At 45.5% G+C, this 62143-nt stretch overlaps 1 protein-coding gene across 5 annotated transcripts; it reads right to left on the bottom strand.

Annotated features, from left to right (window-relative positions):
- Window positions 1-6789: 6789 nt before the first annotated feature.
- On the bottom strand, window positions 6790-59618 carry HYAL2 (hyaluronidase 2). Of its 5 annotated transcripts, XM_066614956.1 has the most exons (5): window positions 16972-17076; window positions 16450-16534; window positions 13495-14494; window positions 9382-9471; window positions 6790-8163 (listed from the first exon to the last, which is right to left on the bottom strand). In XM_066614956.1, the coding sequence occupies exons 3-5, from the start codon at window positions 14434-14436 to the stop codon at window positions 7759-7761; spliced, it is 1437 nt and encodes a 478-aa protein (XP_066471053.1). In that variant the 5' UTR covers window positions 14437-14494; window positions 16450-16534; window positions 16972-17076; the 3' UTR covers window positions 6790-7758. The 5 variants fall into 5 exon arrangements, with proteins under 5 accessions (XP_066471053.1, XP_066471056.1, XP_066471052.1 ...); XM_066614959.1 differs by lacking the exons at window positions 16450-16534; window positions 16972-17076 and adding an exon at window positions 59563-59618; XM_066614955.1 differs by lacking the exon at window positions 16450-16534.
- Window positions 59619-62143: the final 2525 nt, after the last annotated feature.

Here is a 62143-nt window from a genome sequence, read left to right on the forward strand (position 1 = left end):
ACTAAGGACTCTGTCCATACTGGGTTTTGTTTTAAATTATTTAAAATACTCATGTTGTGTCATGACTAAGGCAAGAAGTTCTCAAAGTACCATATAAGTGATTGTCAAGGATCACCATGTTGTCTGCCTAGCTAAAGATACAACCTGATGTTAAGAAGCCTTGCGTAGCCTTGTGCCCTAATGTATCTAAAGAAAAAAAAAATGTTAGAATGATTACTTACTCAAGCACCATCCATTTCTATGGGATTTATGACTAATCAATCATTGATTTCAATGGTCCTTAAGTATAACTAGCTTTCTTTTGTATTACAATCAATATCTTCTGAATAGAAAATATGTCATATGAGTGGATCTTACATAAGAACATAAGAACAGCCCCACTGGATCAGGCCATAGGCCCATCTAGTCCAGCTTCCTGTATCTCACAGTGGTCCACCAAATGCCCCAGGGAGCACACCAGATAACAAGAGACCTCATCCTGGTTATTGGACAATGACTCATCATGAAAAGTTAAATCATTTCAACACCACTTGTGTTAATGAGTTAGGCTAAAGAGGTTGTTCACACAAAGGTTCTGCTAGGTAATTTATTAATGGAAGCCAATAGTAATCTGGTAGAAAACAGAATTCTCTATCAATGGATGCCAAGCTTTAAAAACTTGCTGCATCAATTATCTTTTAAACATCTGAAGTTGCTTTCCAAACTGTATGGAAGCTATAGTTGTAGTTAGGTGAAGCATGCATTCTACCACTGAGCTATGGCCACTTCCTGCACACCACCATCATGGTGAGAGAATACATGATTTGTATGCCAAGCACCATTGTGCCCCATATAGTTTTGAAACAGATATCCCATCACAAAGCCAAATCTCACACTTTTATCTGTAATATGATGTTGCATGAACTTGTATAGGATGCATTTATAGTGTGTCACTCCTTCGTAATGGAATGCCACACTCTTCTTATAGTGGCACAGTGCAGACCTACAATATTGTAAATTGCAAAATAAAGAATATTAAGTGTGAACTAAAGCTTTAATCAGTTTCTCCTTTCAAGAGTCGGAGAGTAAAGAGCGACAAAGGTTGAATTTTTCTACTGTTTCAATACATTCCTGTGGGCAGAATGAGTAATTCATGTCACTGATTAGAAGTACCAGATCATCTCCATCCAACACCAGCATGAGCAGTATGGATTGTGAGATGGCTGGTGCTCACAAAAGTGTTAATAGTACTTTAAGCCTTCATACCCTGCTGCCAAGTGTTTTACAAAGATTTCTTAAAGGAAAAAAAGTATTTTTTTAAAAAATGGTTCTCCTCTTTAATGTGACATGGACTTCACAAAGACCAATTCTGTCCTGCTGAAGTGCATCCACATTAACTGGAGGTGAACTTGACAGCACAAAGCACACTCCAGATTCATAAGGGATAACCGTGCAATCAATGTGACGAGAAAGAGAATGAAATGGGGAAATTCTTTTGGTTCCAGTCTCTTGACTATACGGAAATGTGTGTGGAAATGCCATGAGAGACTGAAAGGATTCACGTAAAAAAGCAAAAAGAAAATACATGCCTGGTCCTGGGAAAAAAGATTTAGAGGGAAAGAAGCCATGGCATCATGCCACGTTGTAGACCTGCATCACAACACAGTATGCCAGCACAAATCCTTTGGGGAATCAAACTTGAGGCTGGACAAGGCCTGCATGGGTATGGTTTTGGTAAGTCACTAGAGATAAATGGTCTACTTAAACTGGCAATTTTTGCACTTTATTGCCCTCCTAGTTAGAGTAGGAGTTGAATTATGATTTGTTGGCTTCTGTGTCAACACTAGGGGGTGCTCTGCTACAGGATGGAGATGAGCAGTAGGTCATTCCATATCCGCCTAAGTCAACAACCAATTCCACTGCAGGGAATGTTTTGACAGGGATTCTTGAGGGACTGCTATTCCTCATTTTTCTACAGCTAGTACTGGAGAGCATTCCTGGTTCTCAAGTGAGGGGAAAAGTCTCACGTTTGTCCACAGAGGAGAGCGAAAAGTTACTAGATGTTCTTAATGACATAACATCCTTGGGCTTTTTCCCAATTGCCTCCTCCCTTTTTATTTGAACAGTCTTAGGTTTTTAAGCGTCAGTCAGCTATAAGATGAAGCTGAAGCTTAAAAAATTTGGTCATCTCATGAGAGGGGAGGACTCTTTAGAAAAGACCCTAATGCTGGGAAAACATGAAGGCAGAAGGAGAAGGGGACAGCAGAAGGTTAGATAGTGTCACGGAGGCAATGAACATGAATTTGGGCACTCCGGAAGTTAGTGGTAGATGGGGGGGGGGGCCTGACATGCTGTGGTCCATGGGGTCATGAAGAGTTGGACACGACTTCACAACAACAGCTATAAGACAGAGGAATAAAGGTGTGCAGAACTTCTCTTCCCCCCCCTCCCCCTAGCCAGCACTAGAGCAAAACTAGTGCTTGACCAGGAAAAATAGTTCTTCAATGGCAAGATTTGACCGATGCAGCTCCCATCACCAGCTACAGCTATAGATCTTCTACCCTTCTTCCAATAACAGCTGGATGAGGTGCCTAGAAGGCTTAACCATCACTTATTTATTTGGAAATTCTTATATCTTATCCAAGTATCTTTGCTTTCATTCAAGTATTGGCTTACTTCTTGTACTCTCAAGTACAACATTTTAATCAGACTCCAGGTTGCAATGGGTTAAATAACTCAACAGAACAAACAGAGAAAGAAAATTAGGGGGGGTGCATCTTCTTCCTGCTATTCAAAAAGGTATGCACTGTCAACAAAAAGGCCCCCTAGCTGAACTTCAATAGTGGAATACAAGAATTCCTCAACTATGCCACATGCACATTCCTGCTACTCCTGTGGTTTTAGTTAGCTCATGATTCTTCTCACCATTTTCTTGAATTTCTACAAGGAACTGTGCTGGGCTTTGAAGCAACAGCCACATGCCATTCCAGAAGCAGTTGTATTTTTATGGCTGAATTCTTAACCAGCCAAGTTAGAGATGCCATAAAGGGCAAGGAAGCTTCCTTCCGTAAATGGAAGTCTTGCCCTAATGAGGAGAATAAAAAGGAACATAAACTGTGGCAAAAGAAATGTAAGAAGGTGATATGGGAGGCCAAGACAGACTATGAGGAACGCATGGCCAGCAACATTAAGGGGAATAATAAAAGCTTCTTCAAATATGTTAGAAGCAGGAAACCCGCCAGAGAAGCGGTTGGCCCTCTGGATGGTGAGGGAGGGAAAGGGGAGATAAAAGGAGACTTAGAGATGATAGAGAAATTGATTGAGTTCTTTGCATCTGTCTTCACGGCAGAAGACCTCGGGCAGATACCGCTGCCTGAACAGCCCCTCCTGACCGAGGAATTAAGTCAGATAGAGGTTAAAAGAGAAGATGTTTCAGACCTCATTGATAAATTAAAGATCAATAAGTCACCGGGCCCTGATGGCATACACCCTAGAGTTATTAAGGAATTGAAGAATGAAGTTGCTGGTCTCTTGACTAAAATATGCAACTTGTCCCTCAAAGTGGCCACAGTGCCAGAGGATTGGAGGATAGCAAATGTCATGCCGATCTTTAAAAAGGGAAAGAGGGGGACACGGGAAACTATAGGCCGGTCAGCCTAACATCTATACAGGGTAACATGGTGGAATGCCGCATCAAAGATAGAATCTCAAAACACATAGATGAACAAGCCTTGCTGAGGGAGAATCAGCAAGGCTTCTGTAAGGGTAAATCTTGCCTCACAAAACTTTTAGAATTCTTTGAAAAGGTCAACAGGCATGTGCATGCGGGAGAACCCATGGACATTATATATCTGAACTTTCAGAAGGCGTTCGACACGGTCCCTCACCAAAGACTACTGAAAAAAACTCCACAGTCAGGGAATAAGAGGGCAGGTCCTCTCCTGGATTGAGACCTGGTTGAAGACCAGGAAACAGAGAGTGGGTGTCAATGGGCAATTTTCACAATGCAGAGAGGTGAAAAGCAGTGTGCCCCAAGGATCTGTCCTGGGACCGGCGCTCTTCAACCTCTTCATAAATGACCTGGAGACAGGGTTGGGCAGTGAGGTGGCAAAGTTTGCAGACGACACCAAACTTTTCCGAGTGGTGAAGACCAGAAGTGATTGTGAGGAGCTCCAGAAGGATCTCTCCAAACTGGCAGAACGGGCAGCAAAATGGCAGACGCATTTCAATGTAAGTAAGTGTAAGGTCATGCACATTGGGGCAAAAAATCAGAACTTCACATATAGGCTAATGGGTTCTGAGCTGTCTGCAACAGATCAGGAGAGAGATCTTGGGGCGGTGGTGGACAAGTCGATGAAAGTGTCGACCCAAGGTACGGCGGCAGTGAAGAAGGCCAATTCTATGCTTGGGATCATTAGAAAAGGTATTGAGAACAAAACGGCTAATATTATAATGCCGTTGTACAAATCGATGGTAAGGCCACACCTTACCATAGTATTGTGTTCAGTTCTGGTCGCCGCATCTCAAAAAGGATATAGTGGAAATGGAAAAGGTGTAAAAGAGGGCAACTAAGATGATTGCTGGGCTGGGGCACCTTCCTTATGAGGAAAGGCTACGGCGTTTGGGCCTCTTCAGCCTAGAAAAGAGACATCTGGGGGGGACATGACTGAGATATACAAAATTATGCATGGGAAGGATAAAGTGGATAGAGAGATGCTCTTTACACTCTCACATAACACCAGAACCAGGGGACATCCACTCAAATTGAGTGTTGGGAGAGTTAGAACAGACAAAAGAAAATACTTCTTTACTCAGCGTGTGGTTGGTCTGTGGAACTCCTTGCCGCAGGATGTGGTGATGGCATCTGACCTGGATGCCTTTAAAAGGGGATTGGACAAGTTTCTGGATGAAAAATTCATTACGGGTTACAAGCCATGATGTGTATGTGCAACCTCCTGATTTTAGAAATGGGCTATGTCAGATGCAGGGGAGGGTACTAGGATGCAGGTCTCTTGTTATCAGGTGTGCTCCCTGGGGCATTTGGTGGGGCCGCTGTGAGATACAGGAAGCTGGACTAGATGGGCCTATGGCCTGATCCAGTGGGGCTGTTCTTATGCTCTTATGTGCTTAGGAACTAAATAATATCGCTGCTTTTGTATACTGTACAATACTGTATGCAATGTCCTCTGGGCTTGTGAAGTTTTAGAGTAACTGGCCAAGATTCCCCACAAAGAAGGCACATTGGATTTCCACGTATTCAACCCACTACCTCCCTGGCAGTAGGATTTAAGGTAGGCAGAAAAACTAGGCCATCTCACTACCATCCCTTAGCAATATCTCAGAGGAGAGCACGGTTCCAGTTAGAGATGTCTGGTTAGCAAAGTCCCAGCTGCTGCTCTCAGATGTATAAACAGGGGTTGTTTTAAGAAGCTGCCCAATCTCTTCACCAGGGTCACATTTTCCAGGCAACAGCAGTGGAGTGATGAAGCATGTCTCCTTCCTCCCCAAAACAATCTCCACACATACAGCAAGTTTCATTTTGATAAACCCCTTACCCTTTGTAGACCAATCCCGGACACAGAACAGGGTGAGAGGAGGTATCATTCAGGTTGAACTTTTTTGCCCGGTCCACAGGTGTACACATTTGATCCCTGTTGCATATATGCAATGTTGAGCAGAAATAGCTTAAGCAACATCAGGTAGCAGGCCTGGCTCCAACAGCTCTTCTTCACATCAGAGAGAGGTTGGCTGTTGCTGCCAACTTGACAATACTAGCCAATTTGGAAATAATAGGCAAAGTAAAACCATCAGTCTGGTTCAGTACAAGGCAGCTCTCCAAATCCTCAACAAAACCCCAATTGTTACAGTTCTGCCTTCACCAGTCCAAGAGATTTCAAGGGCAGCCTACATGGCTGCCTTGCATTACAGTGGCCTTCCTACTTCCAAAGCAGCCCAATTAGGGCAGGCCTCTACACAACATCAGAACTTCAGTTAGCTCAGTACCTCAAACAATAGCTCCCCCCATCTCTTCACTGCATTTAGATAACACCATGCCAGAGGCAATCCACAATGTGAAGCCACAGAAAGACATACAATAATTCTAAAACTGTCTCTGTTGAGCCAAAGCACCAATACACAAAAGGTCTGTAGGGGTTCTGCATGGAAAAGCAGCAAGGAGAAATTGGTCCCCATTTGGGGAAAGAGGAACAAATAGATTATAGTAGAAGATTTAAAAGGGGCTGCTTCCACCCCACCTATGTGGTGCACATAAACCCAGCTCTGACACAGACATCCAAACACAGTGGCTTCTCTCTTCCACTTTGGCAATAGTCTGGCTATGCCAGCCAAGACTCATTGACTGAATTACAAGGGGCAGGAAGCCCTGACAAGGTGACAGCTCCTTGCTGCTCCTGAAAAGCCAGCAAGGCTGGGAGGGGGAGCGGAATACTAGGCAGACAGATGGCATCACTATAGACAGCAGAAGGGGAGGGGGAGGTAGTTCCCTTTCATTGAGCCTCCAGTGCCTTACTGAAGGCAGGAAGAGACAGGGAATTGTCAGGCAAGGGTAATGGCCATGTTTGGATACAGCTGCTTGGGATTCTCTCCTTGGAGAGAAACCAGCTCTGTAAGAGCCATAGTGTTGTGACAAAAGACAACACACAGGGGTGTGTGTGTGCAAATAGAAACCAGAGCCAACTGTTACCGAGGTCTCAAGGCAAATGCTGTTCACAGCTGGAATCTCCCAGTCCACTTATTGACAGAGGGAAATGGGAAGAACCCCCCCAGCACAGTCAGCAAGCACCAATACATCATGCAAAACACCAACCATTCTCTCGGTGTGTCTTTAATTTTTGAGGTAAAACTTTTTGGTTTTCCTGTAACAGATGCAGGTCACTGACTCAGCACCAGCCACACATGGCCAGGGCACACTATTCTGGTTCCCCCACAGTTGCCCTTATCCTCATGCAATTAAAAAAAATGCATTGCCCACCCCACTGTTAGCAAAAGGCTTTTCCTCCATCAGCACTTTGCTCCAGGATAACCTCTGTGGACCGAGTATTATTTCTGCCCCTTTCTACCCACTACCCTAGAACAAAACATAACAGCAGCATTTTCCTCACTACTACAGCAGCTCCATCAAACCCACCACACTTTCCCCTAGACCTAAATATGTTCCAGGACTCCAGTTTTTTTTTTTAATTTTGTTTAATACAACTGCGTCCCTTCCCTCCTTACAACAGAAGGCTAAGCACTCCCTCCACAGTCCTGGCAGCCAAAATCCAGAGCAGGGGCTCTTAAAAGCAATGCTGGATGCAGAGAGTCTCTACTCCACCATCCTTGAGTAATTTGCCTCACCCTCCAATTCCCCATTGAGTAGCTAATCCCAGGCACCACATTGGTACCTGTGTTGAAGTACATCTGGGCAACCCAAGACCAGGGCAGCAAGGCAGACCAGCTCACACCAACCCTCTACTTTTACCAATTGCTAATACTATCCTCTTCTCCAATAGTCCCCAAAATACCATCGGTGGGGCGAGGGGGAAGGGTCTTTTCTCCCTTTGCTTCTTCAAGGGCCAGTGGCACAGATAGGAGAGGTAGGACAGACTCTTAAATAGTAGATCTGCTACATCACTGCTAAACAAGATACAGGAAAAAACAGAGGCTGGTGGCTCCCATTCCCCCCCCTTTCCTGGCTATCCTTGCTGCCTGCTTGCACTCCTTCTCCCATCCTGTGCACTAGGAACTACTCTGTAGCCACAGATTCCAGTTGAAGGCAGCCTAATGCAAGCTGGCCAGAAGAAATAAAGTCATCAAAAGCTGGAGTCCCAGGTTATAGCACAGGTAGGGGCCACCACCACCACCACCCAGCTTCTCCTCACATCCTTTCCCATGCCACATCTGGTAGCAGTGGCATTGGAAGTGGGTCCGTAGGAAGGTAGTGTCATCCTGAGAGAGCTTCCCTCTGGCCTCAAGCAGTGGCTTTCGAGACCCATGTTCATTGCGCTGGATCTCAAAGCTGTCTGGGTTGAGATGCAGGAAGACGTTGGCACTGCTGTCTCGGCGGTGGCAACGCCCGTGGCTGCCACACAAAGTCTTGCTGCAGAGCTCTGCTGCAGTTGTCACATTGACGATGTAATGTCCAAGGTCTGTCTCCATGTAATTTTTGATGATCTGACAGGTGTTCTGTAGAGAAGAGGATACAAAGTGAGTGGCAGCTACCAGAAATAGGACCAACAGATTTTTTTTTTTAATGAAAAAAGTGTTTTCATTTGAAATTTTCAGCTGAAAATGTTTAAGAGACAGTTTAGAGGGAGTAGTTAAATGTTTCATTCCTATACTATTGGAACAAAGATTGAATGAAAGTGATCTTTTTCAAAAGGCAGAGAAAAATAGGGTATCCTATAGTCCACGAATCTAGATTACCTGGGTAAGAGTAACACAGAGCACAAACCTATGCGTGGAAGGAAATTCCACTTGTTTCAATGGGGCTTATTCCCAGGTAAGCACGCACAGGATTTCCACTTTGATCAAATTCAATTTACCATTCAGTAACAGTGGATACAATTCCTCCTCTCAGGGGATTGGCTGAAAAGATGTCAACATCTGATAAATGCTGTAGTCAAAAGACCCAAATGGTACAATTTCCTTGCTAGACTTTCTTTTTGCTTTACATCCTTTGAGAATATGAATTGTCTCCCTCAGCTGCCAAGCTTCAAAAACTTTCCATGAATTTGCCTTTGAAGGCAAAAGACTGTGGCAGAGGGCAGTGCATGAAGCCCTGTAAGACAGTTCTAATGGTTCTAGAAGTTTGCCATTAGCCTCCAATCCTCACATCTGGCAGGAAATAATCTGGCCTTGATGCAAAAAAAGCCTTTTAGAGCAAAGCCACAGAGACTGAAAAGATTATAGCTGCACTTTCCAGTATTAAACTGAAAGCAACTACTGGCCATTAAGCTCTATGTACCAAGCACTGGAACTAGAAGGGCAACCAGTTCAGTTTAATACAAAGTACCAAGTGGTTCTCTCTCCATCCTGTACAAGTCAAAAGAGCATAAAGGAGGAGATCTTTGCACCCCTCAGAACAAAAGGCCAATGAGCTGAAAAATCCTTTTACTTCAATTGCAGGAAGACACTGTTCCTTGCTTACCTATTCCTTGCCATCCACAATTTTCCTCACTCTAAGAGCCTACCAGCATTAAGGGATAGCGTTGTGGCCTGCTTTCCAAGAGTCTTTTCAAGAGCTGAGCCACAGACCCTTAATTAAGAGAGCTTCCTGCTTACCTAGGCAGTACCCAACAAGTTCCTGACAGGAAAGAGATCAAAAGACATCCATGGGAAGGAAGTCCATTCTGTGCTTATTTCTGCACAAGACAAGGGAAAGGGGGGGGATGCAACACATACCCGACTTCCAGTGTCTTCTGCTTCTCCCCAGAAGATAGCACCAGCTGCCCCCAGGGCAGCACTTTCCCCAATGGTGGAGACCAAATCCATCTGCAAGAAAATATCCAAGTAGATTTATAGCCACTTTAGGTAACCAACAGCAGGAAATGAGTTGAAAGGTATCATAAGAAAATGGATGTAACCTGTTCTTACTAATTAATTCCTTACACCAGAAAGAAAAGGGGGGCAGAAAGTGTTATCATGAGATTTCAACCCTCTGGTAAAGATCAATGCACCTTTCAAAACATGCATTGTCAGATGGAAGCAATACTCATTTCAGACTGACCAATTAAGATAGTCTGGCACAGTTATGGACTTAGCCCCTGTGGCACTCTGGAGCGCAGGTCCGCAATGCCGCCCACCCATACCATGCTGGACTCCTCCTCCAGGGTGCTTATCTAGCCTCACAGAGCCTTGCATGCTGTTCAGGACTGTTTGGAAAGCCTTCCAAGGCTTGCTTGCTTGCTTCCTTCCTTCCTCCATGCAGTCTTAAGCAGTACTTCCCGTTACCAAGCAGTCTTGAACACTGCCTGAGGCTGAGCCTGCCCTGGAATGGCTCCAGAAGGCAGGCAGAGGTGGCAGTGGTGATGGCACAGTGGGCATGGTGGTGCCACCCCCACAGGGCCCACAGGTGCAGCGCCTGGGGCTTTTGTCCCCCTGACCTCCCCAGGTCTGCCACTGGTCTGGCACATGGATGGGTGATCTGCCACATTCACAGTGTCATGAAAGTTTAGTTTCCTGCATCAGATGCTCCTAATTACTGCAGGCTAAAGAATATTATGGTGGAAAGCATTATTGTTCAAGGCATTGTGTGTATGAAGAATGCACAAGCCACAAACGGCTATGTCTTTAAACTGCCACTATGCCATGTGTCCTCTTGCTGCTCAGGATCAGTTTCACACATGAAAACAATTTCCATGTAAAATTGGGTACACAGCATCATCATGTATAATTGGTGGAAGTTTCTCAAAGCACATTCATACAACAAAACTGACACATTTAGGAACATGTGAAAAGATGTACATGAGGTTCTTTATGTGATGTTGATGCTGCAGGGTGGATATAAAAAGGTATGCAAAGCTCTGGAAGAGCTGCTTTTCTAGAATTCACCATGAGGTGAAGAATCACACATTACATGCAGCCAGCCACCTGCTTTCTTGGCTGTGGTGATCACAGCCAAGAAAGCAGGTGGCTGGCTGCATGTAATGTGGGCGCGATGGTACAAGCCTGATCTCACCCTACTCTTTTACATATTCGAGTCTTGCCTGCTCATAAAGGTTCATCAAGTCCGGCATTCTGTTTTCCAAAGTGGCTCACCAAAGAAGCCACTTGACTTGGGTTTGACTCCGGCAAACCCACACACAGGAGAGAAAGGCACCCTTCTCTCCTGCCATTGTTCCCCTGCGGCTATTATTCAGGGGCATACTGTTGCCAAACCAAAGGCAACGCATAAAAAATTATGACAGCTAGCCATTGAGAAGAGTGTCCTCATCCCCTTAAAACCATCCAAGCTGGAGACCATCACCACAGCCATATTCCAGGTTTCGCTTGGCATCCCATCTACTAAATGAAGGCAACTTGATCAAGTGCCAAGAACAGAAAAGGAGGTTTCTGGACAGATAACATTCACTGAACAACTTCAGGAGCTGCTGACAAGAATCACTGAGGCCTGGTAGCTATCAGAAGGCAGAGAAGGACAGGAACAAAGAAAGCAAGCCTATCTTCTCTCCCAGCAAAGGGCTGTTTCTTTGCCATCTCAGGAGAACGAAAGGTGCTAGCCAAACTCTCTCTGCCTTCATAGCTTGTTTGCTACGGGCAGGCTAACTATTGACTGCTCTGGGCCAGTGGGCTGCTGAGATCCAGTCAATTGTTGCTACTAGACCAGAAAGGTGATTTTACACAGGACATCCTAGTAAACAAGACATCCTACTAAGACAAGACAAGACATCCTACTAAACTTTTCCCATTAACTATAAGTGTGCCTTTAAAAGTTATCATTTTAATGTTTTACTTGTACTGCTAATCTACAGAACTCCTTCTAGCAAATCTGCATGGCTTCCACGCAGTAGGGATAAAAATCTTCATTCGCTAGTCTCCAAACATCCATGGGAAGAAAAACCAGTCACATAAAGAGCAAGGGCTGCATATTTTGAGGCCCCAGCACTAGCCACAGATTTTTCCAAAATGCTCAGCTGTGAAGTTGCTCTTGCCTGTGGTCAGAGGCCAAGCATGAACAGATGACAGGAACTGAAGATGCATGAAGGTACTATGCCTACTTCTGGGTCTCCATAATAATGATCTGCAACCTCATGAGGAGCTTAAAAAAGGAAGTGGCAACTGTTGACGTGCAACTCATCAGTGTCAAGGCAGCTCCAGCTTCTATTTTGGCACCTTCCTCCACCTTGCCAACAATCTTTATACCCTCTACACACCAAGGCAAGATAGAAACAACAGTGCCCCTAAACTCATCCTCAGAACTTGGTGATTTCAGGAGAATATAAAAAGGGAGTAAGATTGGAAGGAAGTTCAACCGAGTGCCCTTCCTGTAGTTTCTCATAAACAAAATTAGGAAACCCTTCTACCACTTTTGCTTCCTTCACTCCACTCTCCTCTGCACCTGAAGAATACCAGTTCCTGATACCATCTAGGAAACTGAGCCCTGCAATTGTAATTGAATTTATCTATAGGCATTGGAATATACTATACTGCCTGAAGTCTCTTGCTCAGCTGGGGAGGCCTTGTGTAAAGTACGTATGCTGTCATGATCCAGAGAAGCTATCCTCTACTATACTTGGATTCAGGATGTATTCAACCTCCTGATTGGATGCGCAACCTCCTGATTTTAGAAATGGGCTATGTCAGAAGGCCAGATGCAAGGGAGGGCACCAGGATGAGGTCTCTTGTTATCTGGTGTGCTCCCTGGGGCATTTGGTGGGCTGCTGTGAGATACAGGAAGCTGGACTAGATGGGCCTATGGCCTGATCCAGTGGGGCTGTTCTTATGTTCTTATTTTGTTGCACTTCACAATTTTAGCTAGCTTCAGAAGCTACCTTTGGGAAGCTGAAGTAAAAGAACTTAGATTCAGCACAAGCTACAGCCCAAAGGCTGGCATGAAATATTTTTTAATGCTACCAAAGACTAAAAATCTGAAAGGATTTGCCAGAAGCATGTACACAAATCTATATGTTTTCACCAACAACACCTAGGTTAACAGAAGGCATTGTTTTAAACTGCAAGTCCTAGTGGATCAGACTCAAGTCAACTTACAAGAACAATTTGGAGCACTACTTCAAACTTTGTGTATTCAGCTGCCCAAACTGAACAGAAGTGTATCCAACCCAGTGACCCCCATCCATTAGGAAAGTCCTTGACAAAATGCCAAACACTAATGATTCTTTCTAGGACAGAATTAAAAACAGAACAAAAACCATTAATAATAGCACTTTTCTGCATCAGTGCTGCCACAGCCAGAACATAACAGACAAGGGAGACAGGAGCAGTCAGCTCCTTCACGCTTTCACAGACATCTTCATAGGTTTCCATTATGCCCATGATTATTAGTTTCTAACTTAACATGTTTAAGGCTGAGTTCCAACCTGCCTGCTACTGGCCAATGAGCTCACAGTAGACACAGAAGACATGTGCCTGGTGTTAGCAGTCCCTGGCACTTCTGACCCACCAGAGACCCACAAAGCAGTGGCTGGGAAGCCAATCTGTTCAGGGATGACAACAGAGCTCCAAGAACTCCTCTCGGTTATTATTAGACCAAGTCTGCAGAGGTGGTGACTCATCAAAAGAAGAGCAGCCTACTAGCTGAATATAAGGGTCAGCCAGGTGCTGGACGGCCTCCCACATGCATTCACTTGTGGTCTCAGCTGAGCAGAAAAACCAGGAAGTTTACAAAGACCTGGTGAGCACCATATTTGCTTGTTGGGTTGCCTTTGGCTCAGTAGATCACAAGCTGGGCATGCTTGCACTACAGGTTACTTCTTTAAATTTTACCAAGACCAAATGTCAGCCTCTCTGGTTGCTACAAAGTCCTTCCCCAATTCCATTCATGAAACACTCTCTTACCTCACTTAGGTAAGAGACATCTGTTCGAGGTGATCTACGGGTATAAGTGGGCCTAGCGTAGACAAAGACAGGCAAGGTATAGTCATCGTGGTGCTGATGGGAGATACGCAAGGCCTCTTTAACCCGAGATCTCACAAACTTCCGCCCATTAGTGGTGTTGGCCAACATCTGCTCCAGATAGATGGACGGGTAAAGGGCAGTGCTCTCCTTCCAAAGCCAGGCCAGATAGTCATTGCGGGTCTCTTCTACATCAGGGCAGCGACCTGTGTAGCTGTCCTGATTCTTGCTGTAGTCATGGTTGTAGCAGTCTGGGAAGAGATAGAAGCCCCACAGCTGCTGGGGCCGAAAATTCTTCACATGCCGCAAAGTCTCCTCCATGAACTCCCGAGCACAAGACTCAAACTCATACTGAGCCTCCTTCTTCACTTGGTCCTCTGGCAGTTCAGGCTGCCGAGCCTGCACAAGCTGACGGGACGCTATGCGGTAGATGTCTTTTGTTTGCCAGTTCCGGATCCAGATGGGTCTCCACTCTTCCCAGTCGATGACAGCCAGGCCCTCCTTGGACTTGGAGGGGATATATTTGCCAATGCCGGCCTCCAAGTGTTTCAGGTGCTGCAGTAAACTGCTGTTCTGTGGAACTCCTCCGTTCACAGCAGCCTTTTGCCCATTATAGTAGGGATAGAGGCCCAGGCGCTCTTTGTAGAAAATAGTCAGGTTCTGGTCCACAAAGCCTTCATTGGGCGAAGCCTGCACATCAAAAATACTATAGTCCAGTGTGACCTTGAAGCGAGGCTGGCAGTCCTGGGTTGGCATATTCCAGGCCACAATGAAAGGCCTGCGCGTGAAGATGGGGGTAAAGGCAGGCTTCTCGTACTGCCCAGGGGCACCAGCAACAGCAAGAAACATGAGCCATGTCACTACCAGCAAAGAAACTCCCTGCATCCTCTCTCTTCACTCTGCTGGAGAACAAGATTATGTTCAATCACTGCCAGAACAAGGCCTGTGAAGAAAGCATAGGAGTGATTACAATAAAAACAAAAACAAAGAAAAGGCACCACTTTCCTTGCACTAAAGGAGCTTCTTCCTGCTCAGTAGTACAGGCTAAAGATGATCCGTCACAACGCTTCTCAGACCAACTTCTTAGCTTGCCTCCCTCCTTTTTCTTTAAGTAATACCTTTCACTCTGTTAGTTCTCATCATGCTCAGCAGGCAGGACTGATCCTCCAGGTTTAGGGCTGGTAAGTTAAGGTACAGAAGAATCAGTGTACTGGCCTAATCAAATCACTAATAGCTGTTGTAGTGCTAGGAAGGGAGCATTTGCTACCTCAATTCAGTCAGTGGTATCCCAAAAGAAAACATGCCCACATTTTCCCGCAAACCATTTCCCACAACCCCATCTATTCACAGCCCCGAATCTTAGAACTAAGTCCACAAAGCATAGCAGGCACAACCACATAAGCAGCGGGAAAGCGGAGCAAACTCTGGCAAAAAGTTACTCAATCCTGTTCCCTGGAGCCTCAAGAAGCAGCATGAAGCAACATGTGTTTGGAAAACCGGCACTTTCATTTAACATCTCAGCCAAGCCTGCCAGCACTGCAGGGGCACTTCCTAGAAAGGGCTGGTTTTAAAGGCACCTTCTTGCTGACTTTCCTCTGAAGGGCTAATGCTGACTTCATCAACATAATCCTAGACTGTTATGGGGACCTGAAGGGAGAGCTGGCAAGCTACTGTCCAAGCATCCAGATTGTACAGGGGCTCCACTGGTCTTAGAAACTAAAGGGGGGAGGGGGAGGAGGAGACAAGGTTAACTCATTAAGACCCTGCTAGAGGAAACTTGTGATTAAGGGAAACAAGCAAATTAGGCTCTCTCAGCTTTAGTTTTGTCAGATACCAGTTCTGATGGCTAAAGATCCCTATGCAATCACAAAGAGGCTTTTATTGAAAACACACAATAGAGAAGATGCTCCTCCATTCATCAGAATACACTTTAAATTTCTGCCTTTTTTTTGAACAGGGAGCATTTTCTCTCCTGCCTAATGCTTAGCAGAGTCAGTGCAACAATACACTCAGTGCATTGCACTCAGAGTCAGTGCAACAATACACTCAGAGCCCAATCCTATGCCTGTCTACTCAGAAGTAAATCCCATTATAGTCAATGGAGTTTACTCCCAGGAAAGTGTGGCTAGGATTGCAGTCCCAGCCCCAACTCAGATTTGTTTGTTTTTTTTAAACACAAAGATCATCCTTTGTTCTTAAACTTTACATCCCTCGACAGTACACATCAATGCATTGTGCACGACAAACAGCATAAAGGTGAACTGTGTCGCTAGAAAAACATTCACAAGGTGAATCTCCTAGAGGGGGGAAAAAGGGAAAGAGCCCCGTATCGAATAGCGCTGGAGAAGGAGTGGGGAGAAAAAATGTGGGTGTCAGCAACTACCAGAAGTAACAAAGCCACACAAAAAGACGAGCCTTAAAGGCTGATACTGGCGCAATCAGATAACGGGAGAGGGGGCAGCGGGAGGGAGCTCAGGGTGGAAAAACTTTGGAACACACACACCAGCCAAAGAAGTTACTTGGACGGGTCAGAGGGACAGCGTGAAGCGCACTGGTCTCCACGTGCTGGAACAAGCATCAAAACTTCTAAGCCCTGGAGCGCGCGATCCTTCGGGGGGGACGGACCCCTCCCTACTCAATAGATAGTTTAAGGCTGCAATCCTATCCACACTTTCCTCCGAGTAAGCCCCACTGACTCTGATGGGACTTACTTCTGAGTAGACATGCACAGGATTGGGCTCCTAGGCTGCAATTCCATCCACACTTTCCTAAGAGTAAGCCCCATTGACTCTAATGGGAGTTACTTCTGAGTACACAGGCAGAGGATTGGGCTCTTAGGCTGTAAATTCTAGCCACACTTTCCTGGGAGTAAGCCCCATTGACTCTAAAGGAACTTACTTCTGAGTAGACATGCATGGGATTGGGCTCTAAACCCGGAATGTTCAAGCCAGATGCAACCCAGGAAGGATCCTCACCACAAAGCCTGCAAGCAGCGCACAGAGGAAGGGGCCCGGGGGGAGGGAGGGGGAAGAGAAAGAAAATAAGTTCAAGCACAAGGCATTTTCCATGGAGCGGCGCGGCTTCCTCAAAGGGCACTTCACCAACTCGGAGGTCTGCCAAGCCGAGCAGGGAGAGGATCTGCAGCAGCCTTGCAGAAAACTTCTCCCTGCACACAGATGCGCCAGGAGAGGGTCGGGGCTGTGCAGGAAGCGGGAGGGGGAAGCAGCACTGAAAGCACTTTGGCAAGAGAACCCCAGAAACTTATAAGGGCGGCGGCAGCAGCAAAAACCCTCCTCGCTGCGCCTTTCCCCAACTTCAGACTCTCCTTGCCAGGCTCACTCTGGATGCTGCTTCACAGTCCCTGCAGGACCTTGCAGGCATGGAGGGGGGGCGCCCTGTATCTTCTCTGCAAGAACTCACCTAGATACTTAACTCATCACTCCCCCTGGCCAGCTTCAGTGCAATATCCTCCCGGCGGAGCGCAACTCCTTCTTAAAGGGCACCTGAGCCCACTGCCACCCACCCCCTTCTCCCGCTGGCCAGCTTCTCCTTTAAAAGACAGGAGCGAGGGACGGACCAAGGCAGGTTTGAGGACGGGGGAGTCAACCCTGAAGAGAAAAGGCAACCCCCGGCTCCCTGAGTTTTAGTTACTTGTACTGAGCAAGTGATATGCGGCCTCAGCTACTATTTGGAACAAACGTCGGGATATTCTTGACGGTATGGCCTCATTCAAGTATTCCCCCCGCCTGAAGGAGCCACTTGGTACAGTCCCTCAGCTTTTTTGTAAGCGGAGTGCGGTTTGGCTCTTAAAGGAACAGCGCACTCGCCTGCAAAATGGAACTGTAATACGAGGGTAGGCAGGGTGCCAACCATTTAGTAGAGCTGAGGGGGTTGTCCTGGGTCGCCCCAACCTCTCTGCAGAAGGAGGCGACGTGTGGAATGGTGTGGTGTGAACTTCCAGCTCCCCCCACAGCTGGTCTCAGCAAGTGATGCTCTGAGCTTTCTTGGAATGAGAAACCCTGGGACTTCTGCTCAAGGACAGGAAGCTGTAAGGAAAAGAGTGCCTCTTGGCATGTGCAGAGTGCATTTCTCTCACAACTGAATAATCGGTCTGCCCCCACATGTGTGATTAGGGAGCAAGGTTTCTAGATCCGTGGTTCTCACGCATTTAGGACCCACTTTTTAGAATGAGTCTGTCAGGACCCACCGGAAGTGATGTCATGACCGGACATGATATCATCAAGCAGGAACTTTTTTAACAATCCTGGACTGCAGTCCTACCCACACTTACCCAGGAGCAAATCCCATTTACTATCATTGTTAAAAGAATGTACATAGTAGCTTGTTAAAAGTACAGGTCTGTAACATTTCCCCAAATGCAGTCACATACCATGGTAGCATCAAGTCTAATATGCTGAAAATAAAATATTGAAATAAATGGGGACTCACCTGAAATTGGCTTGCGACTCACCTAGTGGGTCCCAACCCACAGTTTGAGAAACACTGTTCTAGATCATGGGCATGATTCTATCATAATGCTTGATTGAGATTTATATAGTGTGCTCAGAATCACATACATTACCAACCGTGAAAGATATTTACATAATACTTATCCCCATATTGCTGATGGTTGCGCTGATGCTGAGGTTGAGAGAGAGGGGGGCATGCCTGTGAACACCAAGTGCCTTTATGGCAGAGGATAAACTTGAATCAGGGACTTCTTGGTTAACTGCTCCATTTCAGGCACTACTAGACAATACTAGCTGTGGGTAGGCTTGCGTTCTAATTTCCAGCACCTCTCATTTTAAAAATTAAGCACTGGGGATGCTGGGCACAATGGAGAAACTTCTCTCCCTCAAACCTTGTGCTATAATGAAGACAAGATAGGAGTGGGGATTATGGGAAAGCTGGCAGAGATCCAATTTTAGAAAGAGGAACTGTAAAGCAGGATAATGGGAGCCTTTGGCTTTTTCTGTCCCCATCATGTACAGGGTGACCCAAAAAAAACAGAACCCATAAAAATTTTATTAAATCCTACAAAGGTCCAGTAAATTTCAAGAAACTTACTGGACTCAAACTTCAATCTGTGTACAATTATTCCCCAAAGTTTCAGTTATCTTGGTCGCTTTGCATAAAAGTCATGCTCTTTCCAAAGAAAAATTAAAATTAACAGTTTTATTCAAAGATTTGTGGGTTCTGTTTTTTTTTGGGTCACCCTATACTAACAATGCAATCTTATACGTACTTTAATTTTATACTCTAAATATATTGTTCCCAGTGGCATAAAATATGCCAAAGGCCTTGGACACTGGTACAAGTGGTGCCACACCAGTGGAGCTACAGCTGCAGGTAGGAGTGCCTTTGGACACCAGTGCAACTGCGCTCCGGCAAACTCCCACTATCAGCACACCTCTAACTGATGGAAGCCCCCAAACCTGGTGAAGATATGGACAGGAAAGGGATAAACTGGTGGTTGCTAAATCCTAAATGTCTTTCAGATGACATACGTGTCCCAAACGTCAGTGTAATGTTACACCAATGCTGAAGCTGGCATACATCAAAATGCACTCATAGAGAGCAAAAGAAAAAAAGAAACACTGAAATGTCTCATGTTCCCCATCCCCTCCACTCCTTCTCACTTTGCTATGATGAAGCCTAGGAAGTGGACTAAACACAAACCAATTGCAGCACTTCCAGACAAATATTTGAGCCTCTGCCATTGAGACAATAACTCAGGTGATATAGGATTGTACAGAATGACTCTTTCAAGTGAATTTTGCTAGACCTGTTTTTCTTCCAGATAAGAAGTAGCAGAGAGGCCTACTGGCTCACCACCCTCCTTCCCACACCATCTCTCTGTGGCAATTGGTATAAGGGTTGTCTTGGGAGCACTGGCTCTATTATCAAGGCACAAAGCAGTTGTTATGTCCAAAGTCTGGAGTCTCTCAGAGCATTCATTAGATTATAAACTGCAGAGAAGCATCTGCCACAGGAGCAATTCTGCTTTCCCTGAATGGTCATTGTTTTGGGAAGAAGAGTCTCCTTCCCAGGAATGTGTGTGCTGCCTCACTGGGTGGGTTCAGTAGCAGCTCCTTTTTGTCCTGCCAACAGTACAGAATTTTGGCGTTCTGAACAATGGGCACATTCCAGCCAGCCAGTGCTCTGGAGCTTGTCCAAAGTGCCACTAGAAATTGGGAGAAAAACTAGTTCCTTAGAACCAGCAGACCAAATAGTTGGATTTTGTTCAACAATGAAGTTGGCTCCTTTTCCCACATGCTGAGGGCACACATCACCAGAAAAGAGACTCAGCCAACAGGGATTTTCTCTTTTTGGAGCCACAGAAAAATGCTGTTGGGCCTCTTCAGTGACTGCAACCTGATTGGACCAGAAGGCATTCAGTAATTCTAGAATATCATTTATCCTCTAACTACATAGGACAGGCTATCCTTTCTATAGTGGAAAAGCTGCAGAAGAGGGCAACCAAAATGATTAGTGGGGTGTGGCACCTCCCTTACGAGGAAAGGCTCCAATGTTTGGGACTTCTCAGTGTAGAAAGAAGGCACCTGAAGGGGGACATGATGACCAGCCCAATCCTAACTATAAATTCCTGTGCAGTGATGCAGGCGCCAGTGCAGCTGCTGCTGTTATCTCATGGGGGATTTTCAGCTTCTGAAAGTCTCTTTGGGGTAAGTGGGTATTTGACTCTGTCCTGGGATAAGCCTCTTGCAGTGCACATATGCACTATTCTCACAAAAATGTACATACACATGTACAGACACCCATACAGGTTTATAACAAACCACGGGAATATTTCTAAGAGTTCTGCTAGAAAAATAGGAGACAACCATACCTCATTGTCAGGGCTGGGATACCCTTTAGGGTACTAACAGAACCAAATATTCTGCACAAAAGGGCCCCATCCTATGCTGTTGCCTGCCTCACCTCAGATTGTGATGATGGGACCTCTATGTTGATTTAACCACTGTGGCATGTGAAATGCTGAGTGATGCCAGAAACGGTAAGGGTAGGAACAGTGTAGGACAGACAGGGCATGTGTGGGGAGATACAGTACTGATTGTATGCCCACCGTCTGCACAGCAGTCCTTCGGCCTCTAAGGCTCACACAATCTCAAGCATTTTGAAGTGGCCAGAAATGTCGGGAACATCCCTTTCCTTCCTTTGTAGAGCAGGTCTCTGTCAAGGTTAAGAGGAATCCCCTTGGGGATCACTTTTATTCTTCAAAGCAGTAACTTTGCAAATACTGCTTTAAAATACAATCAGAGATGACTAAGAAAACCAGGTGGTGTACAGTACAAGACAATGACAGTGAGACACCACCCTGAGCTCCTTGGAGGAAGACAGATATAAAATGGGAGATAAACTCTCCCGGATTTTGGCGAGATAAAAAGATGTATTTCTACAGAGGCAGAGCATGTTCCAATATCTGCTAGAGCAGCTGGGAGCTTCTGGGAGAGCTGTGTCATCATCACTGCACAATGACCAGTGCTGCCATTTTATTTTAGTTTTTTACTGGCAGAGACTCCACATTTCTAACAGCAAGCCATACGTACCTCAACCACCTCATCATTCACTAGTAGAAATTTAATGTTTTCAGTGAAGTCGCAATGTCAAATTAAAATTGCGAGCTGTGAACCAGTATGTCCCCAGCAAAACTCTCTTGCCAGCAAACCATTCTTTTCTTAACATTGGTCATGCCCCCCCTCCTCCTCACATAGAAGGGGCAAATAGTATATTACTGGGATAATGAGTGTGGCCAGTTTGGAACATTTGTGTGTGTTGGCAACCTTCAGTCTCGAAAGACTATGGTATCGTGCTCTGAAGTCCTAAAGTGCTGCAAAGAGATAATCGCCACTGAGCTGCATGAAATCCTCTGTCTCTGCTGGAGAGAAGGTGGAGTACCTCAAGACATGAGGGATGCAAACGTCAAAGGCAACAGGGGTGACTGCAACAACTACCGTGGCATCTCTCTCCTTAGCGTTGTAGGAAAGTTGTTTGCCCGAGTTGCACTAAAGAGGCTCCAGGTACTTGCAGAGAGCGTCTATCCAGAATCACACTGCGGATTCCGAGCCAACAGGTCCACCACTGATATGGTATTCTCCCTTAGACAACTGCAGGAGAAATGCAAGGAACAACGACAGCCACTCTTTATAGCCTTCATAGATCTCATGAAGGCTTTTGACCTGGTCAGCAGGGACGGCCTCTTCAAGATCCTCCCCAAGATCGGATGTCCACCCAGGCTCCTCAGCATCATCAGATCCTTCCACAAGGACATGAAGGGCACTGTTGTCTTCGATGGCTCCACATCAGACCCCTTTGACATCCGAAGCGGCGTGAAGCAGGGCTGTGTTCTTGCACCAACCTTGTTTGGGATTTTCTTCACTGTCCTGCTGAAGCATGCCTTTGGAACATTTGTAATCAGCTGCATAAATAGTATTATCAATGCAAAAAGGTGAGTGTGAATGCTGACATGTGCTGATTTTAATTTGTGAGAAATTTTATTTTTGCTCTGAACGCCATCACCTTGATCAACACTGTCCTCTATGCCCGACTTGCTCCCATCTAGAGACTTCAGAGTATGTGTGAACTTACTAATCAAAGAGTCCAATCCTATCTAACTTTCCAGCACTGATGCAGCCGCAGTGCAGCCCTGAGGTAAGGGAAAAAATGTTCCCTTGACTGCTTCCCTACTGCAGGATGCAGCATGCGCCCCACTGGTATGGCTGCAGCAGTGCTGGAATGTTGGGATTTGGCCCAAAGATTTGTAGTGCAAGCTTACGCATGTTTACTCAGAAGTGGTTTCCATTTAGTTCAGTAATGGGCCCAATCCTCTTCGAGGCAGAAGAGAGAAGGTGTTAGTGGAAGTGACATTCCAGCAGTGAGCAAAAACAAGACCACCAGCACAATGGCTGGTGACTGCATCCATAGGCCATAGGATGAGTCATCTCAAGCTGCAGCTGAGGGCACACATGGCTAAATGTTCTTCCATACAAAAAAAAAGGCCATCATCTGCCAGCACCAGTGAGTTGATGGTGGGGGCAGGTGGAAGGAAGAATGGAGGGGGGGCATTTCTGAACAGGAAGGGGAGAGGAACCAGGAGCAGGAAGGAGGCAGGAGGGGACAGTAAATTATTTTTACTTATGTCTTGTTTGGCTCCCTGCCCCTATAGATGCAGCACATATCTTTTTGGCATGGCTGCATCAGTACTGGTGGTGGGGGTAGGATTAGGCTGTTAGGCTTACCTCTTAAATTAGAATGTGTAAGATTGCAGCCTAAGACACAGATCACATAGACATGTTATCCTCTGTAGACCCACCCTCATCTTATTCACAACTATTGTTTTTAAATAGAAGACAGGGAAGGGAACATGACAAGGCAGGGGAGAGAGAGAAAGTGAGTATAGTAGCTAGCAATGGGTGGTTCTCTGTTGTACAGAGATTATCTTTGTTTTTGTAGGCCTCCAATCACTACTTTCCTCCTATCTTCTAGCTGGAATTGTTGGAAGGCATGGGAAGGCTGTGGGAAGGGCTGTAGAAGATAAAGGATCTTTGTCCACTCTACAATCTCAGATTACTGATCTGAGAAGAGGGAACAGGGCTGTGTCCATGATGAAAAAATCATCATAGTCACACATCAAGTAAGAATACAAAAATTGCCTTTTTTTAGCCCAATTGGTGGAATCCAAATTGGGTAGTATTACTGCAAGTATTTACTACTGCTAAACATTACTATTATTAGGAATATTATTCAATTTCTAGTGACTGGAAAGCACCCTAGTAAAAATCCCTTCTCGGAGTGGCAGAAGAGCTTTTTTTCTTCCAGTTTCAAGATCCCTCTCCTGTATGGCCGAATGCAATCTACTCCAAAGCTGACACGACCATGAAAGGCATTACTAGACTATGGTTTTTAGATCAGAACAAGAATGTAACTGCATTTGCTTCTTGACTGGGGAAGCTTCCATGGCAGTGAAGAGTCCCTACGCTAAGTAATGCCCTCAGTGCAACCTGCAGCAGATAATGTTGTAAGAGGGGATTCAGCTGGACACCACGCAGTGCTTCACCAAGGTTTCCGGACCCCAAGCCACCTGTTCAGCTATATGGCCAATGCCCCTCCCTAGTTTCAAGACAGAGCTTGAAGGGGAACAAAGGGCAGACCATCTGCAATCTGATCACAGCTCTCCCCTCCTCCTCCCTCTTCTTGGAGGGGGCATGGCTAAAGGCTTCCTCAAAGGACCAAGCTCTTTCCACTTCATCAGAGAAATTCCCAGAGGAGGGAGAGACTGAATGAATGCACTTGAGTAAGGCTGCAAATCTCCCTAGATAAAGGAGTTGCCACTGCTTGCCCTCACAATGGGGCTCTCAAAGGGGGCAGCTAGACTGGGAAGGAGCACAGAGATTTGTCTCACACAGGGGGCTGGGAAGCTCCCAAATCCTAGCTGATAAGCACTGACAGAGCAAAGAGATGGTAGAAGAGACTTTATCTGGATCTCTGCATATTTTTGACTTGGAAAGACAATTTTTCATGTCAGTAGCACAAAAATTGTCTGTGTGGTTGAGTGTGTGCACATGCATGTGTGCATTTCTTGTGCCAGGTACTCCAAGGTAAAGCTTGGTTTCTTTCATAAACAACATTCACAAGTGATGCTTGTGAATTCTGAAAATTCCCCCAATTTAAGTGTTATTATATGCACCTCACAAGGCAGCCAGTCCCCTCCCCACTGAGGCTGGGCCACCCAAGACATTTTGGTGCTAGAGGAGAAAAATCCAAATGTTAATGCATAACTGTGCTACTAATTGGTCCTTAATGGCACACCAAATCAGATGGTTGCTTCAAAGTGGGACCAGCCCTGACTTTGTTAGGCCTTTCTGTACAAGTCAAAGGCTTAGTTCTCACAGTGGTGTGTTAAACCCAGGTCTAGGATGAGCCATCTCAAGCTGCAGCTGAGGGCACACATGGCTAAATGTTCTTCCATACAGAAAAAAAATTTCCACACAAAGAAAACTAGCATGTCAGGAAAAAGGCCTGGCTAAAATTCTCTTTGACAAACTGGCAAACTTCTCTTTGACATCTAATTTTCTATATGGAAAGAATCTGTGGGTGTGGAGAAGCATTTAATCACACGGACACCCATCACCACTTCAGGTCAAAGAAGTACTGTACCTCAGTACAAAGTAGACCAAAGTTATGTCCCAAGCTCAACCTTTTTCTGACGCTCTAAAAAGTCATTTTTCAAATCAATATTACAGTACAGTATATGCATATCATCCATGGGATAGAAGGGGGATATTCTCACAGGGACAGACTGCACTTGGTCCCAGTGTGGAAGGGATTGTCACTCCCGAATTGGCCTTTTCAGCCACACTAGACGCTATTCCAGAACCACCATTCAGAGTGCGATACCATAGTCTTTCGAGACTGAAGGTTGCCTACTACTATTCTCACTGGACACCACACAGTGCCTCACCAAGGCTCACTGTCTCTCTGTTCTGTTCACTCTCTCTCACACATGTACTTAAAAAAAAAATCTGGACAGATGCAAATTCCTGTTCAGGAGAAGAGAGAAAGCTGCACAACCTCTGAGGAATTAAAACAACACAAAAGGTTCACCAAATGGGAAGGCACTGCTGTGTTTGTGGGTGCTGTGCAGCATCACCTTGGCAACAAGATGAGCGCTCCCACGCTGGAATTGCTCTCAATGGATGCATACAACCCCCAATGAACTAAGAAATAAAATAAGGCAGACACTTTACTATGGCCATCAATAAGGAGCCATCTCTATTGGCTCAGGGCAAGTTCTGTTCATATTGTCAGTATGGGTGAAATGCAAGAGTGTTGCTCCCAGATCAATCCCCATTTACCTCTGTTCTGATGGATGAGGACTTCAAAAAGAAAATGTAAACATTTCAGGATGGTTAGAAAATAAGAAGTGAATCATATCATGATTGGTTCCTAAATGACCAAGTGTGAATGTATAACTGCTTGACAGAATAATAATAATAATAATATACAGTATTTATATACCGCCTTTCTTGGTCTTTATTCAAGACTTTATTCAAGGCGGTTTACACAGGCAGGCTTATTAAATCCATGCAGGGATTTTTACAAATTGAAAGAAGGTTCTCTCTTTCAAGAACCACCACATTCAAGATGTTACACTCCGATCTGGTTTAACATTCTGGCCTCCATCCTCCCACGCTCCGAGCAGATGGAACAGCTCAGCTGCAGCTTGCCAGCTGCTTCAAGGTCGCACGGTGCCAGTGGCCTCGAACTGGCGACCTTGTGGATGTTAATCTTCAGGCAAATGGAGGCTCTACCCTCTAGACCAGACCTCCTGCCAATCCAAGGGACAGATTGACTCTTTATATGGATATTTTCGGATGAAACACTGTCTTAGTTCATGGATTCATGAGGTAGGAGGTATCACAAAGACACTAATGCAATTTGAAAAAAATCATTGGACATAAATCCAATAATTCCTTCACAATCATTTGTCAGATCCAATTTCATTATAAAATTAGCTATGAGGTTAATTACATAAGCAAATGGTCAGAATTCTCTACAGGACCTGAATATTATTTGTCTGGTTTTCCTCAATACACTGTCCCTTCAGCCTTAAGAGAAAATTCTTATAAAGTGTTAGTTTTTTTTCCGTATCTGTCACCACAGAGACTTTCAAGAAGAGTACAGTGAAGTCTGCTGGAAATGTGGGCAAATGACAACAGTCTTTTTATTGCTTGTGATCTTGTGAAAAAGTAAAGCTATTTTTGAAACAAATATTAAATCTAATTTCAAATATATTGTATGTGGAGTTTAGGTTTACTCTATTTTATGAATAGAGATGGGAGGAAAGTTCCTAGGACTAAGCAGACCTTATTTCATATAACTGTGGCAAACTAGAAACCATAAGAGTGGTTAATTATATTGTGGGATATGACACTAATAGACGAACTTGCTTGGTATTTAAGAAATAACACCACCTTGGCAATAATCAGCAAATACAGAGTGGATTGCGAGGACTTCAGATTCTGCTGAAGTACAAAATGATGATTAACCTTGGGGAGTCTGCTTTTTCTTATTATGCTCCCCAACTGGTACTTATTTTAGTACCAGTTGTAATCTTCTCTTGCTTTATTTTGTCATATAAGGAAGGGTATCTTTGTATCTTCCCCAAATTTAAGGGTGGATAAGCTTGGCACCTTCTGATGGTCACTGTATGCTAAAATTTGCACTCTCTGCCAGCACCCAGTCATTGAGATCACTGCTGCCAGATTCATCCAGAAAACTCTAGTTTTTCTCTAATACAAGTAGTTTAAGTCCCGGGTGTCAAACTTGTTTCATACAGCATGCCAAATAGCATTCATGATTCCTACTGAGGGCCAGAAGTGATGTCATTATGCAGGAACTGACGTCATTAAGCAGGATATGAAGAGAAATAAGCACTTTTTTCTCAGAAACTCATTACCTGTAAATGACAGAAACTATGCAAATCATGATCATATTTTCAAGATGAGAGAGACCAATTATCATACCCTATCAGCAGTGACACCTCAGCACAGCTCAGCAGCTGAGACCAGCTGATGGTTGTGCTGGGAGAGCCCAAGGGCCGGATAAAAAGTTTCCATGGGCCACATCCAGCCCACGGGCCTTATGTTTGACACCCCTAGTTTAAATCAAGTGAGCTAGATGCTTCAGAACTAATCTCCACAACTTTTTTCAGTACTAAAATTTTTTAAATGAGGAAGAAGATACTTTGGGGCTCTTCGGAGTACATTTCCCTCATTACTGGGTGAATACAGCCAGCCCTCCTTTTCTGTTTAGCAAGGCCAGTGCCACAGGTGGAGCCTTGTCAGACACCTTGTCAGGAAGTTGCTGCATGAATGGTGTATATATACTGTATAAGAAAATATAGAGTTAGACTGTAACTTTATGTTTGTCTGTGTGATTTGCATAGAGAGTTTTTAAAAATCTGTACTTTTAGACACATGACTGTATATTTTCTTATACATTACTTGTGCATTAACTTCTTGGCCTCTTTCCCCACCAGCCAATGTGTAACATGGTGACCTGTGGAAGAAAGCTACTAGCTGGTGGAAGGAGAGTGACATCAAGGTGCTGATAGCCATACTTGGCATCAGTGAGGTAAGCCCAAAGAAGTATGTTTCCTGGGTCCAAGCACTGGGGCCCATACGCCACAAGAGAGTAACTTCTGGCTATGTCCCAGGGTCCAGAAGAACCAGGTTCCAGCCCTGGAGTTTGGCACATCTGGGAATGCTTCCAGGTCACAAGTTATGACTTCAGATAGGCCTCATTCTCCCTCACTTCTTTTTTTGAGAATTATCTACTGCAGATGACGCATCTCTCCCTGTCAGAGTTCCCTCCTTGCTTCAATCCACTGCATCAGACCCTGCTCTATCAGCCCACCTCATGCCTGCTGCACTCTGCCAAATCCTTACCCTGCCGTCAGAGGTATTGTCAGTTTCCTGCCCAAGTTTCCTGCCCTGCGGTTTCACTGGGTGTGACTAGCACCAGCCAGTGTGGTTCAATTACATAATTAAACTGTCCTTTGCTTCTCCCTGCCATGAGTACAACAAAGAAACAAACCACCATATGACAAGGAGATAACATACAGTTCCATCTGGCTTCTTGACAAGGCAGGAAACCCACATGTGCGTGAGCTGAAGGAAAATCCCAATGAAACGCAGGAAGCTGGGCTCATTACTGACAGGAAACAAAAGAAAACTTGCTGACATTCCAGAACTGGGAGTGAAGCAGCAGCCCTCCTAATCCGTGTTGCTAACAATCTAGGCCCACTGAGCTGTTCCTATCCACCCACCCAGCAACTCCGCAACTTGCCTCCTGCTAGAAACTTTCTCTTTCAGGGCACTTGATACCTTTCCGACCAATATTTAGTGCACTTGATGCAATTCTGTAAATAACAATCATGATAATATTCTTAGAATAGAAAACAAGATGTCAGGGAGCAGGATTATGGCCTAGCCTTTTCCTGACATGCTGGTTTTCTATGTGCAAGGAAATTAGGCCAGTAAGAACTAGACCAATAAAGTCCTTGGATAGGATTACTAGAATTTAGATTGTCAGAGCGCAGGTTTGCATCACAGCACACTCCTATGCATGTCTATTCAGACATGTCCCATTGTGTTCAATGGGGCTTTATCCTAGAAAAATGTTATTATAGGCTTGCAGTCTTTGTCATTCAAGGATCAGTGGAAAAAATTGCCCAAGTAAGCGCTAGAAATATTTTCAAGGGAGTTTTGAAAGAATCTGGACAGTCATCTGGCAGATGTATTTTATATTTCTTCTATATAAAAACCATTTTCGTGTAGGAAGAAACCTTATAACTCACATATAAATCCCAGATCATAAGGTGTGACAAGCACACATGCATCCAGTGTGCATGCAGGCACAGGAAACCACAATTGGCTGTGGTTTCCCAATGTGTGTATACACACCACATGTACACTCTACAAATTCCATGTGTGTTCAGTCATTACAAACGACAACCTACATGTGGGATGCACCTTTTTCCCAGGCAAGCAATTTGCTTTTTTCAATTAAGTAGCTCAATTCTGTTTGTAGGTGACTGTAGAGGAGAAAAAGAAAGAAGGAGACCAAACTCTTCCATGGCTGGTACCAAATGGACCACCTGGGATAGAAATGTGACCTAGACCTTCTTTTAGGAAGTGATTTTATCAAGAGGGTGACTTCATTAATAAGGGAATGTAAAAAAACTCATTCAATGCAACAAATACGCAATGCAACAAGTACACAATTTAGCGAGAAAACAGAAGAGCTACTGATCAGAGATAAGGACAGTTTACAGATGCCTTGGGGAACATCAGATTGGGCTGTAAGCCCCCAGGACCCTGCAGGAGGCCAATTCTGCCCCCAAGGTAAGAAATAAACTCCTTAGCAGTGGCAGTGCTATAATTGCTGTAGTGCTGTTGCTGCCCTCTCCCCAACTCGCTTCCCACCCACACAAATGCTTATCTGGTTCTGTTGAGAAGCTGGGGTACAGCTGCACCAGAGACCCAAGGCCAGTAGAGAGTTTCCAGTGAATAAAGAGGCATAGACTTGGTAATGCACCACCACCAGAAATCCATTTATAAAGTATTTACAAATGTACAGTGTTGCAGCAGCACAGCAAGGGCAAATATCAAACATATAACCAGCCACAATCACCAACTCCTCCGACATAGATTCACACTGCCACTGCTAATAATGACTCCCACACTGCAGGCTGTCCAAGACCAAATATAGGCTAACACTGGCCAATGGGAAGTGGGCTTACCTCATACTGTTGTGACTGTGTATTGCAAGGTTTTGTATCAGCCAATCCCATGATGCAACAGGAATGCATTCACTTGCCTTATTGGCATTTGTCCATAATGCCCTTTTCATTGGTCACATGTACATCACATGATATGCTTTACACTAGCAGAGGCTATACATGCACTCACATTGTGGCTCATTGCATGGCATTACATTGCTTTCATCCAGGCCAAGACATCAGGGCCTATCCAGCCTGCAAATTCCACATAGGTATGGGGCATATCCCGCAACAGGTTCCCAACTCCCCTGTAGGAGCTTGGGAACCACTGCTATACAATTTATAGAATTGTAGCCCTAACGCGGAGCTGCTGCCAGTGGCCCAGTAGGTCAAGGGAGCCACCAGTGGAAAACATTTATGAACCACTGGGCTAAGAGATTGAGAGCCCAATCCTGAGCTCGGCACTCCGGCTTTCCGCAGGCGCGCACTGTCACGAATGTGCTGTAAGGCATGTTTGCGAGGCTTACCGCTGGGCTAACACCTGTGCTAGTCCAATGCTGGCCAGAGCTGGGCTAGCACCGGGCTAGGGCTGGGCAGGCGCCCTGCCTCCGCTGCTCGGTGGTCTCACAGACCACTGAGCAGTGGAGAGGAAAGCAGGGGCTGGGGGAGAGGCGAGGAGGAGGCATTCCGGGGAGGGGGGAGGTGAATGGAGGGTGGAGAGAGGGCGGGGAGGAGGCATGATGGGGAGGCGGGGAGAAGGCGGGCAGGAGGCGTGCTGGGGGAGGGAGTGGGGAGATAGAGAGGCAGGTAGAGAGCTCCACTCCACCGGATCCTATCCGTTCATGTAGGGCTCGGCGCCCTACACGAATGCCTTTACCTTACCACTGACCTTTTGGTCAGCGTAAATTGAGTAGCCTCATTGCGGGGCTGCTTCCCTTACCCAGGAGAAGGGGCTGAAAGTCCCTTCCTCTGGGGCACCGCCCGCGGCAGCCTGAGGCACATGGGATGCAGTGGCAGCTGTTTTCGGTGCCACTGAAAAACAAACTCGGCAGTCTAAACTCGGCAGGATATCCCTGTTTAAAAGCACCAATCATTCATGGGCTCACCCAGGTGGCTTTAGGCACCCTCCCCTCAACTCAGTCCCCATGTGCAATATGGGTATAATAATACTGACTTATCTTACAGGGTTGCTGTAAGGACAATGGATATGAAGTACCTTAAACATTCAAAGGAAAATAGAAAGAGTAAGTACTATATTACTAGGCAGAGATTCCTATATAAAATTATTAGTTGTTCTTTAACAGGTAAATTGTTTATTTTGTTGAACACATTAGTAAATCATGAGAAATACTTAAATACTTACAATTACTGTACATATGAAAAGTCCCAACAGCTTTATGCCTCTCTGACAAACCTGTATGTTCAGCCAGTCAGCATTTGTTACTAAATGGTCACGCTTCACACTTCACGAGGCACTGAAAGGAAGGCACTGTACATTATGTTCATCTCCTGGAGTAATGAGGTTAGTACAAAACAACCGAGCCCAAACTGCGGCGTGTCAGAGAAACAAATGCAAAGCAATCTAACTGGAAAAGATAGTCCAACTGATGCATTACAGTAAGAAGTTTGCCCTTCTGTTCAAACTACACAGTAAATTGAATATGAAGTATTTCAGAATTAATTCATCTCTAACTTCAAATGTGAATCCAGCTTAACTTTTGCTAATGTAGTGGTGGCCAGTACCAAATGCTTCTATGAAAGCATAAGGAATTATGATAGATCTAAGTAAGGACACAGTTTCTAGCTTTTGCCAGTTCCATAGATTCAAGGGTATACCCCACCTTGCTCTAGTATCATAATAAGTAGTCAGTTCTAGTCTCAGTTCATGTCTAAAACTTTTCTAAACACTGAAGCGATTCTGTATTTTTTATAGGCCCTGTGTTCTAGAAGAAATACTATTTATTGCAACCAAACAAGCATGTTTCTTTATTGTAAGGCAGAAAACAATTAAGATAGCAATGAAAGATAGTAAGAAAGGTCTCAGCCTGCAATCCTATATTACTCCCTTACTTGGGAGTAAGCCTTTAGTGATACTCATTGACTTTAGAGAGACTTCTGAGTAATTATGTGTAGAATGGAGTCTAGCTAAGTGGTTCCCAAACTATGGGTCTGTGGCCCTCCAGTGGGTCATGGAACAATTTTTGGTGGGTCATGAAACTGACAAGGCTGATTAGGCTATGTGCATCAGAGGTTAAACAACCTGCTACTTGGGGAGAGCACTGCTGCCCAATCACAATTATAGCCAGAGAGGCTTGAGTGGTTAGTAAAGTGAAACTTTTTATAGGTGGGTCCCGATGCTATAAAGTAGCTAACTCCAGTGGTGATCCTGGCTCCCCTGCTGCCTGGAAGTCAGGAACACCAATGCCACCCCCATTTGGAGTGCACACTGAGTGTGCACCATGGGGGGAATGGAATAGTGGCAGAGTGGTGCCCCTTATGGTATGCACTTGGCCACTGTTTTGGGAAAAAATGACAAAGCTGAAGCCGTGCCCCCCCATAGCGTTGTTCACCTTTTTCATTTTTCTCTTGATAGTGATAGAAATGGGCAACTGATCTGAGCACCGCTCACTTCAATTCCTTTGGAAAGTGAGAAAAGCTGCTGCAACTTTTTCACTTTTTTCTCAAAGGGATAGAGGCTGGTGGTGCTCAGAGCAGCTGCACACCTCTATCACTATTGGGAAAAAAGCAAAAACAGGTGGGCAGCACTGCTGTTTTAAATTAAAAACAAACAAAAAAACAGTGGCTGAGTGTCCACTGCAGGTGGAGTGGATGGCAGCGCGAAACCACCCCCAAGCTGCTTCCTGGGGGCACTTGTCTCTTTTGACCCCCTCTCCAGCATACCAGTGGCTAGCTTCATCTCATGAAAGATGTTCTAAAGAATGCCAAGTGATTTTACTGTTAACATTTTGCTTGTTACTGTCTTCAGATGTTCTCATTTAGTGCTCATGCACTGGGTTCTCAGGTTTTGAAATAAGCAGCTTTTTTGTCTTCTTGTGGCAAGCTTTTCACAATGTTCTGTAAAAAACATCATCATCCAGACAGATGCTCTTCGAATCGTTCTGAATGCCTCACCTTAGGAGACTCTCATCTCTGACAATTTGATCTGTCTAGCTACATGTAGCTCAGTCAAGCACACCTGCTTGGTTTTCAGAGCTCTGTGGTGAATGGCTAAATTCTTTGAAAACAGCACAGATTGAAAGCATGACAGCTGTTTGTTTGAAAGTGCCCGCCGTTACATCTGATGCTACATCTGAGGCATGTAGCAACAAAAAAAACTGCAGATCAGATATGCGTCTCAAATGTCTCCTGTTGAGAAGGACAATCTCAATCCCAATCTTCTTTTTATGATTTTTGTTTTGAAAAACCACAGCCCTGTGCCTTGCCCCCCCCCCAGTCTTGTGTAGTCTCTGTCTCTGCACACTGCCTCTAGCTGAAGTCAAAAGAATGAACACCTCATATTGGTTCAAATTGGGTTGCACAGTAAGCTGCCAAAACTGTTCCTTAGTACTCTTAGGGCGCAATCCTAAGTGCACCTTGGGCCAGCACAAGTCCCTTGAGCTGGCCCAGGAGGGTTGCAAATGTGCTGTAAAGCACATTTGTGCCTCCTTTAGGGTCGGCTGGGCCAGTGCAGGGACGCACACACACCAGGCTGAATCCAGCTTCTCCACCAAGTTGAGCAGGGAGGCTTGCGTCAGCTGAGCTCGGCCGACGCAAGAGTCTGGGGTGAGCGGGGAGGAGGTGGGAAGGATGTGTTCTGGAGCAGGGGAAGGCAGGGGAGGGCAGTCGCAGGAGTGGGCAGGTAGGAAGTGGGAGGCAGGGCTAGGATCCGGCATATCTGTTCCTGAGCAGGGCAGAAAGGCTACAAGCTGCTCCACGCTCCTTGAGCTTATGCCACCTCCTGAGGTGGTGCAAGTCCAAGGAGACCCATTGGGGCTATGGTGCCTTGCCCAGGGGTAAGGGGAAGAGTTTCCCCTTACCTCCTGCGGAGCCACTTGGGGTCCCTATCTTGTGCTGGATTCAGTGCAGGATTGCGCTGCACACTGGGCTGGTCCTCTAAAACAAATTGGTTTCCCAAACTTCTCTTGTGCAAATGTTCATGATTAATACTCACCACTCTGACTCTTCAAATATTTGTTCTATGTGCACCAACTGGTGATATTTTAGCATGTGACTCCCAAAGATATTTTATTTCAATTTTTGATATTGGCAATATATATTACAGGAGACCTGTAATTGAATCTGAAATGTGACAGCTATATAGTATCTGACAGCATTTTAAAGCTAACATGCAATATTGTGTGGGCAGGAGGTCTGGTCTAGAGGGTAAAGTCTCCGTTTGCCTGAAGATAACATCCGCAGGCCGCCAGTTCGAGGCCACCGGCACCATGAATGGTGAGACCTTGAAGCAGCTGACAAGCCGAGCCAAGTTATTCCACCTGCTCTTTGGTGTGAGCGAAGAAGCGGCTGCCCTCCATGTGAGAGATGAAGGAGCTGCTTGTCAGCTTGCGTGGGGGGAAACTGGAGGCCAGAATGTGATACCTGATCAGAAAGATCCATCTGAAATGTTGTGGTTCTTGAAAGATAGAAACTTTCTTCAATTGTAAAAATCCCTATGGGGATTCAGAACTGCCTGCCTTTGTAAACCACCTTGAATAAAGTCTGAGGAGAAATCTGACTACCAAGGAAGGCGGTATATAAATACCTGTATTATTATTATTATTATTATTGAGTACTATTTGATAGTATTTCATAGGCCATATGCAACAGTATTGTATCTGCCAATCGACAACTGATGAAATTTCATGTTTGATTCTGCCCCAACTCCAAACAAACAAGGGATGCTTACACAGCCAAAGCATAAATTTCAAGTATTGCACTAAAAGTTCACATTAAAACTCCAAAACTCAATTTTGCATTCAAAATGCTGCCAGCTTTGGAAAGTTTTTGAAGTGTTTGTTTTAGCTCTCAAATCAATGCAAGAGGCTGCATCAGACAGTACAGATTATTGAAGTCTGATCACATGGGATATGTCAGTCAGACTAGCAGAAATATAACAATGAGGAGAAAGTGAACTTTTGCCAAATTAGAAATGTGTCATAAGAAAACCTTAATCAATGTACAAATGACTAAAGGACTTGAGTTGCCCTTTAAAATCAGCTGTGAAAAAAATTGGGGCTGCTGCCACTTGTGTCAGAGTTCTCTTTGAACACTCCCATCTGCTGTCCCTGCCCATCTGTAAACAGGGTGGGAGAGGGTGGGAGGGACTTTGCGAGAGCAGGCACAGAAGGTGCAGGAGGGAGGAGGGTCACGTGCAGCACCTGTGAGGCTTACTAGGATGACCTGATCCTTGGCAGCTCTACTCAGAAGTAGTCCCACTTCAGCTTGTCATTCAGTGAGGCTTCCTCCTCCTCACCAGCCATGCAAGTGGAAAGAATGATCACTATGAACTGCCTCCCCCCTTCCCTGGGCTTCTGCAGCCAATCGTAAAGCAAGAACTCCATTAGGCTCCTCCTCCTGCTCTACCTCAGCCAAAGAAAGTATTAGAACACCCATCATTTGTCCAATGATTTGTTCCTTCCTTCCTATGGGAGATGGGCAAAAGAGCTTTCTCCCGCCTCTCCCCTCCTGCTTAGATGCATTATTAACCCTTCCTTGCCTTGTGGCTGGAACCTCCTTGTTGCTTGCCCAGTCTAAATGCTGGCCCCACTAGGTTTTACATGCTGCAAAAACAGTAAGCAACCACATCCAGACACAGGCAGACTCAAGTCTGAATGTGTGGGGACGACTGCCAAGTCAGGGGGCCTCTGACTCGAGTGTTTTTCAAAGTCTTCCATGCACACAATTCATGAGTCAACAAGTCACTGAAAAATGTGTATTTCTGCTGTTTGAGTCTGAGTCACTGACTCGAATTCCCATCCCTCGAATTCCCATCCCATCTCGAATATCCCACAGTGTATTGTGAATTTCAATAGATTTCACATGTCTCCAGAGGGTAGACCAGTCTTGGGATACTGATACTAAATTGATACTAATACTAAATTGGCCTCTGAGGATATCAAGACAGGCCACATCAGTTAAACTTCACAGATGCTTCCACTGATGGGACTGGTGAAGGGGCTTTGAGGATCTTGTTGACTGAATCAAGAGAACTTTTAATGAAACGCAGGGTCATAAAACCTAGAGCAGTATACTTGAGGACAGGGCCTCTGAGAGGAATTTTATCAGGGGGTACAAAGTTTCTTTGCAGCCCCTTTGCAAAGGGGGTGGGGTGAAAGAGCAGGGGAGGGTAGTGATGGGCAAGCAGAATGGGGGCAGAGAGGGGCAAATCAGGATGGGGGGTGGACATAGGGGGAAAAGTCTTTGGAGCCCAGGTCTACCCACCCATGTGGCATTGGCAGCTAGATACAGCAATAAGGAAAACCAAGCACACTAGTCTCTCTAAAATCCTTTAAATATAGAAAATACAGAAAATTATGCAGAAAATTAGCATCATCATATTTAGGCTGCAATCCTAGCCATACTTCCCCAGGAGTAAGCCCCATTGAACACAGTAGGACTTACTTCTGAGTAGACATGCTTAGGATTGCACCTTTAGGCTCACACAAGAATGGAAAGTGTCCTGTGCATACCAAAACTTGCTTCTGCAGCAGCTGTAGACTTGCAGCTGTGTCCCGGAGCCCCTATGTATTTCTTTGCGGTGAGCTTTTGTGGATTCACAAGCCAAATTGCTCCTGTAGCAGGCCAGTTTCCTCCCAGATTTGACACTGTGTTAAGGAGTGTCACGTATGCATTTCTCGGCCCAGCATATATGGTTTGCCAGTAGTTGCAGCCACACGCTTGCGGTAGTGTCCCCAGCATCCCACGTGGGCAGAGTGTCCAGGTGAGATCACAAAATGCAAGATCTCAGGGAATTTCTGGGCCCCTCCTTTGGGTCCTGGGCCCCCTTTTTGACCCTGGGCCTGGGTACAAATTACCCCCTTTACCCCCCCAGGCCCTGCTCCTGTGTGGGCAGCACCAGAAAGTCCACTTCCCTCCTTCCTCTCTGCTGCTGATGGTCTTAATTCTGTGTTTAGACTGCAGAGTTTGTGTTTCATGCTAAAATACTGGAAGCACCTCAGATGCCTCTTGCAAAGGGAGTGGCAGCTGTTCGTCTCTTCAATCAGTTGTTCTCTCACTTCTCTAGCACCGGTACCCACTTTTTAGAATGAGAATCTGTCAGGGCCTGCCAGAAGTGATGTCATGACTGCAAGTGACATCATCAAGCAGGAACATTTTTAACAGTCCTAGGCTGCAATCCTACCCACACTGACCCAGGAGTAAGTCCCATTGACTATCGTTGTTAAAAGCACATACCGAGTAGCCTGTTCACAGTACAGATCTGTAACATTTCCCCAAATGCAGTCACATACCAGGGTAGTATTAAAAGTTAAATATTGAAATGAATGGGGACCTGCCTGAAATTGGCTCGCGATCCACCTAGTGGGTCCTGACCCACAGTTTGAGAAACACTGATAAAAGTTTGCAGGATTTCTGAAGTATCAGTTAAGAGACAGCAATGCTTTGGGGCTAAGCCTGGCAAAGGAAAACAGAAGCTCCCAGACTTGTTCTTGGAGCAATTCTGGTGCTCTGTGGAGACCTGGCAGGAATGTCCCTATTGCTCTGGTTTGGATTCTCTCTCTCTCTCTCTCTCTCTCCTTCTTCTCATTCTCCTCCTCCTCCTCCTTCTTCTTCTTCTTCTTTTCCCAGTGACTAAACATAATAAAGGAACCTAATTTTATAAATATAATTTCCGTCTTTTGCATGGAAACAAATTCTTGTTGGACACCAACATAATGAATGATTGTCTACAGAACAGTTTATATAACATTCTAGGTAGTGAGGTTGTTAAGCAGACATTCAAACCATTTGAAGATGGAGACACGATGTTCTGAGCTGACTGAAAATAGGTGCCACATTTTGTGATGGTTTTTCCTCTATATAAGGTAGACAGGGCAGTTTGGTTGGAAAGGCTAGCTGGAACCACTGAATTCTGGTTTTAATTAGCTCCCCTCTCTGATTGGCTTAAAGTCTCAGAACTAAAGTGCCATTTTTCATTTTTAGTTTTGGAAGGAAGATATCAAAAAGGACTTTGGATACTAGTGCAGAATATTGATGGCTTTGTGAAGGGCTTGTTTCCATAGTCCTTTTTCCAAATAACTTTCAACTCTTAAAAAGAAAAAAAAGAGGGGGGGGGACCCACCATATGAACATACATAATTGTCCTGCGGGGTCATCATCACACCGAGGGTTTTGCATCCTGTTTCCAGTGGTGGCCACCCAGTTGCTTCCAGAAAGCCCACAAAAAAGGGCAACCATCCTCCTGTGTTGTTTGTCCCCCCAGATACTGGTATTCAGAGGCATGCTGTCTCTGAACTTTAAACAATTATGGCTAATGCTTGCTGATCATCTGCTAACGGAGAATTGTTACAGAGTAAAACAATAATGCTGATCTTTGAGTGTTATCTGTGAACAGAGAAGACAAGATAGATATAATTTAATGAACACAGATATCTGCATGTAGAGGAAGAAAACTAGAGAAGCCCATGAGGCCTGATTTAATTTGGGATTTTCATTGTACACAGTTATGAGTGGCAAGAGCATATATCTGCATTCAGCTTCTTACACTCAATTTAATATTGGTGTTGAGCTGGGGGAGTCAAAGGAGGAATTTATTTAAATTTACCTTATTCCAGTGGTCCCCAAATGTACCATGGTCATGGTGCCCTTCCTCCATGGTGCCCTGTCATTCTCTCCCTTCTGAAACTCTCCCCGCCAAGTCTCCTGTTCCTGTCTGCCTGGAGCCCTACATAGGAGCACTCCTCTTGGGGGGCACAGATATGCTGGTACATTTTGTTGCATTTGGTGGGGATTGTAATATTGAGCAGTTTATTTCTGCCTTGCTTCTGTAGGAGGCATTTTCAGGGCAATTTTTAAAATCAAATAAGTACACATTTTTCTGGGGAAATGAGACCCGAGTTCTGTCTTTGCTTCTCCTTCCTTCGTTTTTATTTTTTTGAGGTGGGATGACTTGATGTTGCTCAAGCACTGCAGTGCTAAACAGCAGGATTGCCTCCAATGCCTCCAATGCCTCCAATCACTTCTCGTCTAGACAGACTAGTAGACAGTGCTGGGGGAGAGGTAGCGGCTGTGGTGCATGTCGGCACCAACGACGTGGGTAAGTGTAGCTGGGAGGTCCTGGAGGCCAAATTTAGGCTTTTAGGCAGGAAGCTGAAAGCCAGGACCTCAAAGGTAGCGTTCTCTGAAGTGCTACCTGTTCCACGCGCAGGGCCAGCTAGGCAGGCGGAGATCAGGGGTCTCAATGCGTGGATGAGACAGTGGTGTAGGGAGGAGGGGTTTAGATTCGTTAGGCACTGGGGAACGTTTTGGGACAAGCGGGGCCTGTACAAGAGGGACGGGCTCCATTTGAACCAGAATGGAACCAGACTGCTGGCGCATAACATTAAAAAGGTGGCAGAGCAGCTTTTAAACTGATCCCTGGGGGAAGGCCGACAGGAGCCGAGGGGCATCCGGTTCAGGACTCCTCATCCCTATGGGATGAGGATGGGGAGGTTAGAGAACAACAAGACAAAGGCAGGGTAGGAGAAGAAATTGGGAAAGGTAGGGTGATGGGATGTGATAGACGGTTTGGCACAATGAGAGGATGCGGGGACAAAGGAGCAAATAAGCAGCCCATCCTGGGGCATTCCGTGTATAAATGCTTTTATGCGAATGCCCGAAGTCTACGAGCAAAGGTGGGAGAACTGGAATGTCTGGTGACAAGGGAAAATATTGACATAGTGGGCATAACGGAAACCTGGTGGAATGCGGAGAATCAGTGGGATACCGCAATCCCAGGCTATAAACTCTACAGGAGGGACAGGCAGGGGCGTGTTGGAGGTGGGGTGGCCCTTTATGTTAAGGAAGGGATAGAATCCAGCAAAGTAGAGATTGAAGGTGGGTCCGACTCCACCGTAGAATCTCTGTGGGTTAAATTACCAGGCTTGTGCAGCAATGTAATACTGGGGGCGTGCTATCGTCCTCCAGACCAGAAATCTGATGGGGACCTTGAAATGAGGAAACAGATCAGGGAGGTGACAAGGAAGGACAGGGTTGTAATCATGGGGGACTTCAATTATCCTCATATTGACTGGGTCAATTTGTGTTCTGGTCACGATAAGGAAACTGGATTTCTTGACGTGCTAAATGACTGTGGCTTAGATCAGCTAGTCAAGGAGCCCACCAGAGGACAGGTGACTCTGGATTTAATTTTGTGCGGTACGCAGGACCTGGTTAGAGATGTAAACGTTACTGAGCCATTGGGGAACAGTGATCATGCTGCGATCCGTTTTGATGTGCACGTTGGGGGAAGAATACCAGGCAAATCTCTAACAAAAACCCTTGACTTCCGACGGGCGGACTTCCCTCAAATGAGGAGGCTGGTTAGAAGGAGGTTGAAAGGGAGGGTAAAAAGAGTCCAGTCTCTCCAGAGTGCATGGAGGCTGCTTAAAACAACAGTAATAGAGGCCCAGCAGAGGTGTATACCGCAAAGAAAGAAGGGTTCCACTAAATCCAGGAGAGTGCCCGCATGGCTAACCAGCCAAGTTAGAGAGGCTGTGAAGGGCAAGGAAGCTTCCTTCCGTAAATGGAAGTCTTGCCCTAATGAGGAGAATAAAAAGGAACATAAACTGTGGCAAAAGAAATGTAAGAAGGTGATAGGGGAGGCCAAGCGAGACTATGAGGAACGCATGGCCAGCAACATTAAGGGGAATAATAAAAGCTTCTTCAAATATGTTAGAAGCAGGAAACCCGCCAGAGAAGTGGTTGGCCCTCTGGATGGTGAGGGAGGGAAAGGGGAGATAAAAGGAGACTTAGAGATGGCAGAGAAATTAAATGAGTTCTTTGCATCTGTCTTCACGGCAGAAGACCTCGGGCAGATACCGCTGCCCGAACGGCCCCTCCTAACCGAGGAGTTAAGTCAGATAGAGGTTAAAAGAGAAGATGTTTCAGACCTCATTGATAAATTAAAGATCAATAAGTCACCGGGCCCTGATGGCATACACCCAAGGGTTATTAAGGAATTGAAGAATGAAGTTGCAGATCTCTTGACTAAGGTATGCAACTTGTCCCTCAAAACAGCCACGGTACCAGAAGATTGGAGGATAGCAAATGTCACGCCTATTTTTAAAAAGGGAAAGAGGGGGGACCCGGGAAACTATAGGCCGGTCAGCCTAACATCCATACCGGGTAAGATGGTGGAATGCCTCATCAAAGATAGGATCTCAAAACACATAGACGAACAGGCCTTGCTGAGGGAGAGTCAGCATGGCTTCTGTAAGGGTAAGTCTTGCCTCACAAACCTTATAGAATTCTTTGAAAAGGTCAACAGGCATGTGGATGCGGGAGAACCCGTGGACATTATATATCTGGACTTTCAGAAGTCATTTGACACGGTCCCTCACCAAAGGCTACTGAAAAAACTCCACAGTCAGGGAATTAGAGGACAGGTCCTCTCGTGGATTGAGAAATGGTTGGAGGCCAGGATGCAGCGAGTGGGTGTCAATGGGCAATTTTCACAATGGAGAGAGGTGAAAAGCGGTGTGCCCCAAGGATCTGTCCTGGGACCGGTGCTTTTCAACCTCTTCATAAATGACCTGGAGACAGGGTTGAGCAGTGAAGTGGCTAAGTTTGCAGACGACACCAAACTTTTCCGAGTGGTAAAGACCAGAAGTGATTGTGAGGAGCTCCAGAAGGATCTCTCCAGACTGGCAGAATGGGCAGCAAAATGGCAGATGCGCTTCAATGTCAGTAAGTGTAAAGTCATGCACATTGGGGCAAAAAATCAAAACTTTAGATATAGGCTGATGGGTTCTGAGCTGTCTGTGACAGATCAGGAGAGAGATCTTGGGGTGGTGGTGGACAGGTCGATGAAAGTGTCGACCCAATGTGCGGCGGCAGTGAAGAAGGCCAATTCTATGCTTGGGATCATTAGGAAGGGTATTGAGAACAAAACGGCTAATATTATAATGCCGTTGTACAAATCGATGGTAAGGCCACACCTGGAGTATTGTGTCCAGTTCTGGTCGCCGCATCTCAAAAAAGACATAGTGGAAATGGAAAAGGTGCAAAAGAGAGCGACTAAGCTGATTACGGGGCTGGGGCACCTTCCTTATGAGGAAAGGCTACGGCGTTTGGGCCTCTTCAGCCTAGAAAAGAGACGCTTGAGGGGGGACATGATTGAGACATACAAAATTATGCAGGGGATGGACAGAGTGGATAGGGAGATGCTCTTTACACTCTCACATAATACCAGAACCAGGGGACATCCACTAAAATTGAGTGTTGGGCGGGTTAGGACAGACAAAAGAAAATATTTCTTTACTCAGCGCGTGGTCAGTCTGTGGAACTCCTTGCCACAGGATGTGGTGCTGGCGTCTAGCCTAGACGCCTTTAAAAGGGGATTGGACGAGTTTCTGGAGGAAAAATCCATTATGGGGTACAAGCCATGATGTGTATGCGCAACCTCCTGATTTTAGGAATGGGTTAAGTCAGAATGCCAGATGTAGGGGAGAGCACCAGGACGAGGTCTCTTGTTATCTGGTGTGCTCCCTGGGGCATTTGGTGGGCCGCTGTGAGATACAGGAAGCTGGACTAGATGGGCCTATGGCCTGATCCAGTGGGGCTGTTCTTATGTTCTTATGTTCTTATGAGCAGCCTCCTTTTTCCATTCTAAAGAGAAATAGGGCTAAATGCAACCAGGAAATTCGGTTTGGAGTCCATACAGTACTTGCTGAGGAAGGCTTTCACAGATACCAAGAAATCTGGATAAGTGGGAAACTTTTGATACTCCACCCAGCTCATCTCATATACTCTGCTCAACAAAGATAACAACTCTTGCACCTCTTTAAAAGGGGAAAAGGTCTAGGTCAGGGGTGTCAAACTCGTTTCATACGGAGGGCCAAATGGCATTCATGATGCCTGCTGAGGGCCAGAAGTGATGTCTTTAGGCAGGAAGTATTGTCATTAAACAGGTCATAACCAAAAATAAGCACTTTTTCTCACTGAGGAATTCATTAGCTGCAAATGACAGAAGAAAAAACACACAAATCTTTATCATATTTCAAGATATGGGAGAGCCCAATTTTTGTGGGGGGCTGCCCTTTCAGCAGTAACATCTCAGCACTGCTCAGCAGCTGAGAGCCTGAGGGCCAGATAAAAAGCTTCCACGGGCCACATCTGGCCCCCGGGCCTTAAGTTTGACACCCCTGGTCTAGGTCATTACACCTGCCTTGTATGCTGTTATCCCCAAACAACTTGCAATTAGAACATGGATCCTACAAGTAGAGCTATTTGGCTCCAGCTCCACTTGTACACCATCAAACTATACAGAGTTGTAGGATGTCTGAGGTTCTTAGAGAAATCTAGGCAGCAGTTAGAATGTACCTTGTCATTCCAAGGATGTCAGATAAGGGCAAGAGCATGACTCAATACTGGACTCAATACTGTGATTGCAGGATTTCCCCTCCTTATCAAAGTGCTGATGGTTGTGTTGGAAGGACTGAGTCAGCATTCAAGCCTCTGTTCCTTCCTGCCCCAAGGCCTTCACATAACAGGGGATTTTTTTTTTAGTATCACAAGGATACTAAAAGGAAATGTAGACTTCCAGAAGTCTTTTTTTTCCTGGTTATAGTTTTTTACTGGGCTTAAGAGACATAATGTATTTCACTTACATGAGGATCTAATCCTCATGACAGTTAAAAGGGGCAGAACTACTAAAGCATCATCCCAAGAGAAGACCAGGAAGGGAAGATGAGTTTCCATCCTTCTGCAGCAAAGGATGGAAACAGGTAAAAGAGAAGCTGTGGAGAATAGCTGAGAACTACCCAGTCAGTGTGACATTGAGGCTCACATGCTAATCTTGGTTGGGTTGCTGCCACAGAATTAAAACCATGGTTGCACATGGCACTTAACAATGGTATGACTTTATCCAGCAATGCCTGTCCTCATAACCAGGATCCTTCTATAATGTTGACTCACAAGTAAGTTCTGTTCAGTAAAGGTCTCCTGCAATATTATAGGGAGCTTTCTCCTTGCAGCCTCTGCCCCTTTTGTGGTTTCCTGCTCCACAGCAACCAGCAGTTCTGGTGACTGAATACCTTCCTCCTGAACCACCCTGCAATTCAACAGTTCTGATCATTAACCAGTAGTTAATGTCTACCTAGCAGTGTACCCCAGGGCCAACCTAATCAGGAAGATTGACTGAATCTAATGAAACAGTGGCGGACCTCCCATTCATTCTATGGGGCAAGTGGGGGAAACAGAGAAATGACAAGGGATGCCCTACACCCTGCATCTGCTTGTCACCCCCCTCTGGCCTGCTGCCCACCAGATGAAAGAGGGGAAGAGAATTGGGGCAGCCACAGCCTACCTTTCGCTCCAGTGCTGTTGAAGGGAGAAAGGAAAGAAAAACTGCCACTGCCACCACCACCTCCACCCTTCTTGCCCTCCCAGCTGCTTAGGAAAAATAGTTAAGTGGGCAAGGAAAGGAGAGGGATGGAGACAAGGCTGAGCCAGTCCCCTTTCCATCTGCCTCCTTGCTCTTACTCTGCTCCACTCATCCTGCTTATTCTAAACAGGATCTAGTGTAGTAAGTGCCAGAGCAAAATGAAAGGGGGCTGTCTCCACCTTGCCTTCTTCCCCTCGCATTAACCTATCCGCCTGCTTTTCGAAGCAACTGGGAGGGTGAGGAGGAGGCTGTGATGGTAGGTTCAGGTGTGCCTGACCCTAATACACACACAAGGTGGTTTTTAGAAGGCAGAGGCAGCATCTCCCCTTCCAAATTTGGCAGCACCTCTACTTGGGCTGTTCCTGGGGTGCTCCAGAGCAAGCAATATCCCATATGGCTGTTCCATGATTTACTACATTCCTACACAGAAGGCACATGTAGGAAGGAATGTGAATCCCACATGCAAATCTTAACATGAGCACCCAAGTTGTAGGTATTTTGCTCTGTATTAACATTCTGGGAAACTGAGATTGATCATATACATGCTGGGGGGTGGGATCACTTTAGCTTTAGAAATGATCACACATTATAAGATGCACATCTGTTTCATGTTCATTCTTAATTGTTTCATGTTAATTCTTAGACATGTTAATTCTTAGCCTTTTGCATTGGAAGTGTGTAACATGAAGTATGACAAGCATCTTGTGACGGGGGGGGGGGTAATAGTGTGATACATTTTATGGATAGGCTGAATTGTGACTGCGGGCGGGGGGGGGGGGGAATGCAGAGATGTTAATGAGGCCTTCAGTAACCAGAAGGAACTGTGTGTGAGGTGCAGCTCATTCTCTTGGTGCCTAGGCAAATATGTTTTAACAGAATTATAGCAACTTTTTCAAAAAGAAACAACCACTAAGGTTTGGGAGTGAAAAAGTAAGAAACAATTATCAGGACTCTGTTACAAATGTTTGAGAGTAAAGATTAGGCACAAAGATAAAGCAGTTTAGCACTTTCCAAAAAGACTCCAACTTGAAATATGCATATTTGTGGCTGGGATCAGCCTGAAAGGGAAGTATTTTTCAGAATTGGTGAGCTAAGTTTTACAAAGCCCTTCCACCATGGGAACATTACAGGAAACATGATGTCTTCTGCCCTAAAATTGATTGAGCAAATTTATCACTACAGTAGCTACATGCACATTTAGAGAGTAAGAATGAGTTTCCTCTCAGTTTTTCTTTCATACACCCACACATCAATGATTGGCAGTGGGAGTAATTGGGGAGAGAATGGACAGTGCCTTTAACTGGCTCTTGTAGGACTAGGAAGCTGGCTCCAGAAATCACCAACAATGAATGTGGCTTGGCACGTGTGAAATGATTTATGGCTCCTGCTGGGTGGGGATCCTAGGGAGGTTCTCATTCTGAATTACACTGATCAGGAGAAAGGTAGTATGTCCCACACACTAATGGTTTCAGCAAAACGAACGAGAAAATTATCTCGCCTGTGACTTGTACAGACACAAAAGTACTCCCAGTGCATAATAGAGAGTTCCATCAGCACAGTGCTGAGCATCTAAAACGAGCAGGGGATACCATTTTACTGTCAGAGAGGATTGAAGGGATTTGAAATTCTTGCTGTAGTGAGTCTTACAGCAAAGCCTGAGTCTTATTGAGAAGTTTTGCTGCATTCAATGGGGCATGGTCCCAGTTAAGTGTGCATATGATCATAGCCTAAACTGTTTTCAAAGATCCAGAACCATCAGGAAGTTGTTGAGATTGAGAGTGAATGCTGGATCTCCAAGCCCAGAGCCATCAGGCTGAAAAGGAAGGAAACTTGGCCAAGGTGCTGGAGCCTGGACATGGCTTGCACTACAGGAGTTCTTGGCTCCTTTAGCTTGGGTGGAAAGTGCGGCTGTGAAGGGCGAGTCCCAAGCTGGCATCTCCAGAGCTAGCAGCAGCAGCAGCCGTAGCAGAGAACTGGCAGTAGGGCACAGCCATCTGAAACAGCCAGGAGCTTTGCCGCATGGGGAAAAAGGCAGGTCTGTCTTCTGAGTTTGGGAGGGAAGGGGGAGGGGACAGTTCCAGGAAGAGCCGAATTAGAGATTTTCCACTGGGAGCTGCAGAAAGTTTTTCTTCATATATATCTCTTTTTGCACATTATCACTGGGATCCAGAGATCCACACAACTCATTGTTGGGGTGCCTCTCAGCACAATCCTAGATAAGTCTGCTCATAGGAAGTCCCTTGTGTTCAGTGGGACTTACTCCCAGGAAAGTGTGCATAGATTGTTGCTTAAGAGAGCTTCCCTAACAGCACTTGCCTGGCAAATAACATTTGAGACTGAAAGAACTTTTTAAAAAGTAGTTTGAGCTATGACCCCAGGGTCTCCTGTTCAAAGGTAAAAAGTCAAAAATTCTGCAAGACATGCCCAGGCCCTTTGGATCTTGGCAAATTCATTGTTGCATGCATCTGTACACCTTCGTATATGTTGACTTCCAGGATTTAAATCTGTGTGCAAGGGCATGCAAGAGGATGTTAGTGCAAGGGTGCTTGCTCACGGCAAGTAGGACTAAGGCAAGCAGTCCTTCAGACATGCCTGTACAAGTATATCGAGAGGTACTTGAGCATGAAAAAAATGGAAGGTTGGATGCATGGGTATGCCCATGCCTCCTGCAACTCATTCTCCTAAAGGAAAGGGCCTGTTGTGCCCGTTCTAGCACTGAAGTACCCAGCTATCAGAATATCCACTTTAGGAAATTTGAAATGAAATATTTTCTCATGCATTTGGCCTGGTCCTTCTTAGAGGCTTGGGGCCATTTGACAGTGCTGGGGGATTCCTGGTCAGTGACATGGCCTTTGGCTTATGGTACCCTGCAGGGTTCCATCTTGTTTTTCATGACTCTCTGTAGATTAGAACGATACTGTCATGGATCAGTAATCTTGCTTATTCACTGTATAATTCAACATCATACGAGAGCCTTTTATTTGCCAATGGTCAGTTGAGTCTGGAGCAACGGTAGTTAACTTGTTCCAACATGCTTAGACAGGACAGGATGATGATTTCCTTAATTATGGTACACTGGTTGAAACCGTTACCATTCCTAGAAGCTGATCTCACATATTTTCAAGGGTACAGATCTGTACTGAGTTCAATGGTGAGATGTCCTATTATGAGACAATGGATTAGGAAGAGATTACATTCAGTAAATAGAAATGATGAGGATTGAAAGTTATCTTGATGTTTCTGCTTAGAAGGTGTTTTTGTGTATTGCAAGTATTTTATGGCTGTATTGTTAAAAGGAAGAATGCTTTGAAAAGATTTTATTTATTTTATTGTTGGCTACTTTTCTATCCTGCCCTTCCAAGGAGCTTAGTATGACACTGTTGTGGGATATGCCCCATATCCATGTGGAATTTACAGGCTGGATAGGCCCTGGTGTCTTGGCCTGGATGAAAGCAATGTAATGTGCCACAATGTGAGTGCCTATATAGCTTCTGCTAGTGTAAAGCATATCAAGGCATATCATGTGATGTACAAGTGACCAATGAAAAGGGCATTATGGACAAATGCCAAGTAACAAGGCAAGTATGCATTCCTGTTGCATCATGGGATTGGCTGATACAATATCTTGCAATATAGTCACAAGACCTTGTATGCTGCTTGAGCTCTCCTCTTTTCCTCAATGACTGGTGTCAACTCCTCAGAGTGGGCTTCAAACCAGTCTGCCGCCTTGTTGGTCTTCTTGCCGAATATGGACAAGGCGGTGTTGTAAACGGTATTCTTGAAATGTTCCCATCTGTTGGATGCGTTTGCGTCGGCCGGGCCTGGAAGAGATTCCTCAAGCGCTTGTGCAAATTCCTCCACTTTTCTCTGCGTCCTGAGTACACTTCTGTACTGCAGCGAGTCATGGACTCTTCGCCCACAACAGGAGAGGAAACTGAGCGCTTTCCACATGCGCTGCCTCCGACGCATCCTCGGCATCACCTGGCAGGACAAAGTTCCAAACAACACAGTCCTGGAACGTGCTGGAATCCCTAGCATGTATTCACTGCTGAAACAGAGACGCCTGCGTTGGCTTGGTCATGTTGTGAGAATGGATGATGGCTGGATCCCAAAGGATCTCCTCTATGGAGAACTCGTGCAAGGAAAGCGCCCTACAGGTAGACCACAGCTGCGATACAAGGACATCTGCAAGAGGGATCTGAAGGCCTTAGGGATGGACCTCAACAAGTGGGAAACCCTGGCCTCTGAGCGGCCCGCTTGGAGGCAGGCTGTGCAGCATGGCCTTTCCCAGTTTGAAGAGACACTTTGCCAACAGTCTGAGGCTAAGAGGCAAAGAAGGAAGGCCCATAGCCAGGGAGACAGACCAGGGACAGACTGCACTTGCTCCCGGTGTGGAAGGGATTGTCACTCCCGGATTGGCCTTTTCAGCCACACTAGACGCTGTGCCAGAACCACCTTTCAGAGCGCGATACCATAGTCTTTCGAGACTGAAGGTTGCCAAGATGGAGAAGAGTCACAAGACTATGAGGTAAGCCCACTTCCCATTGGCCAGTGTTAGTATATATTTGGGCTTGGACAGCCTGCGGTGTGGGAGTCATTATTAGGAGTGTCAGTGCGAATCTATGTCAGAGGAGTTGTCGATTGTGGCTGGTTGTATTTTTGATGTTTGCCTTTGCTGTGCTGCCACAGCATTGTACAGTTGTAAATACTTTATAAACGGACTTCTGGTGGTGGTGCATTGCTGAGTTTATGCCTCTTTATTCACTGGGAACTCTCTGCTGGCCTTGGGTCTTTGATGCAGCTGCACCCCAGCTTCCTCAACAGACACTCACTTCTCTCCATTTTATTCTCACAACAACCCTACATGGTAGGTTAGGTTGAGGGTGACTGGCCCAAGGTCACTTGCTGAGCATTGTGATTGAATGGGGACTTGAACGAAGTCTTCCTATGCAATACTCTCTAAGCAATACACCATACTGACTCTTAAAGGTCCTATTTGGCAATGATCATACATGAGGAACCAAGAAAGCAAGCAGTTTGCTTTCTGGTTGTGAGAGGAATGCTCTCCTAACCAGAAAGATGACTAAAATTCAGGGAGAACATTCAGGGGAAGGTGAGTTTTGGATGGAAAGGAGAAAAGCTGTCTGGAAGAGCTAGCTTTGTGATGGCACAGCAGGGGAAAGGAGGAAGAGGTGGGATAAGACAAGCATTTAAAGAACTGGGCCACCTGCCCAACTATTGGACTGTACTTAATGCCAGGGCATCTGAATGGTGGAATGATCACTTGGAACTGGAAAAAGAACTAGCCAGTGAGTCACCCCTTCAGAAGGCCCAAATGGGAACAAAAGAGACAGCTGTTCAAACTGAGGTCCACTCCAGCTCTGTGGGTAGTGTGGAAAAGCAACAGATGCCAGGACGAAACACAAACCCAAGGAGGCATAAATTTGCAGTGACAATATAGTAACAATTTTATTAGGATGAACCAGCTTTAAATACGTATATGGTATGCAAGCATGCAATTAGACAGAACTTAACTGTAGCCTAGATTAAAACAAAAATTTTTTTTAAAGAAAAAATGTTTGAGATTGAACATGTTAAGCCCTGACATCAGGAATTGATTTCTCTTATTGATTCATATAAAATATTTACATCCCACCTTTCTCTTCCCCACTGGAATGTGCCCCAAATGGCTTCCAGTACTTTTTTCCCTACATATTAGAAGTATCCCTGTTCCCAAAAGGTTCACAGTCTTAGAATGGATTAATTGGGTTCAGGAGCTGTGCCTTGTGAATGGTATTCACAATATTCAGAGATATTCCAGGATAGAGAATACAAAACTCAGCAATGACTTGCTGCTGTCTCTCACTTGGATAGAAACTTTAGGCAGGGAGTAGAAGAAAGGACTAATGTGGCAGCCCCTGTGTTAGCAAAACTCCTGACAACTAGCTTTAGAAAACACCCTAAGGCTGCAGCTGGGTGTATCACTTAAGCATCTGAAGACAATGACTTTGAGTATAGGGAAAGGTTTGATAGATCCTGAAAAATATGGTAGGAGCAAGACCCTTAATATAGAAACACCCCCCCCCCTTTTTCCCAGAACCATGTATGCCGTTTCTCTAGTTTGGCAGTCTCTATTCTGCCACTTTCCAAATGGTGAAAGATAGATTCCAGCATGTAGTGAGGAAGTGACATCTTGGCCTTCTCATTCACATGGGATAGAAAAGCACAGAACACAAGAGTTGACAAAGAAACACTTCCTGCCCAGCCACCTCCACACTCCTGTCTCCTTTAACTGGATCTAAGGTCAAAACAGTTGGGTGGTGGTGGTTGTTCCTTCTGTATGGAAATACAAAATCACATTCACTATGTCCTTCTGACCACTGCCAAAAATAAACCCAAGAAACTTCCATCTGGTATTTTTAATAAGTGCATTTATTTATTTCATAATGCACATTGCGAGCACAGATATTAAGTCAAGTGACATTGTGATTTTTAAAACTCTAATGGTAGATGTACTGTTATTTACTCAATTTGGATGCTTGTTTTAACTGAAATGCAGTGGACACCTTGCAAGTAATGTATCCAGAATAACACTTCTGTGAACCGAAGTGCACTTCATGAACAGAAGGCAAATGTCTCCTTCCGCTTGTGGAATGACCCTTTGTGCAAGCAGAATGTGCTATCCATTCTCAGAGGAAACCTGTGTTCACAGAGTGTTCTTCCATTCATGGAAGTGTTACTGCGGATGTGGTCAGTATTTTCCTTGTCTCATGCAATTTGCTGATGAATTCCTGCAAAGCACTCCGATGTGAAACTCAGATCCTGCAAGGGCATTGTTCAGCAAACAGTTAAAAAAAAATACTGTATAGCTCTTGAAACAGATCAGAAAGAAAGCAAATACAGAGTATGCAGATATGATTCAAAAGCTGTTCGGAATTAAATGGACTAAGTTTACAGCACAAGCCTAAAGATGTTTACTCAGCAATAAGTCCCAATATGTTCAATAAGTCTTACACTCAGGTAAGTGTGTGAAGGATTGTAGCCTGACAGCCCAATCCTAACGGGCCCAGTGCTGGCAGAACAAGCATGCTGTCACAAACATGCAATACAGCACATTGCAGAAGCGCAGAGGTTTGTGCTGCTAGTGGAAAGGCCTGCACCCGCTGGAGCAGGTAGGCTCACCGCAGGCCAGCAGAGGGGTGGGAAAAGGGCGGAATGGAGGTGGGGAGGGGGTTAACATAGTGGGGGGGGGAGCAGTGAGGGGAAGGACATGGGAGGGGTAGTGGCTACCGCCATGTCCTATCCTCTTTCCCTGGCATGATTTCCCAACATGGGGCTATTCAAACTTGCTCAACTCTGCAAAGGGAAGATGGAGACTTTCACCTCTCATTTTCCAAGCAGATTCACAGAGCAAGAGAGAGAGAGAGAGAGAGAGGCACAGCATTTTTCTTCTCCACAGGCAAGGAAGGGGACTTTCTGACACAAGCTTATGCATGCCTACTCAGAAGTTTCATTGTGTTCAACGGCCAGCAGCCTTACTCCCAGGCTGCTGGCCTGCCACACCAGTCGGCTGCCACACAAGCGCCTCTGGTGAGAGTGATCTCCCTGCTGGAGGGTTCAATGGGCAGCATCAAAGAAAATGTGGCTCAAACACATTGAGGATGATCTAAGGAACCAGGAATTGATCATCAATGAGGCTAGAAACATCAATAGCAAGCACCAAGAGGGGAAGCATGTCGTGAATGACACACAGATCCCAGTGGCACCTACAGCAGCATATTGATTGAAAGGACAACCTGCTCCCCAAGCACCAGCAAAGGACTGAAGAAGACTCCCAGGAAAATGGTTACTGGTGGATATGCACACATAATTATGTTTTGGAACCAAGATCTCTTGGTCTGCTTTTCTGAATCTGGGTGTGAAGGGTGGCTATTTAAGTTATCATCCTTCCATGCTTGCTTTGGGGCATGATATTATGCCCGCTTGTTTGGAAGTCCCAGTCAGTAGCTGGCAGCTTGTTCCCACATGAGTGGGTCAGCCCTCTGTCCACGCTGGCAAAGACAAACAGGACATGAATCCTCCTGGCCCAGGCAAGTGCAAAATGTCTACTGCCCTCAGAAGGTCAAACCCTCAGGGGGAAACTCCCACCCTTTTAGCCTGGCAAGTGCTGCTGGAATACATGGCAGTGTGGGAGGAGGGAGTTGCACAGCTTTTGCTATGAAAAGGGCCCTGGATTGCCCTGAGCATGGTTGCAAATCCCATGTGGGTGGAAACTTGTGGATGTGACACGCAAATGTGTATTCCATAGAATAAGTGCATATCTGGGACAGCCTGATTTAATGATATAGCCACTTCACCACACTGCCGTTCTTATGAAAAACCAGTTTGGAGATCTGTGTTTGCTCAGAGCTGTTGACATGGGCATGATAGTGTGGACATCCCATGAGAAAGTGTGGTCTATGGCTTTAAAAACCTTCGACAGCAAATGAAGGTCTCCAGCCCCAGAGAGAAGCAACAGGGAGAACAGGGGAAGGAAGGAAATGAGCTCAGGAGAGGCGAGATAGACAAGAAGCAAACTAATCAAGGGGAGCAGGAGTACTGACAAGGGAACCCTGGGCTGACTTTTATTGTTTGGAGTTCAACTTAGATGGAATAATCCAGAAAGGGAGAAACAACATAATTCAAACATTTTGGAGAGAGGCTACAAAAAAAGCACACTCCATATGATCCAGAGCCCATACCTGCATCCCAGACCATGAAAAGCTCATTGCTTGTTCCTTCCATTACCTTTTTGTTTCAGGAGTCTGGTCCAATGTTCAGTGTTGCTCACAGGAGCAAGGAAAAAATCAACTTCTGTGAGAAACTCCAGTATGGGGACAGCACGAGAGCTTGTTAGCATGTGTGAAAATTGCTTTCCCAGTATTTCCACAGGTGTTAACTGGGGAAAACTGAAAGCTCAAAATCCTTGTCTAGCAGAGGACTGTCAACACTGCCTGGCAGAAGCAGTCCAGGGTGTCAGGCAGAAATTTTTCCCTTGCCATACCAGGAATGCCACAGATTACACCTGAGACTTTTCACTTGCAAAGCACATGCTGTACTACTGAACTACAATCCCTTCCCTGAACACAGACATAGACAAAGCTGCCACAGAAATTCTCCACGTGACACAGAAGACTCGCACAATGACCAGCGCTCCACAACCCAGCAATAGTGTAAAACACAATCAAGTAGGGGCCATTTCTCTTGGCAAGGTGTATTCTGTTCAGTTTGACATGTTGTCTGCATTGACTGATACAGCTGACCATACCAAAAATCAGCCAAGCTCCTCCTCCTATCACTGTAGCTCCATGCACATCCTACAGCAATGGATTCCACAGACTTTAAACAAATAGTGGATCATAAACAAATATGAGCCTCAGAGTACAAGCAAATCCTACTTCTGCAAATAGATTTCCCATTTCTGCATTCTGTTGTACTTGGGTGTTATGATCTAGTGAGAAACAGGACCCAAGGAGATAAAGGGCTAAGGCTATGCTGGCTAGAGACAGAGTTGACTCAATGTATACCAGTGGCATCACTAGGGTTTGCGTCACCTGGTGCTGGAGGCCAGCGTGTCACCCCCATGATGGACCTCTCTCTATCCAGTGGGCAGGGCAATGCCCCAGACGGCGTACATGGTGATGCACCATTGCCCTGCCGTATTGGTTTTTTGGCTATAACTTCTGATAGAACAGAGATGTTTAAATGCAGTTGGTTTCATTGCATTGCATTGATGAAGTCACACATCAAATGACATGTAACATGATGGTATTATTCAAAAGTACCAATATTTTACAAATTTTAGTGGTGTCACCCCCCATGCGCGTCACCCGTGCAGCCCCCCATAGTGACATCCCCCTAGTGACACCACTGGTATGTACTGATTTCTATGAGACAAAAATGGTCTGCTGTTCAGGGCAGAGTTGAGGGTGCCAAAGGTGCCCCTACCTCAGAGACTGGGGTCACCAAAGAAAGGGAACCGCATCAGTAATGTACTTTCCTTTGCTTCCGCCATATGGAAAAATAAGGTGCTGCACTTGTTCCAGTGTCAATCCAAGTGACTCTTTGTAATTCTGGAAGTCACACTGTCTTGTCATCAGGTCTGGCAATGGGATGGTATAACATCACATTTGCTGGCAAGGGTTCATTCATATACCAGCACATGGTCCATTTAACTGTCATCAGTGCCATCTGTTGCCAGCAAATGTCTTTGCTCAATTTACACGATAGGATAGTCCCTTCGCTTTGCTTAACATGTGCTCAGAAAAGCATCATGGTTCTCCTCCTCTCTGTAGAAGGAATTCTAAAGTGGCAATTTGTACATTTTGTTCAAGCAGTTCTTTAACCTAGTTTTGTCTCCCTGCTGACTGGTTTGGTTGTATTTACTGCCTTTACCGTGTGCACATTTATTTAGCATTTTTGGGTTGTTGTAGTTCTAACTTTTGCTGGTTTTATGATGATCTAAGCTGCTGTGAACATTTTAATAATGATGGGATAGTAGATCTGATAATTAAACATTTCTGTAAGCCAATCCTTGGGAAAACCAGAAGAAAGGCTGGTATATGCAAAGGAGAATATGAGAGACTCTGAAGGAAACAGGTGTGTGGTCCTCACAATGTGTCTGAAAATGGATTTCCAAAGCAGTCAGTAAGGAACAAGGCCTCCTAAGGTTATGAGGAAGTGGGAATTCTTCCATCCCCACAACAGTTGCTATTCAGACAGACAGAGAGAGGGTGGTGAGAATGAAGTATTCAAGCCCTGGACGTCTTAGTAGCCAGACATTTTGGAGAGCTTCCAAGAAAAAGGATCAGAAATGATCAGGGGCTTGTAGAGACTGACTTAAAAGGCAAGATGGAAAGAAAGGAATGTGCATTGCGAGTCTGAACAATGCCTGAGGGTCTCAAGGGGGGTGGCTGGTGGGTGGGGTTCGGTAGGGTAGGGTGGGGGAAAGAACAACTAATTTCAAGTGCCTGCTGCTTGCGCATAAACACCACAAAGGCAGAGGAAGTGCATAAGGGAGGGCAGCAGAGGGTGGACCCAGGCACTGGATGGAAAGAAAAATAGACTCAATCACAGTAAGATCTGCTGGACAACACAACTCTGGGGGTAGTGGAATCAGCTCCACCACACAAGAAAGGGGAGGGAATGCTTCAGCACATGCAATAACTGTTCATTACAGTTGTTTCTGCGGCCCCTAGTGAAGACTGCCCAATTTGTAAGTGGTAAATGGGGACCCTTCTCTAGAGCAGAAATGCCCTGTGTCTGTGTGAAGTGGTGCTAGAACGGGTGAGTCAGCAGAATTCATCTGTGCCATTCTGCCCTCTCTCACATGTACATGCATTGCAGCAGCTTAGTTGAGATGTAGATTGGGAGAGCCAGAGAGTTTGGACCTGGCCAGGGGAAAACAACCACCCTGCAGTGTTGGCATCCTTTGTGCCATTGGTCAGGGCCATGCCCCTGCTCTTGGCAGTGGGATTTTGGGGATAGGAAGGGACAGGAAATTGATTTAGTGTGGGGCTGGGGTTGGCAGACTCATAGATTCGAAATTCTTAAGAATTTAAAAATAGAAATGTGGTGTATGTGTGAATGTGCACTTTGTGACTGGTGGTGAGAGAGAGAGAGATCTTGATTATATTGCTAACTAGAAAAGGAGACCTAGAGATGGAATTTTGACTGTTAAAAGTTTTGGGTTGTTTTTTTTATTAGCTTATGGGGCACAGCTATGTGTTGTCACAAGGAACCCTCACACTGCTATGACACCCCTGTGCACAAGGTCCCATGTGCAGTTTCTGCAATGTCCAAAGGTTCTGAGGTAGAAAGACTAGGAAAGATCCTGGTGAAGACCTTGGAGAGTTGCTGCCTATCCAAGTAGACAATACTGGGCTAGATCTTCCATTAGTATAAAGCAGGTCCATGTGTTCAGCACCAAGGACATCAGGAAACTACAGTTGGAAAAAGTATCTCCTATACTGACCTTGTGTTTTGCCAAATTCCCTTTCCAAACTTGGCCAAGAGAACTTATGCCCATTTTAAACTAATTACCTTCCCTCTTCACTCAAAATAGCCCTAATCCTACAGAAAGCACTGTTGGCCCCCACCACCATGGTGGCTTGCCAAACTGCAGAGCTTCTCCTTCCTCCACTCTACCACCGGCAGCTTCTCCTGCCACTACAGCAGGGGTGCTCAAACTTTCAACTTTAGGGATGCTGGACCTTTAACAAGTGTATAGAAGAGAGAATTTCAGCAGGTGCAACTTGTCATCCCACAGATGACAAGCTGCACCTGCTGAAATTATCTCTCCTACACAATTTTAAAGGTCCAGGATCCCTAAAGTTGAAAGTTTGAGCACCCCTGCTGTAGTGGCAGGAGAAGCTGCCGGTGGTAGAGTGGAGGAAGGAGAAGCTCTGCAGTTTGGCAAGCCACCATGGTGGTGGGGGCCAACAGTGCCCAGCAGCTCCTGGGCATGGCAGCCACACACCATTCATTCAGTCCATTCAGTCAGTTCATCCTCTTTCCTCCAATCTCCTTCCTTCAGGTGCTGCTTTTAACCCTCAGGGCCTTGTTGCCTCCAAGTGGCTGCAGCTGTGCAGCACACCTGCTGCAATCTAAGGGCCTGGTTTTAATCCCATACCTCCTAGAGCAAGGGGCCACTATTAACACCACATCCTATCTCCTTGAGGGATCTTGCACATTTCCATGATACCCTGGAACTGCTCCCACTTCTGACATCTTTGGGGGGGAAGCAATTTCACTGCTATGGGAACTTGTTTTTACCCAATAAGCTTTGTATTAATAGCATTATAACAATGCAAAACCACCACACCCCATACCCGTGAAAGGATACATCATAGCCTTTGCATCCTTCAAACAATGTGAATTTCTTCTACTAGTGCCAAAAGATCTTATGCTGGCAAAATTCAAGAGAGATTCAACTCTGCTTTATCTTTCCTAAGCCATATCCTGAGTTATTCCACCCTCTCTTGGGTATAAATATCCTTCCATTGTGATTCCATGGACATCACACCCTCCCTCCAACTTGGTAGGACTGATAAACCCTGAAGTTTACAGAGACCACAACCCGGGCACCATTTTATGCCAAGCTGTGCCTGTGTTGAGGAATGGTATTTTGCCAAGTGAAATTAATCTCTTGACTTCGTAGTCTATTTCTGCATAGCCTGTGTGTGACACTGTGTGATATAGTGTGAAACTATGCATATCTACTCAGAAGTAAGTCACCTTTATTTTAGGGAAGTGAATACATTATATGGGACTGCAGTCGAATGTTCTTTCTGCATGACCTGGGTTTGTGCGTGTATGTACCATAGGTATGCATTTATTTTTCAACTGCTACACACAGTTTATACCTACATGACCTTTCTCAAGGTCACGCTCCATATGTAAGGAAACTACATATTCACAATGCAATTGCTTTGTATGTGGGAAAATGCAATACTTCCTCCAGAGAGAAAATGTGTTCCTCTGAGGATTGCTGCATGGCATGCAGTGTCTTGAGCATCACATGTGCAGTGTCACGTTTGTCACTTCAAATGTTATCAAATGATGGCCAACAGGTTTTAAAGAACAAGAAACATTATCCTTAAGTTTGCAAACCTCTCTTACACAATAAGAAAATGGCTACTGAACTACGGTTTCTTTCCCCCAGAATTGCTCCCTCTTTACATGAACTGAAGTACACTTTTAGAACCCTGTCCAATAAAAACCACAGTACCTACACAGTCCGATCTTGAGCTGCCTGGGATGCGGGGCTGCGGTGGTGCTGAAAATAGCTGCCACCACATCCTGCACACTGGCTCCTCAGAAGAAAGGGACTTTCATCCCCTTTCCCTGGGTAAACGGAGTAGCCCCGCAATGGGGCTACTTGATTCACCACCAACCAAAAGGTCAACAGTGAATCAAGAGCCTCCATGTAGGGCGGTGAGCCCGATGAGGAGGCGGCTTTGGATCCAGTCGGGTTTTGCTCCATGGGTCCTCCCTCCCCCCGCTCCCTCCCCCTGGCACGCTTCCTCCCTGCCTCCCCACCTCCGCCCTGCAGCAGCTCCCCAGAACTCCTTCTCCCCACTTCCCCCCAGGCCTCCACTTACCTCTCCCATGTGCAGTGGTCTGCGCGACTGCCTAGTGGTGAAGCATGGGCACCCAGCGCTAGCCCTGTACCACCGGCACTTGCCTGGTGCCAGGGCCCACAAATCTGCCTTATGGCATGTTTGCAACAGTGCGCGGCAGCGGTAAGCCAGCACAACGAGCTCAGGATTGGGCTCTGAATCATCTGAAATTCTTGCTTTGTAAACACCTTAACAATACAGTGTAGAGACCAGGACTTGTGGTCTGACAAGGCCCAGAGCTGAAGACACGGGCCTGGTGGGTGGAAGGACCAGCCTGTTTCTCCATGGTTATTCTGAAGCCTGGAACCATCCACCTAGGAAGTAGGGTTGGTTCTAAAATGATTCCTAGGGTAATGGCATGATCATACTGTTGCAAACTTCCCATATTTAATACCCAAATGAATATGTAGCATATTTGCACTGCACTTTCAGAATGTGCAGAGCATTTCACATGAATTCTGTTGTTGCAGTCCTCACAACCAAACACTGGTAAAGTAAGCACAAATTATTATCCCCATATCACAGCTGGGAAGTGGGGGATGAGGGGGGCGGTGGCTTGCCTAGGGTCAACTAGTTCATGAGTTCATGGCAGAGGTGAGATTCAAAGGGAGAGAATCCCAATTCACAGCTCAGCCTCTCAGCCACTGCACAACACCAGCTACAACTATCACTTGGAAAGCAAACAGCAGAGTGGTAGATAGGATTTCTCCCAGTGCTTCTCCAAAGGCAAATGAACAATAAAATGCTAGTGCAAATGCATGTGCCCCCCCAACTGATGAATAGAGGTGGTGGGAATAGAAGAGAGTGGGGCACAATTACTTATTTCACAACTAATACCTTTTTCTCCCCCCTCCCCCCCATTTCTCAAATAATTGTTTTGGACTTGTCCCCAAAGGAGGCTCTTACAAACACAACCATGATCTGTCCCAATGCTGATACTTCACCAGGTAACTTCAGCTCCAGGGGCCAGCTGGTTCCATCTGTGCCTCCTTGCAACTCTGCAGGCAGGAAACACTTCCGCCCATTAGAGCAGCAACATCCTCTGCAGCCTTGTCAGCCACTTCCTCTGATCTCAGACTACCTTTGGGAGCCAGTAACCTTTTGTCACTAGGAAAGCCCACAACTGTATCATTGCCTGAAACTGGGCAGGTCTTCAGTGTTCAGAACAGGAAGCCTGCCAAACTCTTCCAGTCTCTTCAGACCACAGCTAGGGGAAGGATTTTGAAATGAGTTTAATGGTTCCTGGAAAACCGCGTCCTTTCCCCTTGGCAAGCACTGCAGCAGCTCTTTCTATCTTTAAATGGTGCTGGGGGTCAAGACAGCTCCAAATTTTAAAGTCATGCTGGCTTTTGTTTCATTATCTAAGCAGAATGAGCATTTTGGGACGAGTCAGAGCAGGGTCTAAGCCGCATTCGGTTCCAGATCCAGACCAGGCTGTTTGTGCTTGGCCCATGTGAAAATCACCACAGCCACATTTTTCTTCTGTGATGTTGGAAACTGCATGAAGGGGATCAAAATGTAAACACTGCATGCTGTCAGCAGGTCCTAAGAGACTTAAACTTATGCAGATTACAAGTCAGGTCAGAAACCACTGTGAAAGAGACTCTGCCATTGAAAAGCAAAAAGGCTCTAATGCAGTGGTTTTCAGGCTTTTTCATCTCATGGCACACTGACAAAGTACTGAAACTGTCAAGGCACACCAGTTTTTTGTCAATTGACAAGGCACAATATGCTGTTGGGGAGGCTCAAATCCCGCAATGGCCCTACTAATAAATAACCCTCCCCCAAACTCCTGCAGCACACTTGCAGACCATTTGCGGCCACCAGTGTACCATGGTACAGTGGTTGAAAATGGCTGCCCTAATGGGTAAGGCCTAGAGAGGATCAGTCTTTTTATGGTTAAGAAGAAATGGATTTCCTTAAGAGACACTAGAGTGGATGGACATTCAGCAGCAGCCAGCATAATGTGAGACAAAGTTGAAATTAACAGCCTGAATGTGCAATTTAACATGTTAAAAGCTCCCAACTGAACACTTAGTAGTAAACAATATTTACTGATGCTTGTTCTGCTGTGAGAAACAGGTTGCACTGTACTGTATAAGAACTAACATAGGACTTTCCGCAGCAGATGGGTTACTGGTGTTTGTAGCAGTAGTATGCATATAAAATATGAAAGAGAGGTGTGCATCTTCCACCACCCAAGAAACAGATTATAGACACAAGTCTGGAACCAATGACTAATTGAGGCACCTTAGTGTATACCCCATGTGCTCGAAGATACACATCACTTTATATTTTTAGTGTGTGCTGCAGCCAAGCATGACTGCTGTGCAGTGTGTGGACTGCGTCAGACATCTATTATTGACAGCCCAATCCTATGTGTGTCTACTCAGAAGGAAGTTCCACTATAGTCAATGGGACTGACTCCCAGGTAAGTGTGGACTGGATCGCAGCTTGCCACACACAGCAATGAGTTTTAGCACACTACAGCCCCGTCTCCCTTGCTGCAAGAAGGATGTGAACTTGCTGTGGGCCACTATCAAGATTCCTGAAGGCTCAGAAAAGGAACACTAATCCTATCTGAGACCGTACAAAAATAATATCATGTAGCTCACTGGCTAGAAACATAAAAAAAAGAAAAGGCTACATCCTATGTTTTGGATCAACATCTGAAAGAGAATGCCAGCATCTGAGTTATACAGAATTCTTCACCAGTTACAGAAATACAAAGACCTTTACTAAGCAGCAGGACTGCCACCTGATTAAAGTAATTTTGATCAACTGATGTTACGACTTTAATAATGTTCAGTTGATTAAACCTGCATACATTTAGATATGAATAAAACAATAGTTTGGGGGGGGGGGAAGACGATGTGTGCATATATCACAGCAGGTTGCATTTCAGTAAAGACATTCCTTCCTGGGTGTCAGAGAAGGAAAAGGCCTCTTCTAAAAAGGTGGCCTGCTACCACCCATGGGTCTGTAAATACTTACATTTCTAACATTCACCATTGTTTTAAAAAATACTTTCATAATGGCACAAAAGATGTTTAATCAATTGATGGCTACAGCCTAAGAATTGTTTCTATAACGGCAAGAGACAAATGTGTCCTGCTCGATAAAGAGTTGGCCAAATTTTTGAAAAAATAAAGAGAGCCTCTTCTTTACTATTGTATCTCTTCATTCTCAGGAATCACTATGGCAACAGCAACTTACATCAAATTAAAACACAAAACAATTTTGCTGTTCTAAAGAAAGCTAAATGCAGGACAGTTAAGGCCATTTGACAAGTGACAAGGCCAAATAGACCCCATCCCTGCAGCTTTCCCATCTGAAGTAAAGAGCAAAAGCCTCTAATGGTCATTAGCAGCAACTTGGGTGTTATAATTTTTTTTTTAATAAGCATTCTCTGATCATCAGTCTGTTCTTCTCCTGAGAAGTGAGCCCACAATTTGATTATCGAGCTTCCCTGACCACGGCAGACAGAATCTAATGGTTTCTGGGTTAGCAGAAGCTGGTCAAGTT

The sequence above is a fragment of the Tiliqua scincoides genome, chromosome 2 (genome assembly GCF_035046505.1).
Source record: "Tiliqua scincoides isolate rTilSci1 chromosome 2, rTilSci1.hap2, whole genome shotgun sequence".
Classification (NCBI taxonomy): Eukaryota; Metazoa; Chordata; class Lepidosauria; order Squamata; family Scincidae; genus Tiliqua; species Tiliqua scincoides.

Excerpts from the sequence above, each read along its gene's own strand:
- HYAL2 (XM_066614959.1), bottom strand. The coding sequence starts at position 14,436 with ATGCAGGGAGTTTCTTTGCTGGTAGTGACATGGCTCATGTTTCTTGCT. Across the intron at positions 9,472-13,494 it reads ATGTCTCTTACCTAAGTGAG|ATGGATTTGGTCTCCACCAT; the intron begins GTAAGAGAGTGT and ends ATTTTCTTGCAG. Across the intron at positions 8,164-9,381 it reads CAGAAGACACTGGAAGTCGG|AACACCTGTCAGATCATCAA; the intron begins GTATGTGTTGCA and ends TCTTCTCTACAG.